General features: G+C 36.2%; 1 protein-coding gene and 1 pseudogene across 1 annotated transcript; one reads left to right on the top strand and one right to left on the bottom strand.

The window, feature by feature from the left end:
- Positions 1-10238: 10238 nt before the first annotated feature.
- Positions 10239-10445, top strand: LOC118021447 (annotated as a pseudogene).
- A 12161-nt stretch (positions 10446-22606) lies between these two features.
- VWDE (von Willebrand factor D and EGF domains) lies at positions 22607-41797 on the bottom strand. Its single transcript, XM_035021394.1, has 13 exons — positions 41612-41797; positions 41244-41343; positions 37887-37988; positions 36975-37225; positions 35672-35891; positions 30796-31365; positions 29296-29391; positions 29119-29214; positions 28004-28099; positions 27336-27431; positions 25992-26087; positions 23559-23640; positions 22607-22628 (listed from the first exon to the last, which is right to left on the bottom strand). The coding sequence occupies exons 1-13, from the start codon at positions 41795-41797 to the stop codon at positions 22607-22609; spliced, it is 2013 nt and encodes a 670-aa protein (XP_034877285.1).
- Positions 41798-72089: the final 30292 nt, after the last annotated feature.

Raw genomic sequence — 72089 nt, forward strand, 5'->3', positions numbered from 1 at the left:
AAAAAAAAAGTTAATTTTGTATTGTTTCCCTTAGATTGTTCTTAATAATGAATTTTGGTTGTGACCACAATTTAGTGCATATTTAGGTATTTGAACACTGATTAGTTCTAGTGTTAGATTTAACAACATTTGTTATGTACCTTCAGGCATTAATGAACTTTTTTTCTTACATAATTTCATGTAACTTTGAAGATATTTCTGTTGTTTGTAGAGAAAAATCGTACTGTACTAAAAATAATATTATAGTAAGAGAGTAGGAAATATTTCATTATCATCGATGTGCTGGTATTTATTTCACCCCATAAACTTGATATGTAAAATATCCCATTCTTTATCTTTGACTAGAAATGCTCCTGGGTTCTACTATTAAATACTTAAATCAAGGCATGTTTTAAAATATTTTGAATCTGGGTACATTCATAGAAATTGAGGTCCTGTCATTTAGATATCTATCACATGTAAAAGAAATTATTCTGAATTTATTATCTTTACTGCCCTTTCTGTTTATTACTTTACATTTATTACATATCTAGTATATGTGATAACATTACATTCACTATGCACTGCATTATAAAGTACATATGATATTGATTATATTTACCTTTATTAATCTGTGTTCAGTTCATTCAGGAAATTTCTCTCTTATATGTGTTCCTCAATATAACTGTGATTCCAATTATCAAAGCAGTCTATTTCTTTATTTTATTTAATATTTTATTAAGATATAATTGACATATTAGTTTCTGATGTACAACATAATGATTCCATATTGTATATACTGCACAATGATCACCACAAGGAAGCAGTTTATTGATACATCAATCTAAGACTTGCGTTTATTTAAATTTTAAAGGCCCATTTTCAGATAACATAAAAGGGCCTTGGAAATATTCTTTTTAAATTTAGTTCATTAATGTTTCTTATTCTGAGGATTTAACTTTATACCCAAGATTTTTGACATCTTTGGTACAAACCTGAGAGTATTTTCTGATGAATTGCTTTGCCTGTTTGAGAAGTTCTTATATGTTTCAAGGAACATTCAGAAACTAGGGGACTAAATGATATTGACAAAATTGCTTTATTCTTATGACCAACATAAAAATAGGTCCAATAGATGTCGTGTGCGTTAGGCAAAAATGTTCCTTTCGGTTTTATTCTCTTTTGAGGTCCTTATTAAATATAAACATTAACTACATTAATTTTGATTTAACTTAGAATTATTATTTAATGAAATTTTGATTAAAATTGCTTTTAATAATGATGTTGAAAGATGAGGTTTTATTTTTTTCTCTTTTAATGCATAATTATAAGTGTGTATTCATCATTTACTCAGCTCACTGAGATATTTAATTCATATTTACATATGTTTTTCTATATTTATCAATTGAATATAATTAAAAAGAAACTATTAAAACTTCCATCCATAATGATAATCAATGGAAACAAAAAGTAAAAATAAAGCTATTAAACACATTTTAAAGCTGAATATTCAGGTTACAGTTTTTAACATGAAGATCCTGCTTTGAAATGTAAAACTAAACTGGTAAAATGCAATATAATTTTCACAGCTCAGTAAAACAAACAAAAAAAATCAACAAAAGTCTCTTCAAATTAGAAAACAAAATGTAGAGTCAAGGAAAAAAAAAGTTTCTGAAAACTTTACTAGGACTTTGAAACCTAACTCATCAGGGCTTAAAAATACAGAATTTTGTATGTGAAGTAGAAATTTTTCCTGTAAATGGAAGGAACATCTGGGCAGACTCAGATGAAAACAGAATGCCACAATCAGCTTATAATACAAGCCAATTCAAATGGAAAGAGATGATTCTCAAAAAAGAAAAACCATTTTGAGAATAAAGGAACATACTCAAAACCTATAATTTATTCTTAATGATGCTTCATTTTTCATTTGCTTTATAGCAGCCTTCTACCCAAAGGGCAAAGATTGACAGACTATTCCTTAGTCCCTTAATTTTAGCTGTCCCCTTAACTATGACTCAGGCTGGAATGCACAAACAGGACAATAAATCAGAAGGAACAAAGAACCTTTAAAGCTATATGGCAGAGGGGAGAAGGAAAGTATACAGAGAAATTCCCTTTATATGTATCCTTAATAATTGATAAAAAGTAACGAGTTTGCTGAGTTCAGTTCTATATTTTTCAAGACAGATGTATTTGTTCATGGTTTCCCTGTCTAACTTAAAGCAACATAGAGTGCTGCTTCACTTTTCTTCCTTGATGTCAATGTATTTAAAATTAGAATAAATTGGGTTTGGTTTTAGAAATATTCATACTTGCCCTGTCCTTAACACTTTCAAAACACACAATGTATGCCTTTGTTGGTTTGAAGCGAACCTCCATTTAAATGTCATCTTATCAAAAGTAGTCAGTAATACTCTGAATTTAAGGTCTCTCTTTAGATAAATCTAGCACTTCTGAAACAAACCTAATTTGCCAACTCCAACACACAAATACTACTACTTTTTAGCTTCTTTGTTATAGAGCAGATCTCATTAGATTTTTTCTTTCTTGTTTTAAATGTTTTATAATTTAATAGTTGAACTGTTTTATATGCACTGAAGTATTATAGATAATTTTCTTTATGTAAGTAGTAAGACATCTTTGACCTAACAACTAAAAGCATGCATATCAAGGTCAACATTTATCATACGAGATGTCATTACTGTTTTACTTCTGTCACTGTAGGATGGTTAAAAGCACAGTTAGGTCAAAAGGAAAGTTAAAGAATGGGGAGGTTGGTTAGAGGTGCTTTGGACAAAGTGACTTTGTTATTTCTGGGCTCAAGGACTTTGGCGATACTATTACAGGTTGGGATTTGTGAGATGATCATTGGGCAGGATGGGGGAGTTGGCTAAGCTTTCCAGCTACTGACTCCAAGGAACAGTACTGAGAGAGAAAAGCAGCTCTGGGAATGATGTACACATGCTTCAGTTCCACTGAGCTTCGTAGGGAAACTAAATATGAGCCTGGATGATGGCAGTGCCTGTTCTCACACTTACTACATTTAGAGGGTCGAGGAAAGTCTGTGAAATATAGATGGGGGGAAGAAGTTTTGTGCTAAAGCAGCAGTTTCCTTTGCAGTATATCATTTTTAAATTTCTGTTCTTCCTTCTTAAATCTAGAAGTTAACTTGCAATCTTTCTACCTTACATGTGGCATTAATATTGCAGTAACTGTCTATAAATAAGTAATAATAATAAGTAATATAGAAAAGTAGCAAAGCATTTTTATGATTAACAACTTTTATGTCACCAAGGGGAAAAAACATTTTAGCCTATAAATTCACTTTCCAGCAGACTTTATTTTTTTCCTTTTCTAAACACTTCAGATCCATTATGCCAAATCTCTAAGCATTTAAAAAAATTTATTTTGTAATCAGATTCCTCATCTTCATTCAACAATGCCCATTCTGTTACCAGATGTGCTACATCTAAAGAGAATTGCTCTGCCTCTCTTATTTAGAGGGGGAAAAGATTTGCTTATTTATCTTTAACACTGTTGAAGCAATCTCACATAAAACACCCAGTGATGATGGGCATGGCAGTATTCAGGTGAAGCAAAAATGTTTTGTTTTTCCAGGTTTATTTGGGAATTGGTCATGATTCTGAGGAATTCAACTCACTCTTGTCTGAGGAAAAACACTCTTTGTGTTTTTGTGTCTTTCATATGTCAAAGAGTAAATCCAGGCTTCGGAAAGAAGTAAAATATTAACTCCATTAAAATGCAAGTATGATGACACCCCAGGGAGAGAGAGGAGACTGAATACCCTGACATCTCTTTCCTCCTAATCTTGGATCTACTGCTGCTGACCCCCACTGTCTTGGCCCCATCAGAAGGTGCAGTGCAAGGAGCCTAGGTAAGGCGCTCTGTAAAGATCAATAACAGGGCACAGAGGCAGAGAACAACTGACCCTCAGTACAGATGAGTTAAACAGCAGATTAGACAAAATTTCAAAGATAATTAGTGATTTAGAGACAGGTGTGAAGAAATTATCCAGCATCACAGAGAGACAGACAGACAAAAATGATAAGAGATTTCAATGCCTTTCTAAATTATTAGAAGATTAAGCAGCTAAAAAATTTGCAAGGTGAAGATTTGAACAACATAATTTAAGAGTTTGATTTAGCGGTTATTAATATACTCTGTGCTCTTCAGCAAACCTTATACAAGGCAAGGATATATTGGTTGTCTACTGCTGACTAACAATCACTCCAAAACATAGTGTCTCAAAATAACACACATTTCTATCTCATTTCCTGTGGGTCAGGAATTCAGGTTTGCTTTAACTGAGTGCCTGTGGCTCAGGGTCTCTTTGAGGTTTCAATCAGGGTGATGCCTGGGGCTACGGTTTCATCTCAAGGCGTGATTTGAGGATGATTCACTTCAAAATCACTCAGAGTGGTTGTCAAGGTTCAGTTCCTCCTGGGTTCTTGGACTGAAGGCCTCGGTTCTTCCTGGCTGTTGGCTGGAGACCCTCTTCATTCTTTGCTACCTTTTCATAGGTAAACTGACTGCATGGCAATTGGCTTTCCCCAGAGCGAGCAAGAGAAGGGGAGTGAGAAGAGAGAGAGAGGGAGGGAGGGAGAGAAAGAGACAGAGAAGCTACGGTTATTCTATAACCTAAGAATTGACAGCCATTACCTCTCTCATATTCTATTTGTTGTTAAATGCAGCTCATCCTCAAAAGAAGGGGATCACGTGAGGGTATGTACGACTATGAGAAAGTAGCAGTCATTGGCGGGCATCTTAGAGGTTGCCTGGAACAGGTCATAAAATACAAGGCAGCAGTTTGGGTTGGGAGGAAGTCAGAAGAGGAGTAGAGAAGTAGGTGCAGTCATATTGACCCTGCATATTTCTGGGACTGGATGACTGAATGGTGGGTGTCCATTCTGGTATGTTTTAGAACTTTAGAGATACAGTACTATTTTCTTTTGCATTCATAAAATACCACTTTTTTTTTTTCTTTCCCAAAAAGAAAGGTGCTGGTCCTCTTCTGAAACAAAACAAATCTCTACCTATTCAAAACTGACCTCTTTAGTTTCTACTGAAAATTAGCCATTGCATTTCATTTGATTTATGTCTTTGGGACGGTTGCTTCATCTCTGTCTGTCCCATACTATATATATAAATATAAAATGAATAGAGCATTTTAATTCTATTTGTAAGTAAAATGTTCATTAATTCATTTTAAAGTATCATTAAGTCATTCCTTTAAAGGTTCCAAAATTTTTACATAATAGGCACTCTACAACTTGTAAGTATAAAACATTTTGTGGTGTATTTTCTCCCATAAATTTAGGCAAATGTGAGCTCTTTACTTGAATTAGCTGTGAATGTGACCTCTAAATATTAGAAGTAATGCAAACAAAAGAACTTGGTTTCATCATTTTCATATGTAGCGTATTTCTCTCCTGCCCACCCCCTTGCCTGATAGTATTAGAAATACAGTTTGATAACATGAATCAAGCTAATAACATTAGCCTGTGACTGATTACCTGCCCAGTTTGGCCTCATATGAAAATTCTGAGCAATTAATTTTAATCTTATGATAATACTCAGGGGACGGTAAACCATTCTCCCTAATTTAAACACAATGGTTTCCAAGTTAAATGCGTATGCAATAATGAATTAGCAAAATCTTTTCTCTGAAAAGAGTATAAGTACCATGGCTAAAATTTTATACAAAGAACATGTTAAATCTTTAAGTAATTTTTATTTACCTTTTCCAGTTAAAGAAAACTACACATTGGTTCTTTGATTTTCAATTCCTACTATTCTGAAGGTCTCTTAATTGGCATTTCAAGAAAGCTGCATTGTTTGGGGCTAATTGGAGATTCTGCAAAAATATAAATTGCAAAAATAAGATCACCATAAAAATTTTAAGCAGGACAAAGATATATGAAATAATAAGTAAAATCTACCTACATTACTCGTCAGCTCCTAATCCCACTTCCCTGACACATCCAGTTTTAAACATTTGATATTTGTCTTTTTAGAAATTTTCTATGCTATTAAAAATATACACACTTTTACACATATGCAAACATATACATTTTGCCTGGAAATCTGCCTCCTCACCTTTTTCATTTGCTATAACATAGCCATCTTTACAAGATATAAGATATAGTGCTGCATGAATCATTGTTTTATTGGGTGTATAGAAATTCTATAGATGAGTATATAGTAATTTAGCTTTTTTCCTATTGATAGTCACTTAAAATATTATTTATTTTTATGTTTTCATGTTGGAAACTGTGCCACAATAAACATTTTTGGCAGTGGAATTATTGCCCTAATAATTATCAGAAGAGTAACATATCAGAGGTTATTATTTTAAATCTTCATGAGCTCCCTTAAATGGACATATCTCATAAAATTTTCACTGACAGTTCCCAGTTCATAGCACTACTCTTAATAGTAGATGTGACAATTCTTTAAGTTTGGGCCTCAAGAAAGGTTACAGATTTTGATTTTAATTTTCATTTGATCATTCAATTATTATTACATATTAGCTAAAGTATTCATAATTGTATGCCAATTTCAACTCAAATGAACAGCTTAAAAATAATAAAGCTAGTCTTAAATATTTTATCTAGCTTAAAAACTATCATATGGTAGTGCCTCTGACAGTTTTACGCCTATAATAAGGAACTTACTTTGCTTTTTAAAAAATAATGAGTAGTGATCATCTTAATTAATTGCAATGTGGCTTTTACAAAGAACTTGGAGCCTCATTAGTTAAAATCTCACATGTATATTTTCCTCATGAATATTCTATCAGAAGTTATAAACTGATTATTCATTTTGGTTTCAACCACACTTGTCTTTTTAGGATTCCCTAAGGGGTGCGGAGCCTACCAATTCACTCTTTCTAGCAAGTTCTCTCACTGGTGCTTAGTAATAGGGCCTGTACTTGGCCTGCCTGTCTGGGTTGGTAAAAGAGTTTTTTGTTTTAGCTGAACTCAATATTTACTCACTTAGAAGACTGTTACGGCGTTCAAAACAATTACAAATAGGAATTTTCTCTTAATTGCTTGGCTTAACAGTGATAGGTAAGGTTGGGTCATCTAAACAGAGCTCACAGGTAGTGTTCTTTTGGAATCTTTTTTCTCTCATTTCAGGTGAAAAAAAAACAATGTATTCCTTGGCAGCCTCCTCCTTTTTAATGTGAATCTAATGTTGGAAGCTTTTTAGAATATATTATGCATCAGGACTTTATCATTAACTGTAAACGGCCTTCTGTCCGCTCTAGCCCGTTGCCCTTCTTGATTCAACCATATGGCTCTAGAAAAATCCCACTCTTGCTCTGCAGAGCCAGGCACACAGCCATATGCCAAACCCTCAAAATGAGCAATTCAGGCTTTATGTTCTGGTAATGCAAATTTCCATTTCCTATAGCTATTTCTTCTTTTATGGGGAGACAAATAAAAGTAAAATATTTTTTCAAAGTATCTGTGACTCATGTAAGACATGATGCATTTTCTCTGTAAAGGTACCCACATTTTTCACCAAGCTCTGTTGGTGCCTTGTGATTTTTTTTCTTTCCTGGATTGAACCATTCTATTCTACCATGTAGTCCACTGTGTAGGAAATGAAGTGGTCAGACTATACATATCATCGCTAATGCTTTATTTATTTCATTTATAATGCTGCAGCAGGCTGTCCTTATTACATTACACTGGATATGGCTTGACTCTTTGATATGGGGAGACAGAATTCAGGTCAATTCCAAAGAAAAAATTGACAATTACCACCAGAAGGGATTTGAAATAATTAAAAGAAAAATCCTGTTCACTTTTACAGTCCTCAGAAATTGTCAGGCATCAGCGAGAACGCATCCGCAGAGAATGCTGAGGTGGCAAAAAGCAGAATAGGGGGATGAGGCATCCTACGACTGCCATCTGCATTAACCAACATCAAGGCAGCATCAAGGTCTTCCCTAGAAATGAGTGACAGGTCTTGATAGCTAAAAACACAACTTGATGGGGTGCCTGGGTGGCTCAGTCGGTTAGGTGTCCCACTCTTGATTTTGGTTCAGGTCATGATTTCAGGGTCATGGGACTGAGCCCTCCATTAAGCTCTGCACTCAGCAGAGAGTCTGCTTGAGATTCTCTCTTTTCATCTCGCTCTCCTTCTGCCCCCACCCCTCAACTCACATACAACCCCATGCACACTCTCTCTAAAATAAATAAATAAATCTTTTAAAAAGTAAATAAAAACAAATAAATAAAAATAATAAAAGCACAACTTGCGGCCACGGAATAAGCAAATCCTAAGAATTTCCTTTGATTTGTAATCAGAGCCCTTAACCAAGAAAGGAACACCATAACTTAGGCAGTACTGAGCCAAAGCAGTGAAGGAAATGCAGATGAAGATCCCTAGATCCCTAGAATGAGAATCTAAATTAGAATTAACAGTATTTCTTGGCCACATTAACAAGGATTACCACCAAGTCCATGGTGAGGAAGACTGAAGTCTGGTATCAGAAGCCACTCTTTATATTTTGATCTATTTATCTGTCTGTCATGTCTATCTGAGGGAATTGAAAAATAAAATAAATTGAGATTATTCTCACTATAGTATTTGTATCCAGTAAGTCTTATTACTTTTCTCAAGTTCCTAGTGTCTCCAGTCAAAGATTCCTCAGGTATTGTCACATACAAGACATGTAGCTGGGGGGACCCTACTTACTTCAGACAAAATGATGGTGCCAAGAAGGAGCACATTCAGGAAAGCGTCCTTTACAAAGATTTTTATTTTTTTCTCTCTCTCTCTCTCAGGGTGTGCTACATACTGACTTAGGATTATTTGTTAACGACAGGGAAAATAAGGTATAATTTTGAAATACTTGAAAACTGCTGGCTATTTTAAATTGCTAGAATTTTCCAAGTTCAGTGTATATATGAATATCAAAAGGTTTTTCTGCTTACACTAATACTACTCACAACAATTTTAATCTAGTATAAATTGGGTAAATCACCTCATCCTTGAATGAATTGTTCACCGCGCTCAGGCAAGTGGCCGTTGTTATTGATTACTCACCAGGTGAGATGAAGCCATCTAGGCCTCGCAGGAAAGGCGGATACTGTATTAATGAAGAATTTTAATTTTGAAGAATGTCCTGCTTGCATTAAATATTTCATATGCTCTCTGACTAAAGTGGTCCTTTTGCATTTCTGGCGTGTTACCTGGGAACTGAGGATCTAGCACCACCTGCAGGCAAAAGTCGGCAGTCGGAAGTTTTACAAAAGCTTTCCAGCGGCGGTTAAAACTGTTCCTCCAATGAAGAAGGCGGTCCTTAAGATAAAAATGCAAAGCGAAATACCATCTAGTTTGTCTTCCCTTTCTTTTCTTCTCTCAGAGCGTGCACAGTGGCTCCTTCAGAAGAACCGCGATGTGCCGTGGTGCGCCGCACGCTGCGCCGGGAGGCGGCCACGTTCCTGATCAGGCACAGGAGGCGCAGTGACCTGGGTCCACAGCACTTTTAAAGGCTCAAGAAAATGTTTTCATTTCTTTTAAAATCGGCGGCGGGGGGGAGGGGAGGGACGTTTTAGCTCAAAAAAAAAAAATGTTTTAAAATGTAATATTAATAAAGTGGCCTTTTTACCAACCCACCTGTAGAGTATCATTTTAAATATTTGTAGGTGGAGGAAGGGGCCGGGGGACAAAAGGGCGTAGGGCCCGCAGAGGGCTCGATGCTGCGGAACTACGATGAGGCAGGAGGCGCAATCAGGCGAACCCCTGTAACACTCACAACCCAGCCTGGCACGCATGCGGCTCACGAACTGTAGTCATTCTGTGCCAGGTGCTTTTAAGACTTTTTAGTCTTGTTCTTACTAATCGTATGCCAGACTTGATTTAAAATTTACATTCACTTATTTTATCTTGTTTTCGACTCACATACTGTTTAATCAATGCTTTTTTAAACGTACATTCTTTAATCAGGGAACAAGAAACATCAATATACAGTAATGATTGGAAAACCTAAAACCCAAGCTGGGGAGTCTGCCTGTCATCCTTTCTTCAGCTGGTCGCACGGATGTATTTTCAGCAACAGAAATAATAAATTTAAATAATAAATATTAATAACAAATAATATTGTCAATAATATTGATAAATATTCATAATAAAACCCATGTATTTGGCATTTATTAGATGGCAGTCACTGTGAAAAGTCATTTCTAATAATCTCATTTTCGATTTAAAATTACCCAATAATCGCTTCTCGGCCTTTTGGCTAAGATCAAGTGTAGTATCTGTTCTTATCAGTTTAAAATTACCCAATAATCCCGTGAAATAAATATTATTTACCCCATCTTACAAAGGAAGGAATTAAATATAGAAGGAGGTGAAGTTCTCTGTGCAAGTCCACATCACTGGGAAGGATTTGGGGCTGAATTAAACTCAGGCACCCCCAACTCTAAAGTCACTGCCCCATGTCCTGTTGCCCTCCTGTCTTCAATCCTATTTCTGCAGGGCGCTCTTCCTTATCAGACACCTTTCTAGACACGAATGCATATTCCACAGCTAAAATAAAACTGGCTACTAATTCAGAAAGTCTTCTTGAAATGTGTTCCTTTCAAAAATATTTTTGCTGGGTAAGTGAATAAATTAAAACCTCTTATTTTAACATGCATAGTTTTCTTTATCAGTGCATACTGTGGATCAAAAAGATATGGGGGAAGAGATACCCAAGAGGAATTCTTACTGAAATTATCAAGTGGTCTTGAGCCATTAAAAGCCATTGAAAATTCCTGGCCTTTTTCCTTTTTTTAATAAGTGATACAATGCAGTTAAATAATAGGCTTTGGTTTCAGATAGATATGCATTCTAACACAATCACTGCAATACATAAGCAGCAGGATATTAAACAACTGGACTTTTCTGGCCTTTAGGACCTTCACCTGTAAAATGGGGATGACTCTCCTCTCAATAATTTTGTGAGGTCTAAATAATTATTATTAGTTAAAATCCCTAGTGTGGTGTTCAATATACTTTAGTTTTTTTTCTCTCAATGTAGCCTGACAATTTGATAATCACATAATTGATCTACTTTAAATTAAGAAAACACTTCTGATTCTCATAGTACACTACTGAATAACTTATGACAATAAAATGGATGTTGACTGGAGATACTATCCTATGTAGTACTGTCCTTTAACAGACATTTATTCTCACAGGCTTTAGTTTACTTGCCTCAAATACACAAATTTTAAAAAACCCAGGGGCACCTAGGTGGCTCAGTCACTTAAGCATCCAACTCTTGGGGGCGCCTGGGTGGCTCAGTCATTAAGTGTCTGCCTTCGGCTCAGGTCATGATCCCAGGGTCCTGGGATTGAGCCCCGCATCGGGCTCCCTGCTCCGCGGGAAGCCTGCTTCTCCCTCTCCCACTCCCCCTGCTTGTGTTCCCTCTCTCGCTGTGTCTCTCTCTGTCAAATAAATAAAATCTTAAAAAAAAAAAAAAAAGCATCCGACTCTTGGTTTTGGCAGATCATGATCTCAGGGTCATGAGATTGAGTCCCGTTTAGGGAATCCCTCCTCAGTGGGGAGTCTGCTGGAGATTCTCTCCTTCTGCTCCTTCCCCCACTTGTGAGCACACAAGCGTGCTCGCTCTCTCTCTCTAAAATAAATAAATCTTTAAATAAATAAATTAATTAAAAAACCCAAATATAAAAAACTTGCCTTGACAACAATTTTCTGCCTTCAATTACCGTAATTTCTCAAGAATAGGGGCCTATTCTGGCCTAATTATCTACCTCAATTAATTTCAGCATCACAAAAGTCAAACTGAAAACGACGGCATACTGGGATCTTCCTCTATTCAGAAGTGTTATATGCCCACCTCAGAATGTGAACTTCCTCATAGCCTACACACAAGCAGCTCCATCCATATGACTCTTCTGGCTGTGATCATGGCTGACTGCCCAGGGATGGACACTGGCTCAAGCCCACCTCTGACTCTTCATTACCTTCTAAGGTTTTTCTCACTCCAGACTTTTGAACTAAATGACTGTTTTCTAGCCAATGCGTGGCTGCTTTGGGAACTGAAAGATTGCCATGTAGATTTGGTGGCCTTGTTGGATCCTGAGGTGGATCAATGAGTAGAGAGAATAGAGATTTACAGAAAAGCCAAGAGGAGATATCTATGCAGTAGATCTACGCAGAAAGAGAATAGAGTGGGTCTATTTTCTTGATTGTTTTTGGTTCTCATTAAGCCCAACTTCACATCTTGCCTTTGAGCTCTGTGAGATTTCTCTATATCCTTTTTTACCAAGTCACCATTTTCACTGAGTTCAAACTTAAAACTTCAACTTGATGGTTCGTACCTTAGAGAAGGGAGGCAGTATTCACCAAAGTGAGACAAGGTAGAAAATGAAGGAAACTGAGGACAGTTACCCACTCTTCAACAACAGGGATACTTGTCCCCAGCAAACTCCGGAGCAGTCCAGGCCATTGTGAACAGATAATTAGAGGATGCGGGTCAACTATGCTGTCCATCGTTTTCAACATCAATGAAGAGTTATATGAGGAGGTCCTTGGGAGGCAAATTGAAAACTGGGGGGAAAAACTGACAAAGTCATCAACAGGCTCAGTTTTTGCGCCCATTTTCAGGGTTAAGGGCCGAGTTCTATGAAAGATGGAAGGTATCTAGGAAAAGGCTTTGTAAGATGTTTCTTACTGAATGTTAAATATTAGTAATTTCAGCACAACTGCATTTTACTGCTGTTTACAAATACACCATTTCATCCACTTCATCAGATGAGGAAAATGTGTTGAAGACAAAAAATCTTAAGACTATCAGGCTTTTATTTTTCTATAAACAAGAAGTGAGTTGTTTTCGGTATCATTTGCAAACAGCAAGTGAGAAAATATCAGCTACAGGGCTATTCAAAGTCTCTTATATAAGAATTAATTAATACATTCCACTTAGATCATCTACTAAGCTTTATATGAACACATGGTTAGTCCTCTTTTTTAAAAAATACAATCTTATTTTTTTTTCTTTAAAGATTTTTTATTTATTTGACAGAGAGAGACACAGTGAGAGAGGGAACACAAGCAGGGGGAGTGGGAGAGGGCGAAGCAGGCCTCCCGCCGAGCAGGGAGCCCGATGCGGGGCTCGATCCCAGGACCCTGGGATCATGACCTGAGCTGAAGGCAGACGCTTAACGACTGAGCCACCTAGGCGCCCCTAAAAAATACAATCTTATAACTGCCTATTATTTGCTTACTTATATATTATAACATTGTAGATACAATACAGTATTTCCTTTCTCAGGTTTTCTGTATTTATTGTTTTTTTCCCCACTTAACATGTTTAATATTTAGGTCACTTCATCTCATTTTAGAAATAAGTGGCATGCATATCATAAGGAATGAATAATTAAGTGGCATAAAGGAAAGAAAATATTATATTCATTTAACTAAATAAATGTGGTTTAAGCTCTAGGACATAAATACTTTAAAAACAATTACATAGTTATAAAGATACTTATAAAATATATATAATATATATACATGTTCCAGTATAGGCTCCAAATATTTCCAAATAGTTCTAACCTGAAATGTAAAGTTTTATTATGTATGTTGCAATTTGGATAAATTCTATAATTTCTGAATGAATATGAAAAATAAGATATATTTCTAATTCTATCAAAAAGATTATGACACTTTAATATTTTAGAATAAGGGCTAGTAGGGATATTTTAAAGTTTAGAGAAGTTTGTATTTTAAATAAGAGGGTCAAAGAAAGGATCAGAATATTGGACAATGCAAACATTTCATTTAAATGTTAACATGAATAAACACAAAATAGCCAAGAATATTAAACAAGGTGTATAATCTGAATTCTTTTTGGAAAATGATTTATAAGGTAAACATTGAAAGGTACACATTTTAAAGTACTTTTGCTTAAGTTCTCAAACACTCATTATCTTCAAAGTATTAACCAAATGGATTCTGGACAACACATTTTAAAGTCAATAAATGTGAAAATATCAAGAAGTAAGAAAAAATTAAATTTCTTCTCCATAAATTTATCATATTACTTGCTTTTCTAAACTCACATTATATTTCCTAAACATTACTTTCATTTGCATGAATCATTAGCTTTCGTAAGGAGTGCTTTTATATAAAATCTGTAAACCATAGCATTTCTTCATTATTAGCATGTACAGGCCCATTAAATCTATTATAAATGGAGAGTCTACTGATTAATATTTTAATTGTAGCTTGGGGTTCTTGGTGTGGATCTAGAAAATATTTATGAAAGATTTAAAGTGTTGGTTTAGACATTTCAGAATAAATCCTTGAGGAATTATAACTTTTTAACCATAAAAAACATACATTGAAAATTAATTTAATAAGGCTATTGGTTGCTATGTTGTATACTGAGCAAAGGTGGCAAAGAAATGAATATTAAAATTATATCTATTTTTATTTCACCTATTTTTGTAGGAATTTCAATTCTAATTATTAACTTTAAAAAAATATTCATTTTTATCTAGAGTGCTTTTTTCTTTCTAGGACTTATATTTTTATAAGAGCGTAAAAATTGCACACACTAATTGTCAAAGGTTTATTTTGATTTATGTATCTGTACTTTTGGTAACAAAATAAAACACAGTGAAACACTGTGTTTTCTTAAATAATTCTTTAAAACTACCTTTCAGTAAATATGAAATAAATGAAAATCTCTTTAATTCTGACACTGAATGCTGTTACTTACAAGATTCTTTTCAAAGTTAGCATAATTTTATTCTAATAATGTCTTACTTTATCTGATATTTTAAACATGGCTTAGGAATGTTGAGTATTTACACTTAAAAGAACAAAATGAGTTTTGTGAACTTGTATGATTTAAAATAGATATGTTCAAATTAAAATATTTTCTGGGGTTACCTGGGTGGCTCAGTTGGTTAAGCATCTGCCTTAGGCTCAGGTCATGATCTCCGGGTCCTGGGATTGAGCCCCGTATCTGGCTCTCTGCTCAGCAGGGAGTCTGCGTCTCTCTCTCTCTCTCTCGTAAATAAATAAAAATAAGTCTTTAAAAAATTAAGATATTTTCTGAAAAAGTTTGAGGTCAAATATGAGATAGGAGAGGAAAGATTTATAACTGTAGATAACCTATATTTATTTTTATCTCCGAGACCAATCTTTCAATTCTATGTATATACCTGTTGACGTTACCCACTTCCCCAACAATTAATGCCATTACATTTTGCTTTTATTTAGCATTAACTTCTCTTTGGGTATTTATAGAAGGATTTGATTTGTGGTAGTTTCTCTCTTGCTTCTACACCAAAATAGATCAAGGTACCAAAAGAATGGAAAAATAAAACCGACATCCTCATGCTCTTTTTACATATCAGCCCAGTGACCAAGTCTTCTAAGACCAAAATTTCATTATTTCTTCCACCTTGTCCAGAAATGTACAGGTCAGAGCAACAGAAAGACTGGAAGGGAAAAACAGGCAACATTAAATATGGTGTTTTTATCATGGAAAAATGACAGCTTTAGTCTCTGGAATATAGTCCAAAGCAATAAGATGCAGGGTATGTCTTCTGTTAGCTTACTATTATCTCCTTGGTACCACTGTCACTTCTGTGTAAGGCTAGAGCTACATTTTCTAGAATCCCCTTTTCTGTGTGGTTCTGGGTTAGACTTTGCTGATGACAAAAGCTTTCCAGAGAGACAGAAGATAGAAATGGGAAGTCATTATTTTTTCAAAGGTGTTTGCAGCTAGATATTTGGATAGATAAAAGATTCACAGTGGCCTTCCAACAAATTTTTTATAATGACCCTCTTTGCTTGAGAAGTTGGTGGAGTTTTTAAAGATTCTCAAGTATTGCAGCAGCTCCAAGAAAGCTGAAAAGCATCTGCTTGGTGCTTTAGGCTAACATCTTCAATACCTACCTCTCTGACCTTCAGCCGCTGCTTTCCTGACCTCTACCTCCCCCTCTCCTCACCCTCCCCCGCAGCTCTTCCAAGAGTCCTGAGAGTTCCTAATTCTGCATAGCACTTTATATCTGGATACATCAAATGGCTTCTGTTATGCTAACTGATCCCCGATGATAAAGACACCATCACAGTAAGAACTGGGAAATACTCAGTTTATTAGATAATGTGAATGTCTCCAATATCAGATACATCATCTCAATATGTAAATATCAAATCACATTTCAAAGGCAATTCAGATTACCTGAATTTCTTCTTTGGTTTTCTCTAACAATGACAGGTAAGACCATTCTATATGTTATTAGTTTCTTCAGTCTTTAAAATAATTTTTAAAATTATGTTCAAATAAACTTCAAGTAGTTATCTTCAACTTTTTCTGAATAAAAATTTCATTCTTAAGACAGGCTTGTGATTCACATACTTGATATTAATGGCGTTTTGTCTGTAGTAGGAAGAGGGAAATCAAGTTTCAATGAATATTAGAAAACTGTTTAACCCTTGCTCATTATTTCCACCTCCTTCTCTCTGGCATGATACAGAAAGCTCTTGGTTCTATGTTTGCCACTGGAGACTAAGTACTGCTTTCATAAAACTGATATCTAATCCAGATCATATTTAAATATCAAAACGGGGCGCCTGGGTGGCTCAGTTGTTGAGCGTCTGCCTTTGGCTCAGGTCGTGATCCCAGGGTCCTGGGATCGAGCCCCGCATCGGGCTCCCTGCTTGGCGGGAAGCCTGCTTCTCCCTCTCCCACTCCCCCTGCTTGTGTTCCCTCTCTCGCTGTGTCTCTCTCTGTGTCAAATAAAAAAAAATCTTAATAAATACATACATACATATCAAAACGGTTGTGACTAAATAGAGCTTCGAGACTACATGACTCCATCTTGACCAAAGGTTACATTCAAGAAACAACCATGCTCAATAAAACCCAGTACATTTTTTTTCCTGATACTTTTTAGGAAAAGACTGTTTTCAGTGCATGGCAACGTTTCTCTCCAGTCTCCTTCCTCATCCTTTTCCTTCTCCATGTCTATTCTTCTGTTCAATATAATAATCAATAACCAACTAACCAACTTACACAGTGTCTTTTACATATCAGCCACTTGTGATGACATATTTAGTCCTTTAACAACCCTGTGATTAGGTGTTATCAGCACCACAGTACAGATGAAGAAACTGAGGCTCAGAAGGGTTCAGTACCTTGCTGAAGGTCATAGAGTGAGCAAGTGGCAGGGCCCATGCTAAATGTACCTATTGGAGCTGGGCAACAATTTCGGAAGTCTCTGGAAGCCTTTCATAAACCCACCCCTCTTTAGCACCTCCTCTGCCCAATTTCCCCTTTGTGTCCTTTGTTTCTAGCTAGTAATTCTCGTTCTCTTGTTTTGATTGAAATTCTGGCAACTCAATCACTATCTTCCATTTCTTTTCCCTCCACTACCTCAGGATGCTGGAAGAAGGGCCAGGAAGGTAGGCAGGAAGGGTACAGGGAAGAGTCAGGAAGGGTTCTGTGAATGCTCATAAATGGTAGTTTGTTTCCTAATTAAAAAGAAATGTATTTTTGCCCTCTGTTTTGGAGCCAAAGAAATATAAAAAACAAATGAAGCAATGATACCAATGAGCAACAGAGTAAAGCTCAAGTGAGAATGAAAGTCAAGAATTTAGAAGAGCAGGCTATAGGAAAGCAGGACATGGGGTCCTTGAGCTAATCTCTTTTTTGTTTTCCTTTTCCTTCCCCATGACCCGCTGTTCTTTCCTTCCTCAATATGGCTCTAGATGCCGTCTCAGAAGCACCATTAGCGGGGATGAAGATGATGTGACGAAGGATTCAGGTAGTAAAGAAATAGATTTCAAAAAGGTTATAGAGAAGTCACCTAGTTTAGTATGTCAGAGTGAAGTTGAAAGCTTTTGAGGTCATAGGATTTCTGTGCCATAAAAATCTCCAAATAGGGTGCCTGGGTGGCTCAGTTGGTTGAGCGACTGCCTTCGGCTCAGGTCATGATCCTGGAGTCCCGGGATCGAGTCCCGCATCGGGCTCCCAGCTCGGCGGGGAGTCTGCTTCGTCCTCTGACCCTATCCCCTCTCATGTGCTCTCTCTCTCTCATTGTCTGTCAAATAATAAATAAAATCTTTATAAAAAAATAATAAATAAAGTTTCATTGGGCGCCTGGGTGGCTCAGTTGGTTGGGCGACTGCCTTCGGCTCAGGTCATGATCCTGGAGTCCCTGGATCGAGTCCCGCATCGGGATCCCTGCTCAGTGGAGAGTCTGCTTCTCCCTCTGACCCTCCCCCCCTCATGCTCTATGTCAGTCTCTCTCTCAAATAAATAAATAAATAAAATCTTAAAAAAAAAAAATCTCCAAATAAAATAATACACGTGCACATGGCCTTTGAACCAGGGAATTCACGTTTTTACATTTACTGTTCTCAACAACCGCCGATCCAATCGGTACCCCGCAACTTTTGTTTTCTGGTTTTCAAACCACAGTACAGTTGCGAGCTTGTTTTTGTTTCCAGAACGGAGGCCGGACGCACCCGACTGACCACCAGGCGGCGAGAAACACACGTGCGCATGCGCTGTGCCTCTGCGCCAGACCGACCAGGATCACGCTTCAGAAAGGAAACTCCTCACGGCGTCCAAATTATAGCACTCCAGCGTACTTTGATGTTCACAGCCCTAGGGCTTTCCGAAGCGCTAAGTAGCATCTAATTGCTTTTTAGGTTAGAACTAACACAGATGAGGAAACTTCTGAGAGCTCTGCTCGCCCCCGCATTAGCACCACCCTTGTACATGTAGGAATTAGGACTAAAAAATTCCTTGGCTGTAGATATTTAGAAATTTAAGACTGGAGACAAAATAAAATCTAGTTTAATCTTATGAGCACAGATTTGATCATAGAAACTTTTAAAATAGATGTTTCTAGAGGCGCCTGGGTGGCTCCGTCGTTTAGGCAGCTGCCTTCGGCTCAGGTCATGATCTCAGGGTCCTGGGATCGGGTCCCGCATCGGGATCCCCGCTCGGCGGGGAGTCTGCTTCTCCCTCCCTCCCTGCTTGTGCTCTGTCTCAAATAAATAAAATCTTAAAAAAAAATAAAAGAAAATAGATGTTTCTATAGCACTGGCCTTCTAAGGAAGTGTGGGGCAGTATCAGGAACTCTAAGAAAGCACCTATTTTTCCTTCGTTTTCTTGATTTTTTAAATAAAAATAAATCCTAATTCTAATGATATGAAGAGGGTTTTTTTTACTGCTTTCCCCGAAATGGATTTTATTTGTTTAAAGATTTCATTTATTTATTTGCCAGAGAGAGAGAAAGAGCACATAAGCAGGGGGAGCAGCAGAGGGAGAGGGAGAGGCAGATTCCCACTGAGCAGGGAGCCCGATGCGGGGCTCGACCCAGGACCCTGGGATCATGACCTGAGAGGAAGGCAGACGCTTAACCGACTGAGCCCCCCAGGTGTCCCTGAAATGGCCTTTAATGGGGAGCAAGTAAGAGAAAGAAATACTGTCTGGGAAAAGAATGAGGATAGACAAGGTTTTAGGGGCACACAACCCATCCTCAAATCGATGAAGCCCTGGATTTAAAAGTGGTGGATTTAAAAAAAAAAAAATGGGGAGGGGTGAAGGTAGCCTTTTTATCTAGTATTTGACCAAAATATAAATTAGCGGTATCTTAAGTTCATATTGGGGGAAATTTGTTCTCTTTCAGCTCCAGTGCCATGAAACAGAATATTACACTTGACAGTCATATCTAAACATTAAAATTCCTTAAGTACACATCAAAATTTTGAATATTAAGATAACCCTATCATGACACGAAAATGATACTATTTTTAGTTTCAGAGGCAGACAGTAAATCCTTGCATGTTTCTTTATTTGGAAAAAAAGTAAACATTAACAGATAGGTGTCAATTGCTAAGCAGAATATCTGAGTAGATAGCAGATGTCCATATTTATTTTCTGTTTAAAATTTAAAGTACCTGTACTTTCTTTTCACATTTGACTCCAGAATATCCACTGCGACAAGAGCACATATTGGGAAATACACATCTGCCTCCATAAAGACACTTTTGTTTGCAAATTGCTGCAATACACAAATTTTTACCATTACCATCCTTAGACACAAATGCTTGTGAAATATTCTATTCTGGTGGTCTGAAGCCATTCAGCAACTCAACTATAAAACAGTCGTAAGATTTTATGAATGACCAACTACACTCCCATCCTTGTGTGGCCAGAGCACACACACACATACTCATACACACAAATAAACAAAACAGCCAGAATTCAACACATCAGTTTCACAATTCTTTAAAGATATTATTAAAGCAAACAGAATTTCCATTGGCTACATTTTAAACATTCGGTATAGGTTTTTGTTTTCTTTAGAGAGAAGATTCAAATTAGTAACATAAAATAACATTCATAATTTGCTTTTTGATAATTTAGCAAACATTTAAAAAAAAACAATTCAGTACCAGCCAGTGTACGGAAAAATTGACAATTTAATATACTATCACTGGAAGTTTAATGTGAAACAACTGTATTAGAAACTTCCTAAGAATTTTTAAACAAGCAATTTCTTCCTTAAAAAATCTCTTCTCAGGAAACTTAAAAATACCTATATCTATCTCAATATACCTCAATATTGATCTATTTATCTATCATCTATCTATCTAATCTATCCACCTATATTATCATCTATCCAACTACCCACTTACAGAGAGAAAATGCTTGTTAGAGTAATAACATAAATGACTACAATGTTCAACATAAAGGCAAAAATCAAGTGAATTATATATCTATCTATCTATCTAAATTATGTTATATTTAAAATTATGTTATATATATATTATGGAACTTACTATTTCATTCAAAATTATGTTTTGAAGGACGTGGAAAATGCTTTAAGTAATACTGAGTGAAAATAAGCATAATATAAAATTACATACAATACAGTTATTTTTCATGGGAGAGGTATCTACTTCCATAGCTCATAAGGAAAGCTTGTGAACTCAAGAATAATATTCACTTTGGTATAAGTGCAACATTAAGGGTTGTTGGGTATGGTTGGGCAGGTGTTGTAATGCACAAAGCTCCACAGTAAGGAAGAACTTTTCACATCACAGACATCATAGATTTGAATATTTGTTACAATGACTTTCCAGCAGATGGCAATAAGACATCTTGTTCCAAAAACGTCAATATTTAGAATTTCTGGACAGTTGGAAATAAAGCATTTTGGGGAAGGGGACTTTGAAAACTTCATATAGAAGTGCTGCAAGGTGCACAATTAGAGAGCATATTGTGATGCTGCAGAGTACTTCAACCCACACTCACTGGGGCACCTTCCCACACTAAATGTGCTTTTAACATCTCTTCATTCTCTCTCGTGTCCACATAGACCTCTCTCTAGAATAAGAAGCCCAAACTGAGGGTGATAGCTCTGCAGTTTATCACATCTAACTTCCAATAAGAATTATTGATTTTTGAGCAGATATTTCTTAAGCAGTCAGTAGCACTCAGTGAATTCTTTGATAATATTTTCTTAGGATGAAAAATGTATAAATTATAATAACAGTTACTAATAAAGTCAAAGAGTCATGGGAGTTATATGCAGAATCTCTGATACATGGAAACAAATGTGGTTCACAAAACATCAAAAAACAGGGCAGGGATTTCTAATAAAAATGCATGATCATTTTGCAACTGTATGTTTTCAGTTTACAAAGCACTTGGATCACCAGTTTTGAAATGATGTAACTACTGATCATTTGTAAATATTTTGGGGAGATTTCCAGTTTTTCCCATTGAGTTAATCTTTGTTACCATTTTAACATGTTATTTCAAGTTTTCATAAATTTCAAAATTACATATAATTTGATTTTTCTGAATACCCTGAGACCTCATCTATGTAATATGTATGACTAACACATTAAAGTCATAATAGGAATTAGTTCTAGGTGGTGGAATCTGGGACAATTTAGTTTTTAAAACTTTTTAATATAGTTTATGATTTTCATGATTGATACATATTTTTCTCTTAATATGAAAAAAACATTGAAAGTGTGTATTAAAAACCTTCTTCAGCACACCTGAGAGAACTTCAAAACCAACGCACAGATCATAATTAGGAGTTCACTGTGTCACATAAAATTTTAATATATTTTGCCATATTTTCTTTTTTTTTAAAGATTTTATTTATTTATTTATTTGAGAGAGTGAGAGTGAGAGAGAGCATGAGAGGGGAGAGGGTCAGAGGGAGAAGCAGACTCCCCACTGAGCAGGGAGCCCGATGCGGGACTCGATTCCGGGACTCCAGGATCACGACCTGAGCTGAAGGCAGTTGCTTAACCAACTGAGCCACCCAGGTGCCCATATTTTCTTCTTTTAAATGGGTATAACAATAAGATGTCTTTTATTTCTAAAGCCTTTTTTTGAATGGGTCGGCATGCTGGGATTTGTTTTTTTTCTATGATTTCTTCTCACACTATACTTTGTTTGATGATTATAACAGATTCAGGTTCAGAACACAGAGTAACAAATTTTGTAGGCTTACGTATTTGACACTGAACTCCTTCCCATGTGGTAGGACAATGGCATATACTGGGAGCAATGCATTCACCACCATTTTTACATTTCTGAAAGCAGATAGCTGCAAACAGAAATATAAACAAGTTAAAAATTTAATTTGCTAGTCAAATACTCATGAACAAACCACAAAAAATTTCACCAAAGAAAAAAAAAGAGAACCAGTTAAAAGTTAATGATTTAAAGGAGCTTTTCCCTTAACATTTTATCAAGAACATTTTTCAGTGTCACTACTGGTCCTTGAATAAGGCAATTTTAATGGTTATATTAACATTCCACTGATCGAATGCGTTGAGATTTAACTTTCCCTCAATTGTTGGACATTCACGTTGCTTATTTTTTCACTTTGACCAATACATTATAATGGCTGGTACTTTTAAATGATAATTTATAAAAAGGAAAAAAAAATTAAACATTTGAATGAGGAGAGCTGCTATCACTTCAAAACCTAGCCAGACTTGAAAGCAGTGGTACCCCACCTTGGAAGGTTCTGAACTGGTTGGTCTGAGATGGGGTCAAGGAATCAGTAATTATTTACACCTTCTCCTGCCCTCTACTTAAGACAAGGAGACAGGACTTAAAGACTTGTCATTTATCCTGGCAATTCTAGTGGACAGACTGGAAATACAGAACATCCTCTTTCCCCGCTAACCTGAAAGAATGAATTTAGAGCCCTTGGCATTTTACTCTTTCAAAAAGGGATCCCCTAACGTAGGAACAAAGAAGCAAAAACAAAGGCAAAACACAACAAAAACAAGGCAAATGCTCTTTGTGGTAAATTCTGCTTTATGTTCTTATGAGGCTTTAACATTTTAAGAGTGTTCCTCTTACCTGTATTGGATTGTTTCCCTCTCCAACCAGAAGGACAAGAGCAAACGTTTGGTCGAATGCATTTTCCTCCATTCATGCACATGGGATCACAGATACCTTCAGGGAAAGGGATTAAACAGCCCTCAAATAGCAATACTTTTGCTATTTCATGTGTTTGCTTTACCTGTGCTTGGTGAATACATGACAGGTGCACACATTATTTCTCATGCAGCGGCCGCCATTCTTACAGGGAGGGTGACAGATAGCTAAAAGAACACATGGCAGCAATCTGTGAATATTACATCTCCGATTATTATATATTACATATTGCCTCATGTGCTTGTTATCTATGAGGCCATAAGGCAGAGAAATGTGCTATTAAAAGATCACAACTGCAAGTCATTAAAACCATCCTTTCTAAATCATAAAATCCAATGCTCATAGCTCTAAGCAACCAGTGGATTAGCACAATTTGAAACGTATTGATGAAGTGTTCATAACAAACAGCATCTTTGGTATTATAGTGCTTAAATTATGAACCTGATCTTGTATTTCACTGTTCTTGGAAGTAAAGAGTGAAATGATCGGGGCAGAACCAAGAAAATAAGTCAAACCCTGGCTCAAAATAAGAAATGCATCTATTCCTGTGGAAATTAGAAAAATCTCAACAATCTGTCACATGATCTTTGGAAAATAATTTTAAGTTGACTTTTGAATACCTACTGAGGTCATAAAGGCAGAGCTTTCTTTGTATGTGACTTATTTCTGTGAATGCTTAGTGAAAAGTCCTTTTAACAGTAATTCCTTGGCTTTGTTAGGACTATTTATTGGATAACCTTGACTATGTTGTACTAGTATCTTCTGTGTATATGATTCTGCTCCGTGGAATTCAAAAGTTAATATTTATTATATTTTATGAGAGGATTTTTATTGCTTCGTGTTTCTTCCAGAAATGACAATTAAATGCCTTTATTTAAAAAAAATGATAAGCAAACCTGCCTGGAAATTTTAAATATTATTTTTTCCCTAAATGATAATAAAGATCATGTTATTATTTCTTCTGCATCTTCTGCAGCATGTCTTAAAGACCACTGTACTGGGGCACCTGGGGGGCTCAGTCGGTCAAGTGCCTGACTCTTGATTTGAGTCATGATCTCTGGTCATGATCTCAAGGTCGTGAGATCAAGCCCTGCATTGCGCTCTGCACTGGGCATGGAGTCTGCTTAAGATTCTCTCTCTCCCTCTACTTCTGCCCTTCTCCCCCACAAAAAAAAAAAAAAAAAAAAAAAAACTAAAAAACCAATTGTACTATTATTTATGGTAGTTAGCCATGCAGTATTATGTCTCACTTGCTCCTTACATCAACTGTCTAGTTCAAACCTGAAAGTCAGGAAGTCTGATCCTGGAGACTTTAAGTAAATTCCAAAATCCATGCTAGCTAGAAGTTTTAGAGGCTACCTAACTCCAAAACCTGCCAACATGACATATGTTCAACAGATAAATTTTAGTTTAATACTTAGTAATTTAGAGATTTCCTCCTTTCCCGGTATATTTGGTTGGCATATAAATTTTGGAGAAGTTTTCTCACTGTATCTTGCATCTACTGCAAGGAGCATGAGAGTTATCAGCTTTTTAATTCACTCTTACATTCTTGGTCAAAACTACACCTACAGTTCATAAATACGGATTTAGACATAGTTGCTTGGCTTTCAAGGTTTGCCTTAACTTAGTCTTTTCTTCTTCCCATTTCACAAACTGGCTCCTTAAAGGAAATCTTAATTAGAAAAACTCATTTGCTATGCCTGTGTAGCTAGTACTTCAGCGATGGTTTCTTCTCTAGCTCAAGTGCAACCTAAGAATCCTAGCCAACCTCCAAATAAAAGAAATGAAATCACATCAAAGTATAAGATGGCAAGGAAAGTATACGTTTTAGGAATTAAATTATGACAGGTTCTGACATGTTTCTACTAAAAATCTACTCTGCATTTTGCATAAACTCAAAGATATGAAGATGTAGAAAATACATTTTAAATTTCATTTATTGACATTCATTCATGCCTACACTGTCAGCCTCAGGACATGCTCATTATTCTGAAAAAAATTGTAGCTTTACTATACCAGGGAAAATGTTAAAATAGCAGGCCACAAAGGGAGAAATGATGCGTCTTTCTGTGCCCATATCACCTTGCACAGTGCTGTGCATAGCTAGCTTTTCATAAATGTTTAATAAAACTAAAGTTGAAAGATCATAAGATAATAGTGGACCTTAGATTGGCCATTAATCAAACATTTTTGCTGCGAGGGCCATAAAAATGACACCACTACACACAACAGACTGCAAGAGAACTTTGCTTATTTGGTTCATCCCTTGATCCTACAAAACTACGCAGACAAGTGCCAAGGTCAGGAGCCGAATATATGTTGAATAAATACAAATATTTTACATAATAACTCACATACATTTCCAAGATCTGGTCATTTGGTGACAACAATGGCAACATCACAAGAAATAGAGAAGAAAAAATAGCATCTTCCCCTTTGAGACTTGTCTTATGCTTACTCTGAGTTCTGTTTATGCCTTTCCCTTTTTATTTAGAAAGAAAGAAAGAATAATTACCATTCTGACACTGTGCACCAAAGAATCCATTTGGACAGAGGCAAGTGTTTGGCTTCTTACAGGAACCACCATTGAGGCAAATGGGATCACACAAAGCTAATGAACGGCAGGGGAAAGAGAGACCATAAAAGTTTTATTATTTAAAAAATGAAAGCTGCACTGAAGTACAAAATGGTGCATAATGAAATATTTTATTTTTACTGCAAGTAAAACCCATAACCCATAATTAATTTGACTTTGCCAAACATAAGAGGAATGAAATAACTGGATAATAGCTTTGAAAGTCTGTTCATTAAGTTTACAAATAATACCAAGCTAAGAATATGGAGGTTATGATTAGAATTCAGAATGCCCTCTGTAAGCTGAAAAAATGATGGGAAACTAGAAGACATTTCAACAGCACTAACTGGATGGTCTGTAATCTGCTCAAATACATGGGGCCACATGTGTACCTCATTAAGTCTCCTTCCTCATTCAAATAGAAACACTGCACTCAAGTCCTAGCATGCTCAGAAGCATTCTCTGTTTTTGCTTCTTTACCTTTGTTCCACTTTGAGAGGTACCCCCAGTTCCATTTTGCAACCCAGACTTTACCCATCCTCCAAAGCCTACCTCAATACTATTTTCTTCCAAACTGTATTTGCCAGACTGAATTTCTGTCTTCTCTGCTTCCAAGAACTGTGTGTTAATTACATTACTTATTATAATCCAACTTGTATCATAGTCTTTTTGAATAACTGTATCCTGTGTCTCCTTCACTAATGTGCTATTTGAAGTCATGGGAAAAATCAAACTGATCTTTGTTTCCCCTTGCATCATGCTTCACACATAGTTGGCAAGCTATAAGCATTAAGTTAAATTTATGTTGAGAAAAGTCATTAGATCACAATGGATTAGATTATACATAGATAACTGCAAACATGCTGGCAAAGAAGTGAGCCTGATATTGTGGTAAAGAAACAGAATAATGGGATGGTGTCCCTTAATTGCTTGAATGTTTCATGAAACAGAATGTCTGTGTTGTGATAAAAAACTTGAAAGAGATCTAGGAGATGTAACACAAATTTGCTTCTCTCCACTATAAAGCAAGTGGATGATGGAAATATAAAGGCAAAAAGAAAAAAAAAAAAAGGACTGGTTGGGCCTGGATAGCAGTAAAGCTGAAATACTCTCTATTGTCTGATACAAGAAGAAAAAGAATCAAAAGACAGGGAGGGTTTTAATAAAACTTCATACCAATCTTGTCAGATTAGCTTTATGCTTTGGGGTGCTGGTCTTTAGGATATTGGTGCACCTTAAATTTGCTTTAACTGATTTATTCATTGAATGTATTTCTGATTTTACCTGTACCACAAGTAGGTCCATACCAGCCAGGCTTGCACTGGCAAATATCTGGTGTAAGACATTCACCTCCATTTTCACAGTGCCTGTTACAAACCACTAAGGTTGTAGAATAAAAATAAAAGCAAGGTAGATTAGGCTTGGAACCGGCCATATTATTGGCTATTACCTAGCTAGCTCGTAACTGCCAATCACATCCTCTAATGAATAAGATCAGAGAGAAAAATAAAAATAACTTATTCTTTGGCTTTAAATGGTCTCTGATTCTCACATTCAGCTATTTTTTGCTAATAGAGTTGGGGAAGGAAGAAAATCATTGAGCTGGATGGTAAACAAGAGTTGGCTATTCCAGAAAATTGTTAGTTACTAATGAAAATAATCATAGATATAAATTAAACAAGATAAACATATGCAAATCAACCAACTGGAATTCTTATTATCTCAAAGAAATGGTCACGGATAGGGTCAAGAAGAGAGTTGCTTCTAAGAACAAACTTCTTTACCTTAGTACTGGCACCCATGGCTCCCGGTGGCATGCAGAATGGGGACTGTCAGAACAAATCATGAATGCATGTCCTTTAACTAGGCTTTGGGTTTACCTTAGTATTAAAGCCATCAACTATTCAAAGGAACAGTTTCCTTACATTAGGCTGCAAGAGAGTTTTGCTTACTTGTTTCACACCTTGGTCCTATAAAACCATAAGGACAAGTGCAGAGATTTCCAGCCAGGCAGGTGCCACCATGTTGACAAGGTGGACGACAGTGTTCTGCAGACACAGACTATGTTATTAAGTCAACTCTGAATTAGGAAAAGGTCAGTTCATATTTATGAATCACAGCCACAAGAAACTTCCTTGTAAGAACAATTTATAATAAACTCAGTTCTCTTTTACTATGAAATTTAGTTCTGTGGGATTGACTATGTAAGTTTATATTCTAAAAACACCAACAAACCATCAGCATGTTTTGGTTTGTAAAGCTTTTGGTTAGCTGGATGGAAATACATCATCTTGGGGTTCTTCTGAGAAGTGAGACTTGGACTTACACATTCCTGCCCTAGAAATGGAATACTCCTGTATTTCCACAATTATTTTCATATGCTATCGATATTGAGTGTTTCTCTTAGTTCACTCTGGATTTACTTTAATTTGTTAATTTGTAACTTGCCTTGTCATGAAAGTATTTAGTGTGGCTCTTAGTTTATTGTAATTATTTGTACCACCTATCAAAGTATACTCTTTAAAATATTAAAAATAATGAATGTGTTCTTTTAAAATATTATCCATTTTTAAAATGCCATTTCATAAACTCTCCTCTTAAGATTTCAACCAAAATAATAAAATTATATGGCTATAGACATGTTTTGAAATTCACTTGCTAGGATTCTTTTTACTACCTAATATCTTCTAATTATTTGGTATTCAGCACTTTCTTGGAGTCATGTTTGACAAGTCATTCAATAATCAGGTGTTCTTTGCTTGAAACTAAAATACATGTAGGGATATGGCACCTTATAACTAAACCTCAAAAATACTACTTCCGAAGACAATTTTACCAAGGACAAATAAGCTTTACTTTTTGGATGTCTAATTTTAGAAATTTAAGTTTTTAGAAGCTTCAAATAAATTATTTTTAATAAACATTAAAAAGCTTAGACTTCCCCGCCAGCATTAATGAGTATATATTAGTACAGACACAGTAAAACTGAATTATCTTTAAAAGAAAAGCTTTAAAGAAAATAGTGTTATTTTGCTTCTTTTATTTGATTTTTAATTTGAATTATCACCTCCATCACAGGTTGCTCCACCATGCCCTAGGGGACATTCACAAATGTTAGGCTTAATACATTTTCCATGGTTTTTGCAATCAGGATGACATACAGCTGTATAAAATAAAGTGCATGTTTTAGAAATGTCAATTATCAATTAAATTCTTTATGCAAACTAGCGAGTGCTATACCTACCAGTTTGGCAGTTAGAACCAATGTAGCCAGGTTTACATTTGCATATATTTGGGGCAACACATTCCCTGCTTTTTCCACATGGGTGTCTACAAATGGCTGCAAAAATCAAGGAAAAAAGGCTGAATTGTTGATACAATATATACATGTTGCCCATAGACTTACTTATAAGAAAAGTCATATTCTCTGAAATTGGAAAATTTTGAGGCTGCTTATTGAACACTAACCACTGCATTTATCTATAAAATTATTTTTTCCCCCTTGTATTTGTTTTACTACTAGAATGACTGAGAAACATGACTAATACAGTCAGAAAGAAGTACCATATGTGGTAATTACTCCCAAAGCCTGATGTTGAAGGTGGCTGCTAGTCATAAATGGGATTACAGTCTTTTTTCAGAGGTCAATAAAGTTTCAGATGCTAATCAGATAAATGCTGGTAAATGGCAGGAATAATCAGAATTTCAAAGAGCAAGATGCTAGGAACACATCATAAATTTATAGGTTCGTATTCCTTAAGCTTCTTTAACTACCTGATATATTCTATTAGGCATTTAACATTTTTCTGAGGTAACCGAAATGTATGTGATTGTTTTGTTTTGTTTATTAATAATATGGAGTTTATATTACAAACATTTAAGTATTGAAAGTTGTTATTATTATCACTCTTCCTATAAAAAAAAACAAAAACAAACAGAAAAAAGTACCTCTCAGTAATACTGAGAACAAAGAAATACACACCCCAATAGCTCTATTACTTAAGTTAATCTCAAATCAAAACACAAATAACACAAAACAAAGTAACAAAATACCAACAACACAAAAGAGCTTCTGCAGTATCAAAGCCAAAAATTTGATTTGCATCAAAGAAAACAATACTGATAATCGTGAAAAGAAGTAAACACTCCTTTCAAAATTAAAGTGATGCCCAACTTGTTTTATTCTCAAGAGCTGGAGGAATTACAGAGAAACCTAGTTTATGAAAATAAGTGAATACACCAGAATTAGTAATTTAAAGTGCTAAATGCCCACTGTGAGCTGAAAAGAACCCAGACCACAATGTTATTCACATCCTTATTTTATCTCTTTAGTTGCTTAATACTAGGCAAGTCAGTTAGCCCTCTAAGGCTCTGCTTTCCTATCTGGATAATGAGAAAAGTAACACTCAATATGTGGAGTCTTTATGGATTATATGACATAATTGATAAAGAGTGTTTCTATAGACCTTGGAACACAGTAGGTACTCAAAAACCTGTTTATAATATATTATATAGTTATGGTACTATTTGACATTATTTTTAAAAATAACTCAGGAACACCCATGTTAATTATTTTTTGAAGTATGAAGAGGATATACACAAATAATAAATAAATACAATGAATAGAAACTGGTGAACTAAATGGAGTAAATAGAAATTAATAAGTAGAAAAGCATCTCTTTTTAATTACTTAAATGTGAACTAAATAGTTTTCTTTGCATCTTCTGAAGAGTTTTCATACTACCTCTGCAATTGATACCATCTCCATAATATCCAAACGGGCAGCGTCCACATCGGAAGTGACCATCTGTGGTTGGCACACAAGAAACACCAAGAAAACAAGGTGATTCAGCACAAGTTGATATTTTGGTCCATCCAGGCTTTTCTGGTAAAATAGTGATGGCTCTGGTAACTGATGAGACAAACCCATCCTTATACTGTGTGAAACCTTGGGCAGACCTGTTAATTTGAGAATTATGCCCTCCTGCCTCTGTTTGGATGGTGCTCTGTATAATATCTTTTACTTCACCATGGGAACTGTTTGGGTTAATGCTTAAAAAACTATGGTTGTTCATGGACACTCCCAATTCCTCCAGACTGAGATTTGTACTGATAGTATGATCCGCCTGTTCAAAACCTGATATCTGATGGGAAATAATGTTCTTTGAATTATTCATTTGAGTTGTAACTGATTTTAATGAGAAGTGCGAGATGTTGCTCGTTGTGTCCAAGAACTTTTTGATAGTAGCAGGACTGTGGGTAAAGTTTGCACCGGATGGTGAATGATTTGTTGATGGTGGCTGAAATTTTATATCTAAAGAACCAAAAAGGAAAAAGAAATGTCAGTCAATAACATTTATTAATATTCTGCTCTTTCCACAGTATTTAACATTAAGTAATTCATTCCTTCATCTAATGTCTATCACAGTTATACCATTATACTAGGAGCTGTGCAGTAGTAAGAAGTCATCATACCGTTCCTGCCTTCAAGGAATTTATAGTCTATTTGGATATACCAGGTGCACAGAATGTTTGTGTTTTTTTTTTAAGATTTTATTTATTTATTCATCAGAGACAGAGAAGGAGAGAGAGAGGCAGAGGGAGAAGCAGGCTCCCAAGGAGCAGAGAGCCCGATGCAGGACTCGATCCCAGGACCCTGGGATCATGACCTGAGCCGAAGGCAGACACTTAACCATCTGAGCCACCCAGGCGCCCGGTGCACAGAATGTTAAACAGTGTAAAAGTTAAAGAACAATAACTAATAATTTTATTAGGAGTTGGAAATAGCCAACAAACATTTATCGACCACTTTATACACTGAGGCTCAAAGCAAAGGAAATTGCTCGCATTTGTATTCCTGACATGTGAGCAATTCATTATAATAAACTGAAGCAAATTTTAAATTATACAAACATACTACATATAATTTTAAACTAAGAATTTGAAATCTCAATGAGATAAACATTTTTTTGGCAAAATATAAATGATTAAATTGAAGAAGAGATAGAGGAGTTGATACAACAACTGCAATGAAAGAAACAAAAATAATCTAAAGTCACCTCCAGATATGATGCCAAGACAGATGATCTAATGGAAAAAAATTACCAAATTATCAAAGAAAGAATATTTTATAAAACTCTTGCAATACACAGAGATGAGAAGTTTTATAAACATTTGATCAAGTGGCATAATCCTATAGTCAATATCATTTATGAAAACACATAAGCATTTTAAATGAACTACTAGCAAATCAACTACTCTGACAGAGTTAAGAAATCACTCATGTGTAATGGGACTTGGTTCAACTTGCTTTCCTCTTAAGTTCCACTTGATACAGGTTTTATTCAGGGACTGAGTCTCTGTTTGCAAAAGGCTGATCTTAGATCACTTTAGTGCACAGAGTGAAGGGTGTGATACTGTTGAGTATTTGGGATGGGGTATTGAGGGGGAAATGTGAGTGGCTGAGATAGTAGGGAATTCCCCTTACCAACCTGCCCTATGCTCCTCAAATCTATTACCTCTAGTGCTCTAGGCCCACTCCAATCTGAAGCACAAAGTGACATATTTTTCATCAAAATGGGGTCTTATTCACTTAATGATACCAAAATATGGTTCTTTGATACTGTTTTCTATAATTAACTTCTCTCTTTTAAGCTTTTAAAAGGTTGATATCCACCAATTTTTGTCTTCCTTTCCCTTAGTGTTCTCTTTGGGCAATTTCATCCATGACGGATGACCCTAAAAACTGTATCTTTCACTTAATCTTCCCTCCTGAGCTCCACTTGAAGTCACCTCAGTCTCCATGTATCCATACTGAATTCATTCTTTCCCTTCCCAAACCACTTCTTCCTTAGATGTCGTGTGTGTTAGTCAGCTCAGCCTACCATAATGAAATACCATAGACTGAGTGTCCTAAACAACAGGAGTTTATTTTCCTACCATTCTGGAGGGTAGCAAGTTCAAGATCAAGATGCAGGCCCATTTGGTTCCTGGTGAGCATCTCTTCCTGGCCACCTTCTCCTGTATCCTCACGATTTACTGCATAGCAATGCAAATACCAATTCTACACACCCATTTGCCTAAACCGAGCACATGGAACTTAGTAATACTCTTTCCCTCTCCATGCTAATCCCAATCAGTGACCACAGACCATCTACTTGCTTCTTTAGTGTTTTTTTTCAACCACTACCTCCTCATCCAAGGTCAGAATATCTTCACGTCTTTCCTATTTATTTGTAATATTGCCTTACCTTTTCTTCCCACCTTCAGATTTGCACAGTTCCTTACCCATAAGTGGTCCATCCTCCATACTGCTCGAGTAGACTTCTCAGATGTAAATCATATTATGTTTCTCATGGTTTCTCGGTGACTTGGCCACTGGCTAGGTCTCTAGCTTTAACCATTGTAGCAGTCCCTCTTACCCTCTATATTTTAAGCATGCTTAATTATTCATAGTGCCCAAGTGTGCTGTGATGTTACAAGCCTCTCCACCTTTGTTCATGATGTTTCTTCTGCCTAGAAAGCTTTTCTCTCTCTTGACTGGATACATCAGAGTTAGCTGTAATGACACTTGCTTTTTAAAACTTTTCATTATCCCTCCAGGTAGATGTGATTCCCTGTGTAGTATTCCTACTATTCTCTCTAGGCACTTCTATCAACAGGCACAGAACACCATATTGAACTATGGTGACTACATGTCAGACCCCCCGGTATTACACTCAAACCTATTAGGTCAGAAGGCATGTATTATCTACTTTTGCACCCGCCACATCCTGCTTAGTGCATGACACTTAATGAATATATACTGAATGAATACATGAGTAAAGAGATAATAGAACTGTGAGATTTGGATTAATTAAATGGAGCAAAAAACCATTTCAGAAAATAGGGACTTTTACCATGACATATTTTCCCATCACCATAAAATCCTTTTGGACATGCACCACAATGATAGGAGCCAAAGGTATTGAGACACTCTGCCCCTGAAAGCAAGGCCTGGATTCACACTCATCAACATCTTCCTGGCAATTTTTGCCTAAACAAAATATAGATCAAGAGTTCAAATTATTTATTTTGAAAAACATTAGCTGTCCCATTAAGTGCTCATTATTTGATTTCTTTTACCTGAAGATATTTTATTTTTACTTTCCTAAAGATATCTTTACTTCTTTTACATTAAGGTATGTCCTACAAACTCCAGAAAAGCTGTCATATATTAAGAGGAATGTACTAATTTTAAAATTTACAACAGAGTTAAACATAGTCATTAATTAGATTCTATTTAACATTAAACAAGATCCTGCAAGTACATAAAATTTTCCCTATAAAAAAGAAGACAAAAAGGCCATTAATATTTTAAGGCAAAAATTTTACCATATTACAGCTGCAATTTTTACTTTGTTAAAAAACTCAGGAAATTTTAAAAAAAGTTATTAGAATGGTTGCCTGCTCAGTTTAAGGACAACTTAGTGCAGTTATTGCATTAGTTGTGAAAATCCATGAAAATTTTATAGCATGCTAGGAAAAGTTAGTCTTTCCTCAGTAAAATTTTTTGAGATCGTGTTGCTCTCTGACATGTGTAAAAACTTATTTGAATGAATATATTCAGTCATTTACTCATTAGAGTAAAATCCATGAAACAATCAACATTTGAATTCTTTCAACTTTAGTCTGTAGCACAACAGCCCCAAATGATAAAATTTTTTATTTTATTTTATTTTAAGATTTTATTTATTTATTTGAGAGACTGAGCAGGAGGAGGGGCAGAAGGGGAGGGAGAAGGACAAGCCTACTCCTCACGGAGCCCAGAGCCTATGCGGGGTTCTATCTCAAGACCCTGAGATCATGACCTGAGCTGAAATCAATAGTCGCACACTTAACTGACTAAGCCACCCAGGTGCCCCTAAAATTTTTATTTTAAAATGCCGAGAGAATTAGAAGACACCTAAATATCCTGCCTAGTTCCATTATAATGTTAAAATAGATGCCTTCAAGGAAAACATATCAGCTCAGTAATTGCATATTTACTTATTTAACATTTATATCTATTTAAATTGGAGGAAATATTGGTACGACTTATAAAAAGCCTTGGGAAATTAAAAGTTGTCATTCATATACTTAGTTGAGGTTTCTAGAATCAGATATTTTAGGATAATTAATGAGTTAGCAAATTCCATTTGATTTCAACTCTAACTTTATTTCATGATCTTTTTAAGTGAATGAATTATCAACCTTTCTTAAATGATAATTTTTACATTTCCCATGGCAAATTTCTTCATTATTCCATATTATATTTCAATAGAACACATTTAAATATATTTCTACCTACCAAATTTAGACAGAAATGTTTAGGAACCTGCAAAATACAATATAGACATAGAATATTGCCATTAAAATTATAAAAATGGGCAAAATTTTAGAGTATATGTAAGTAATATACCATAATAAAAGGATATGGGTAGCAAATATATTTGTGATGACTTACTAGGCTTTTTAAATGTATATTAAAATCTTTAGGACCATACACTTGCTTGAATAATCTGTAGATTACTTGGAAAGCCAAAGAACTCTCCTTTCATCTGTTCACATACTAATTTCATTCGTGAAGAACCAAAACTTACCTTTGAGTTCAGGCGGACATACACAAGAATAACTGGGAAATCCACTAATACATCTGCCAAGGCCACAGGGGTTTGCATGGCACTCAGTGACATTCACTTCACAGAGACCCCCCTGAAAGCCAGGCAGGCAGACGCACAGGTACATTCCACTTCCTGGAGGAAATTTCCTATCTGACACACATGATCCACCATTCAAGCAATCACAAGACTTCACAGTCACCTCCAAAAGAAACAAAAAGTAAATGCCTTACTTTTCAATAAAATTAGCGTCAGTTTATGCCCCAGAAATTGTGATAAGCATGTATGTTTATGTGCAAGTAAGAGCAGATCACAAGTTTTGCAAAAAAAAAAAATATATATATATATATTTAATGTAAAAGAGTATTTTAAAAGATTTAATAAAGTAATTATGCCAACTTTCAAGAGCATAGCCAAAATATAAATGCTGGGGATAATTTTTAAAAATGTTACAAGATGATCGATCAATTTCTATAATGCATGCAGCACAAAAAATCCGTAAGGTGTAAAGCAGTTTGTCAGTCACCTGAGTTATCCCAAAATACAGAGAGTAAACAGTCATTTGAATTATGTGGTTAACATGACATAGTACACAATTGCACTTCATACCATTACTTCTGTATGAGTGCGTCCCAAATGTCGAGTGAATACAGTGCACAAAAAATAGTATTAATAGCTCATGACTGATAATATCAAAAGAATGGTCAATAAAAAATGACTTTACTTGAAGGAAAAGGGTATAATTATCAATCTTAGGTTGAGCATAGGTCTTTCAGAGAGGCAGACATGAATGCATTCTTTAGCCTTATCATAGTTAAATACAGGCGAAAATGACCTAGGAATTAGTCATTTAGCTCCGTCCTCTACACTTGAGACTCTCCCTAAGATTTTAAATTCTGACAAAAACAGCATTTTGGCAGTTTAGTTTTCCATGAAATGTTGAATAATTTAGTTCCTCCTTACAAATTAAGAATTATATTTCAAGTTTAAAATAGATACCAATATTGGGGAGCCTGGGTGGCTCAGTCGTTAAGCGTCTGCCTTCGGCTCAGGTCATGATCCCAGGGTCCTGGGATCCAGCCCCGCATAGGGCTCCCTGCTGCGGGGAACCTGCTTCTCCCTCTCCCCCTGCTGCTCCCTCTGCTTGTGTTCCCTCTCTCCCTGTGTCTCTCTCTGTCAAATAAATAAATTAAAAAAAAATCTAAAAAAATAAATAAATAAAAAATAAAATAGATACCAATATTGCTAATTAATTCAGTGGCATTTATGTAATGATAAATATTACCATAATTGTGACTCTCGTCTCAGCACTGCAGTCATCATTAAAACGTAAAGTGAATTGCTGTGGAGTTTGGGACTCTGTTTTCCATGTGAGAAGTCCTGTAGAGGAAACATTTGCTCCCTCAGGACCTGAGTCCAAGGCAAAATGGATGTCAGAACCTTCGGAATCCAAGGCCATGAACTGGTACACAAAGTTCTCCCCCAAAAATGTCTGTAATTTGTCTTGAGGTATTTGAATCACTGGGGGTTGGCTGTCTGCCACAGAGAAAACATTTACTTTGTACTTGTGTAGGGAAAAAAAAAAAAAAAAAAGGAAAAGTATGATACCGAGAACGCCCGAGAACGATACCGAGAACGACCGAGAATGCCCACGGGAACATTTCCCTAATTTCCCTAATAAGGAAACTGCTCCTTTGAATAGTTTCCTTATTAGTTCCCTTCCTTATTAGTTCAAAGGGAAATCTAGCATTTTGTGTTGGGTCTGTATTCAGAATCCAAATAAGTGTGATATTCGTTACCATCATCTCTACTTACTTCTTGAGGATCAGCCTTCTCACAAGGCCCAAGTTGTGGGAGTGCTGACAACACTGACTCCATCTTTGGCCTTCCACCTTGTTCATGCCCACACCATGGCCTCCCTTGGGCTATGTTTTCCAGGACCCTGGAGGTTAACCTATGCCCTGACCAGAATTCGGGAAGGCTTGTTCTGATCTTCCCTAAAGTGGTGCACAGAGGCTTCACATTTCAGATAACTAGTAGAGATGACTGGTGCACAGAAGGCTCCGCATTAGGTAACTGCCCTTAGACTTCACAGCAATGCCCCTAGTTCTATAAAACCTGTGGATTAAGGTCTCCAGGAGCCGAGAATAGCTGTGTAGCACCTGGATCGTCCCCACCACCACTGTCAGTAAGTTACCCTGAATAAAACTCTGTGTAAATAGTATGGAGTGGTTTTCTTCATTTTTCAGTCTCCAAGTGCCTTCACAGTTTGGAGGATACTTTAGTGTCCCTCTTTCACCTTTTAACACCAAGGTATATCTCCACAATCAGAACCAGGAAGCTATTCTTATCAAGGCATCAGCCCCTGAGTCGTTATACTAAAGTAAAGTCCCACCTCTTATTGATTTATTAACACCTCAGTTATATGTAGCATGAGCCTAATTGTTTTTGGTAAATCTACTTTATACTCATAGCAACGTTAGGAAGTAGATTCTTGTATTAACCAAGTCACAAATAACCATATTCTTACTTTTGATTTATTTTCATTACAATTATAGTCCATAAACTACACAGCATAAAGAAACTTGATGCTTATCCTTTTCGCTAAGCCCACAAACCAACAACGTTTAAAGAAATTCCCATTATAAGAAATCCACACAACCTAGAGAGTAAGGCAGCTAGGTAGAAACAAAGTTTACATAAGGTGAAGATCAAGGATAGTGGTGGAGTTTTGTTAAGATGGTGATAAGCATTCTTTTTATCTAAAGGTAGACTGGCTAACCTAGACTGCAAAAAATCCACATGTTCATCTGTTTCACTCAAATTGGATTGGATACTTAATAGATTTGATAAATTAACAGTTTTAATCATTTAATCAGTCAACAACCATTTACTGAGACTATTGGGTTCATATGATTCTAACCCTTCTCCAACATCAACACACTATATGAATTTGAGATGTTTTCTTATCTCTAAAATTGTTACAAGTTCTTTCCAGTTCCTTTTCCATTTAAATCTGTAAGTAGGCTCTGTCATGAATAACACTAACATTAAAATAGCAGCAACAACAGGAACACAAATTCAAAGCCCTAAACTATCCATATCAAATTTTTCAATAGTCACATGTATCATTTTTACTTTCCTCATTTAGATATACATTTTCCTGAAAACAGAGCACTTGGAGAATTTTCATTGCTTTTCTTTTTCCAATTCATATATATTTTCCTCTGGAACTAACACACAACAGGTGCTCAATATACAAGTTGAATTAATAAATGCATTTTGTTGATTCAGTTCACTGAGATGGCAGAAGACATAAATACAAACTCTAAATGCACAGAACACAGAATACAATGAAGAACCATAAAGAAGAAAAAGTGTATCAAACATACTGTTACCTACAAGAACGTGTAAGTTTAAAACGAAAACCATGGCCACTTTGTTCTGATAAGACCAGTCAGGATTCTTCAGATAAGTTTGAGAATCAAAAGCTTTGTGAAATATAATGTAAATTTAAAAGGTTCAAAAGCCTGCTTCAATGGCCAAGTTTTTGGAAACTCTAACACTATGTAAAATGATATAAATAAATGAATGCTAAAAGTAAACTTCCTTTGCAGCATTAAATACACTCCACTTTTCATCATATAATACAGTACAACTCTAGTTATAAAAAATATCTACATTTTTGGAAGACTACATTTTCACATGGATAGTTACACTGTTAGGACATTATCTAAAAAGGACCCATCTGTGCCCTCTGACACAGGAGAAACTTATACAAAAAAACCCCCAGTATGGAATAGAACAAAAATAGCTCCTTAAATTTACATTCTATTACAAATGGCATCCGAGTATAAACATGAAAGATTAGACAAGAAAGAAAATGTTTTTGTTGTTGATAGTACAAAATAACCTAGAATCCTTTTTTTTTTTAAACATGAGCAAAACAACCAGTTTGCCACTTAATATCTTTGTGCTAATTCCACTCACTTTCCAATGTAAAGCATCAGATCTGGGATATTTTAACTGCATCTTCATTGTGGTAGGTACGTACAAGAAAGGAGAAAAACAGATGAAGATTGCTTTCAAGTCTGTATTAATTCTGTCTATGTTTGAATAAATTCTAAAATAGTATTGGTGTGTAAACTAAGAGATTGTGATGATTGCAAATACTTAATGTCATATATTATTGTTGGGTTATCTGTTCAAAAAACCATGAGAAATATACAATAAAGGACACTATTATCCCCTAACAGGTGAACAAACAAAAACAAACAAAATCTTAAGTGAAAATATACAATTTTCCTCAGTGCCTGCTGTATGTCTTCAGAATATGTCTTACAATTAGAAATATGTCAACTATTTTAACTAACTCCTCCTCTTTTGACTTATAGTTAATTCCTCTATACAACTTCTCCTGCAGGAGAACAGATGTAATATAGCTTATTCCCCATACAAATGTTTCCATAATGGTCTGAGTTGAGATTTCAATGAAAATTGACTCTATTATCTTTATTTTATTTTGATACAAAAATGAAGTATCAGTTATAATTCTATGATAATATTCTAGTAAAGCAACTATCACAATATAAAAAGTCATTGACTCCATTATTGCTTGCATATACTATGAAACTAAGGTGTTTTCTAATAGCACATCTCAAAGATAAATCTCTATTTCTGGGGCTAGTGAGTTGTAAATGACTCTAGCTGAAGTTATCTTCTGGTTTAATAAGGATTATTTAATTGAATATTTTAATGCCCCTATGATGCTTGCTAAATAGAAAAGATAATAAACATTCATTTCCTCTCACTTCCCCTTGTATCTCTACTCAATTAAACAAAAGGATATTTCCTTTCATAGGAGTTTAGAGCCTGGTAAGTGATAATATTTGTCTTAGAGAGTTGCCATTGCTATTTATGTGATGGCTAAAAAGGAGATATGTGGTCTATAGTAAAAATATAATAAACTTTGATGTCTCTTTTCTTTTTAAATGTTGGTCAAATATTTTCTTGCAAAATATTTTGTCTATTTACAATAAATGCGTATTTTATATTACGTAAGTCCACTTTTAAACATTCTTTATGAAGGTATGGTATTTCTATTGGAGAAAAATGGAAAGCACTTATATACTCAGGTGTGTTTTTCAGGATACGATCTAATAAATTGGGTTTAACATTCATTTTTAAATTGTGTGGTGGGTGAGAGGATAGCCTTCTATTTTTACAAATCAAACTGACCTTAATAAAATAGACTAAAATCAATAAGCTAATAAAAAGACAAAATCATATCCTAAACAGTTATTAAGTCTTGCACTTAACCTTTTTAAAGCGGTAGATAATTGCACTTCCCAGACACGACAGATAGAGTTTTTGTGAAACAACATAAGGGTATTTGGAAAATAAGAACAAAGTGCCTTTCCTTTAACATTCCTGTCTGTATAACCACTGAACAATAAGTAGGAATGACTAACGAACACTGTTGCTGTTTTGAGCAGTTTTCTTTGGCTAGATTGAAGGGGCGGGAGGGTCTTCCCTCAATAGAGATTTAATTTACTGTAGCCAAAGAGATTGTAACAGAATCGGTGTCTGATTATCCTTTTTGCTAAGTAGAGTTTCCTTGCCACGAGGATGCCTTCAGGATCTAGTAGAAGTTTCTCGCAGATTATTAAAGAGATTTTAAGGAGTAGGCGATCAGCGGAAAAACCACAGGACCGTGAGGAGGAACGATCACAGCCAGGACGCACGGGAAAACTAAAACCACCGGGGGCGAAGTGACCACTGCAAAGGCAGGAGCGACGCCTGGGTCAGCACCAATCACAACACCCAGCGGACATAAAGATGCTCCGGGACGCTCCTGTCGCCCGACGGTAAGCCCCCTATTTCCGCACCAGCCGGCGCCCTGCGCCCCACTCAGCTCCCTACCTCTCCGACCTTGCCGCGACCTCGGCCAGGCTCCACCAGGCGCTGCTGCGGCGGGGACAGAGTCAAAGATGTCACAGAGCCCAGGCTGCGGGACAGGGAGGATGGAGCCACCTCCGGACTTCCCCCGCTGTTCCTGCTACACTTCGGGTTGGCCAGGGGTCCTGGCTCGCGGTTCAGCCGGCCCATGGCCCCGGCAGAGAAGTGAGGCTGCGCGGGGCTCCTGCGTGACCCTGCCCGCGACCCCCGCCCGCAGGCCCGCAGCCCGCCGGCCAGTCCCTCTGGCTGTTTGGTTCTCGCTCTCGCACCCCACTGCCGGTGCTCAACCCCAGGAAAGGCTCACCGGCTGGGGCTGGGCACGGAGCACCTCACTAAGTGCAATTGTTTGGGAATGGCTTCGTAGTTCTAGAAACTGCAGAGAGGAACCGGGGTCTAGCCCCCCATCGGGCTCCCTGCTCAGCGGAGAGTCAGCTTCTCCTTCTCCCTCTGCCCCTCCCCCACTCGTTCTCTCTCTCTCTTTCTCTCTCTCTAAAATAAAGAAGTGAATCTTTAAAAAAATAAATAAACTGAACCTGATAATAGTATGAATTGTGCTGATGAAGAAAGGTAGGTCAAGGTTCGGGGAAGACAGTTATTCAGTAGGTTCACTAGAGAGTTAGGAATAAGGCCAATTATTGGTCTCAGAAGACAGAGTTGCTTCTGCAACCCCAGCTGAGAGACTCAGCTTTGATATATGAAGGTGCCAGATAACCTGCTTAAAAACTCAGCTGCTTTGTCCTCTAATTTTTTTCACCCTCAAACATTTAAGAAAAAACAAAAGACAAACCTAAGTTGATATGTAATCACTGCTAATTGGTTCTACCTGCCTATGAAGTTGTTGGAGGGGATCATCAAGAGGACAGACCACTGGCTGACAGGAGAGCTGAACCCGCTGCTCCTCACCTCTTCCTCCGTGCTTGGAATGTATGATCTACCCTCTGTTCCCATAGCTTGGACTGTTCCAAGGCCGCAGTCTTGGGAGAGTAATGTGTTGTTGAGACCAGCAGGATGTTGCATGTGACCAAACCCAGTTAAGGCCTCTCTAACAACTTTTAAGATTCTAGCAGGTACATACCCAAGACAAGCCTTGTTCCCTTGCTGATTAAGCCTGCCAGTCTGGAGTGGTCTGCCTCTTTCTTGATTCTCTTGCCCTCTTTGCTTGGGGGCCAAATTATGAACAAACACAGGTCAACAAAATGCTCAGTAATTAATCATATTATAAAAAAATCTAGCATTGTTTTTCAAGTCACAGTACAATTCCAGTTATAAACTTGCTTAGCATGATATAACTCAGTGATATTATATCCAGACTACAGACTATCAGATGGTCAAGGGGTCTTGTATTTGGTTTAGGAAATTGAGATTGTTGCACACCATTTTCTTTAAGTATGCTGTATTGCATTGTGACATCAAAATATACTATGTGTTCTCACATTGCCATACCCTTGTTCACACTGTTTTCTTTGCCTAAACTGCCTTTCCCACTATTTCTTACTGACAAGATCCTCTTCATGATTCAGCTGAAATAAATCCAGCAACAAAGGAGTTCTAAATTCCATGCCAAGAAAAGTAAGTCCTCTCCAGAGTGTCACATTCATGGCTCTCTCTACCCCTTCCTTGTTGCACCCATTAATCTTCATCTGTACTTGCATAGTAATTGTCAAGCTGTATTTTAATAAGCTTTATATGTCTCCCCCCAACATTAAAAATGGTTTATTTCTTGCAAATAAGCGACCCTGGCAGGCTGTGTTTGGAAAGAAATGTTGCCAAACAGGTAGCACTGGAGCTGTAAAGCAAATACGGCATTTTTATAAGGATTAATCTCTGCTCCACTACGCTGTAGTGGAACAGGTTAGCAGATGCCAGGGGCTGAAGGTGGGAGACCTGTTGAATTTAAATTAACAAGAGGTACATTTTGGGGTGAGATACCTGCTTTCTATCTTGCTGAGGGAGGTGGGTACACACACGTCGTGTCATGAAAACTCTCAGAGCTCTGCACAAAGAGGATACATTTAATGGACGGAAATTGTTATTTTAAAAGGAAAAATACAAAAGCTTTGGGCAGCAGCCACATTGGTGATTCATAGCCAGAAACCAAAATCTTATTTGTGGTTCAGCTTCCCAGCCCTGCAAGGGGTGAGTGGTGCAAGGGTGCAAGGAGGATTTGATCCCAGTTGTCTTTCTCTTGGTTAAGGTGCTGTCATGGGGAAAGGACATTGTACTCACACTGTCACTGTGTACTTCTGATTTATTGACACATAGGTGTGTATGCCGTAGGGGACGTTGTAAACTTCATAACATTGTAAAAAGCGAAGCCACAAATAATTTTATTCTTAAATATCAACCTATGAAAAAATACATCCCAAATTATACAAAGAGTCTAAGTCAAGGAAAGAAAATGTCCCCCAGATGAAGGAAACAAAGATTAACATCTTAAAATATTATATTTTCATAATTATTGACAAGTTAAAATATCTAAAAGCAAGTCTAATAATAAACGTGCAGGACATGGATGAAAAAAATGCTAAAGAATATATAAAAGAAGTCTTAATTAAATATGTATGTATGCCGTCCTGTGGATATGACCCAACTCCCCTAAACTGGTCTATAAAATTATGACTAAACCGGGGCACCTGGGTGGCTCAGTCAGTTAAGTGACTGCCTTCGGCTCAGGTCATGATCCCAGGGTCCTGGGATTGAGCCCCACGTCAGGCTCCTTGCTCAGCCAGGAGCCTGCTTCTCCCCTGCCTGCCATTCCCCCTGCTTGTGTTTGCTTTCTATCTCTCTGTGTCAAATAAATAAAATCTTAAAAAAAAAATTTAAAAAATTATTACTAAACAAATAAACAACTTAAACAACTGGGGATCGGGGGAGAAACTCAATCAAATGGCAATGGTTGCATCTGCAAAAGATAAGCATGTCTTAAAAATGAGGAAAATTCTTTTATTATTTATTTGAGAAAGAGCACACATGAGCATGGGGGTGGGGTGGGGAGGGCTGAGGGAGAGAGAGAAGCTGACTTCACGCTGAGCAGGAAGCCTGACACCGGGCTTGATCCCAGGACCCTGGGATCATGACCTGAGCTGAAGGCAGATGTTTAACCAACTGCTGAGCCACCCAGGCACCCCCAAATTGAGGAAAATTCTTAAAGAGAATGAAGAAACAAAACATTAATAAAGTTTTGTTAGGATTTTGTTGTTTTGTGTTTTTTGGGGGAGGGGGTTCTGTTACTTTTAAACCATCACCAATTATTAAAGTAAATATTAATTACAGATTTTTTAGTATACTTGATATATATAGAAATAGACTTTAATGTTGCAAATACTTCCAGCTGGTCATATCAAACTTCAAGTATGGCTAAAGTAATTATGGACCAATTTACTCCTTTAAAAACACAATACTTACATAATCTAATTCTAGAAGGTCCAATGAAATGGGAATAACATATTAATAAGAATTATATTTCAACCATCTATATTTGGGAATCACTCTCTTAGGAGTTATGTAAAATTTTGAAAGACAACATGCATCATCAGCTACCGGGCGACAGTTACACTCAAAAGAGCTGGATCAAAATTACTTTATAAGGTTTTATTTATTTATTCATTTATTTATCAGAGAGCATGAGCAGGAGGGAGGGGTAGAGGGAGAAGGAGAAGCATTCTCCCCGCTGAGCAGGGAGCCCGATGATCTGAGGGATCATGATCTGAATGGAAGGCAGACGCTTAACGACTGAGCCACCCAGGCGCCTGGGAGAATTCCCTCCTTCCTGTTCCAGCTTCCACTGGCTGTCAGCACTCCTTGGCTTGTGGCCACATCGTTCCTATCTCTGCCTTCATCTTCACATTGCCTTCTTTTCTGTGCGTTCTGCTCCATCTTAAGCTATAAATTTCTTCATCAATTGATTTCCTGAGATGCTGCCTGACATTCACAGTGTAGTTGAAGCAGTATTTGGGGTCTCAGCTGAAGCTTTTGAATCACATTTTCAAAATGTGCATTTCACACTGTGAAGATGCTGTCTCAGTTTGAAACTTTGAATTTTCATTCATTTGACTGCCTTCACATAACTTTTAAAATATTTTTTAATATTTAAATTCTCATTTTTCTGGATCACTCTTTTTCTCTAATTTCAAGATGATACCATCATTGTGATCTTCTCTAATGAGATCAGGCATATTATCCTCAGGAGAGTTTCAGTCAGAGAGTGATTTATCATTTACAACCAGTTCCCCACTGTGTGTTGAAGTTTTTAAATGTTGTTTTTTGTTTTTTTTTTCTGTTCCTTTAGCTTCCATTCTTTCTTGCCATTCAGCAACTTCTCTGGCAAAGAGTTTTATGCTTTCCTGAAGCTGAGCATTTCCATCAAGACCATTAGTTATTCCACTCTGACGTAGTTCTCTATGCTTCAGAGATGCCTTTAAACTGTCCTTGGCTCCAATCACTTGGAATTGGAAAGATTTTGATGGCTCTTTGAGTGAGATAGTGACTGTCTTTAAAGATAAACTATCATCACTCTATTAAATGAAATTTTGGGTGACTCTCTTTTTTAGTCTCTGTGAAGGAGGAGTAGAGTGAGAGGGAGAAGTAGACTCCCCGCTGAGCAGGGAGCCAGATGTGGGATTCGATCCCAGGACCCTGCGATCATGACCTGAGCCAGGTGCCCCAGTAAGTTGGATTTTTATAATAAATGCAATCAAAGAAGTTCATACCAGAATTTCATAGGAAAATCCGAACAGACTTGAGCCTTATGTCCATAATTCAGACCACACCATCAGAGGATTGCACAGATGTCACATGACTAGCTGGAAAGACATTTTTGGGGGGGCCATCAGGAGGCCCTCCCCAGCTCCAAAGGGCACTATAGCTCTATCTGTGGACATGAGCTCATGGGTTAAAGTTGCCAGCCTGGAACCTGCAAGTATTTTACTTCAACCCAATCAAGTGCCTGGCAACTAGGACAGACCATTAGTGGGGGTAGGACAGGAGGGCCAGATTTTATAGCTTAGTGTACTTGGTGCTCTGGTACTGGAGCTGTCTTGGAGGTCAGAAGGGAAGGGCCATAATCTGTTTGGACTGTGACCTACCTTGTAAGAAGAAGAAGAGAAAGATCTCTTTCTCAACCATATGAGGACACAGAGAGAAGGAAGTCATCTGCAAATCTCCTTATGACCTCATTTAACCTAATTACCTCCTAAAGACACTTCCTCCAGATACAGTCACATTCATGATTAAGTCTTCAACATTTGAATTTGGGGGAGTGGGCTCCACTGCAGGAGGCTCCAAGGCAGATAGATGCTGATTCTGTCAACCCATTATGTCCTCACCTTTGGAGAGCTTGAATTCACGGCATGGGAAGTCAGCTGGGCAGGGGGTGAGTTGCTGAGCTTGAATTCACGGCATGGGAAGTCAGCTGGGCAGGGGGTGAGTTGCTGCCAGGCCACCGTTGTTCTGAGAGCTATTGCATTAAACTCAAGGAGGAACCATGTAATGCAAGGCAGTGCAGTGATTAAGACTGTGAGCCTGGAATCAGAATGACTTGTCTTGAAAACTGGCTCTGCCACTCTCCAACTAGGTAATTCTGAGCAAGTTATTTTAACTTGTCTGTACCTCTGTCTCCTACATCTGTACAATGGTGATAATAATAGTGTTTGCCTCATAAAGTTGTTGTATGCTTAATAAATGGCTGAGGCTTCTGTTATTGTTAGTATTATTATTTCTCATCTGGCCTACAATGCAATCTTATTAACTCAGCAAATTTACTCAGTGCAGCCAGAAAAAGCCTAAATTACATGTTACCCTGCGACATTGTCAGGGAGTTGAGATTGGTTTTGGACTTCATACTCCTGCTCTTTTTCTCTCGTTTTTGTAACTAACTCTTCCTCTTCCATTATGAGTTTGCTAAAACATCACTTCCAGCAAACATACTCGCCCTGAAAGCCCAGGTACCAGCAATCACCACTGTTTGCTCCCCTGGCCCCCTAATCTTATTAGTAAGAGCTGAGGCTCTTGACATTGATTGTGTTGGTTTAAATGTAACCTTAAGTATGTTACAAAAAAAATCTCAGCCTCATTTTATCCTCTTGAAAGTGGAAATAATATATAATCACTTATCATTAAGTTGATATAAAATTTAAATAAAATGATGCATAGACAATATCGAGCGTAATGACTAGTAAATACTAATTAGCAGTGATTCCTACCGTACTGTCATTGCTGGGTCATTATTACAAATACAGTACATGAAATATCCTTTTCTATCATTGGTGACAGAGTAAACATGCCAATTCGAATAAAAGATCCAGGAGGACAGAGAGACTGTCTTAGTCAACATTAGCCAAGGATTTCTAAATACTTAGTCCCCGACTGAGCTAGAATCTTTCTGCTCAGTAGGTGATGCCCAGCTTGTGCTCTAGGTTTGACCAACTTTTTCTGTAAAGGGAAAGATAGTAATTTTTGGTTTCACTGGCCAGTCTTTTGCAGAAACCGTCTCTGCAGTTGTGAAGCAAAGGTACTCATATGCAGTCTGTAAACAAGTGGGTATAGCTGTGTTACAGTAAAACTTTATTGACAGTTACAGAACACAGCTTTATTTGGCATACAGCCATAGTTTGTTAACATATTCCTTGCGGATTGCATTAATAATTGTCAACATGTCTTCCACAGACTAACTGGCTTTTTCCTTGATTTTTACCTATATGGTCTTATTTTTTATTACGTTGAAATTCATGTCAAATCTATTGGAGAAATCATCTAGATGAGCGTACGTGTCCACAGCTTTTGTAGAAGATGAAATGGGAGTCCTGAAGTACCTTCCCCAGTTTCTAGGAGAGCTGCCCCCTGGAGAGCACATATCATTAGTAGGACAGACTTTGAAGTGAATGCTGCTTACGGTCTTAGAAAACTCTGATGCAATCTTATACCTGCCTACCCTTTTCTGGCAAAGTAGGCTTCATAGTTTTTTTTTTCCCCCTATATGTAGCTATGTAATTTTGTGAAGCAAAGTTTTTAGTTCTTAAGAGTAAATATTAAAGTAAAAATATTAATTTACTATCAAATATAATACTTATTTTGCACATAGAAGTCTACTTTGCAAGCTGAGACTCAAATAATATCCTTTCCACTAAACTATGCTTTTTTTTTTTGCTTCCAACTTTAATTTCTTTTTTTTTCCAACTTTAATTTCTGTATTTGAAACTATGAAACTAGAGTGGCAAGGATGTAACTGTTAGTTGATACTACTTTTATATTCCATAACTGATTGTTTGAAATACATTAACTCCACAAAGTTGATACTGATTATATTTGTTATACTGTGTTATTAGTTAACCTTCTATATTCTATTTAAAATTACTTTATATTGATTTTACATTTTAAATTAATTTTAAAAGAAATAAAATAAGCACAATGCCTTAATTAGTCTTTAGGTAGTTTTTGTGTGTGTGTGTTTTTCTGGACAAGCACCCTTATATTTTTATCAAACATTTTTAAAGAATCCTGTGACACAGAAAAAAAAAGAAAAAGAAACATTCCTTTTCAGTGACCTAGGAGTCTTCTGGTTTTACCCTTATAAACTATCTCCTGTTTTTGTTTTTTGTTTTTTGGTTTTTTTGCTCTTCTGATTCTTAATAAATGTGTTCTTAACTCCTCTCTTTGGCTCATTGTTCTTTTCACTTTGTCTATATAGTATATTGCATGATCCATTCTCTCTCATGATTTAACTACTATTCATATCCACCAGCTCATAAATGTGAATATCCACATTTTGGATATTCTCAGACAAAAGTCTGAGCTTCAGATTCATATAATCATCATGTCCATCCAACACGTTGAGGATGTAACTATTGTATATTGTATATCACTCAACCACCATCCCCCGCACACACACACAAATGCACTTACGTTGTATTAGTTTACATGAAATATTTTTCTACCTTAAAACAGTTTTCCATGACCTGGGCTGTGCTTAACTTCTCACCCTCTTTCTGCTTCATACTTACACATTATCAAGACTGAACTCTGCTGTTTTCCCATAGCACGTGTTCTTTTATCTCAAGGTATTGAAATTATATCTGTTTCTACGTTTATCTCAACTACTATATTATAAGCGCCTTGAGAATCAAAGCCTTTTTTATGCATGAATTTCCAGTGCCTAATTCAGTGTTTAATACTGATATTAAATATTATTTGAACTGAACTGAACTAAAATGAATGAAAGGCAAGCCGACATCTGATAACTCATTGGTGGACATTGGAAATAATTGAAGCCGACTGTCATACTCTACTCTTATCTATAGGTGGCAGCAAGCTCCTAAAATTAGGGGAAAAGGGTTGTGCATAGATTCAGTTGATCACAAGTTAAAATGGCATATTCTAACATAACCTAGCCCTACATCTAAAGGAGCTGGAGAAAGAACAGCAAATAAAGCCTAAACCCAGCAGAAGAATAGAAATAATAAAGATCAGAGCAGAAATCAATGAAACAGAAACCAAAAGAACAGTAGAACAGATCAACAAAACTAGGATCTTATTCTTTGAAAGAATTAATAAGACTGATAAACCCCTGGCTGGACTTATCAAAAAGAAAAGAGAAAGGGCCCAAATAAATAAAATCATGAATGAAAGAGGAGAGATCACAACCAACACCAAAGAAATACAGACAATTTTAAGAATATATTATGAGCAACTCTATACCAGCAAATTAGATAATCTGGAAGAAATGGATGCATTCTTAGAGATGTATCAACTACCAAACCTGAACCAGGATGAAATAGAAAACCTGAACAGACCCATAGCCAGTAAGGAAATTGAGGCAGTCATCAAAAATCTCCCAACAAACAAGAGCCCAAGGCCAGATGGCTTCCCAGGGGAATTCTACCAAACATTTGAAGAATTAATACCTATTCTTCTGAAACTGTTCCAAAAAAATAGAAATGGAAAGAAAACTTCCAAACTCATTTTATGAGGCCAGCATTACATTGATCCCCAAACCAGATAAAGACCCAATCAAAAAGGAGAATTACAGAGCAATATCCCTGATGAACATGGATGCAAAAATTCTCACCAAAATACTAGCCAGTAGGATCCAACAGTACATTAAAAGGATTATTCACCATGACCAAGTGGGATTTATTCCTGGGCTGCAAGTTTGGTTCAACATCTGCAATCAACCAATGTGATACAATACATTAATAAAAGAAAGAACAAGAACCATATGATCCTCTCAATAGTTGCAGAAAAAGTATTTGACAAAGTACAGCATCCTTTCTTGATTAAAACTCTTCACAGTGTAGGGATAGAAGGTACATACCTCAATATCATAAAAGCCATCATGAAAAACCCACAGTGAATATCTTTCTCAATGGGGAAAAACTGAGAGCTTTCCCCCTAAGGTCAGGAACATGGCAGGGATGTCCACTATCACCACTTTTATTCAACATAGTATTAGAAGTCCTAGCCTCAGCAATCAGACAACAAAAATGAATAAAAGGCATCCAAATCAGCAAAGAAGTGAAACTCTCACTTTTTGCAGATGATACGATACTTTATGTGGAACACCCAAAAGACTCCACCCCAAAACTGCTAGAACTCATACAGGAATTCAGTAAAGTGGCAGGATATAAAATCAATGCACAGGAATCAGTTGCATTTCTACACACCAACAATAAGACAGAAGGAAGAGAAATTAAGGAGTTGAGCCCATTTACAATTGTACCCAAAACCATAAGATACCTAGGAATAAATCTAACCAAAGAGGCAAAGAATCTGTACTCAGAAAATTATAGCATACTCATAAAAGAAATTGAGGAAGACACAAGGAAATGGAAAAACATTCCATGCTCATGGATTTGAAGAACAAATATTGTGAAGATGTCAATGCTACCTAGAGCAATCTACACATTTAATGCAATTGCTATCAAAATACCATCAACTTTTTTCAAAGAAATGGAACAAATAACCCTAAAATTTGTATGAAACCAGAAGAGACCCTGAATAGCCAGAGGAATGTTGAAAAAGAAAAGCAAAGCTGTTGGCATCACAATTCCAGACTTTGAGCTCTATTACAAAGCTGTCATCATCAAGACAGTATGATACTGGCACAAAAACAGACACATAGATCAATGGAACAGAATAGAGAGCCCAGAAATGGACCCTCAACTCTATGGTCAACTCATCTTCGACAAAGCAGGAAACAATGTCCAATGGAAAAAAAACAGTCTCTTCAACAAATGGTGTTGGGAAAATTGGACAGCCACATGCAGAAGAATGAAACTGGACCGTTTCCTTACACCACACACAAAAATAGACTCAAAATGGTTCAAAGACCTCAATGTGAGACAGGAATCCATCAAAATCCTAGAGGAGAACCCAGGCAGCAACCTCTTTGATCTCAGCTGCAGCAACTTCTTCCTAGAAACATCGCCAAGGCAAGGGAAGCAAAGGCAAAAATGAACTATTGGGACTTCATCAAGATAAAAAGGTTTTGCACAGCAAAGGAAACAGTCAACAAAACCAAAAGACAACCGACAGAATGGGAGAAGATATTTGCAAATGACATATCAGATAAAGGGCTAGTATCCAAAATCAATAAAGAATTTGTCATACTCAACACCCAAAGTACAAAAAATCCAATCAAGAAATGGGCAGAAAACATGAATAGACATTTCTGCAAAGAAGACATCCAAAAGGCCAGCAGACACATGAAAAAGTGTTCAACATCACTTGGCATCAGGGAAACCCAAATCAAAACCTCAGTGAGATACCACCTCACATCAGTCAGAATGGCTAAAATTAACAAGTCAGGAAATGACAGATGTTGGAGAGGATGCAGAGAAAGGGGAACCCTCCTACACTGTTGGTGGGAATGCAAGTTGGTGCAGCCACGCTGGAAAACAGTATGGAGGTTCCTCAAAAAGTTGAAAATAGAGCTACCCTATGACCCAGCAATTGCACTACTGGGTATTTACCCCAAAGATACAAATGTAGTGATTCGAAGTGGTATGTGCACCCCAATGTTTATGGCAGCAATGTCTGCAAAAGCCAAACTATGGAAAGAGCCTAGATGTCCATCGACAGGTGAATGGATAAAGAAGACATGGTATATATATACAATGGAATATTATGCAACCATCAAAAAAATGAAATCTTGCCATTAGCAACGACGTAGATGGAACTAGAGGGTAATATGATAAGCGAAATAAGTCAATCAGAGAAAGACAAGTATCATATGATCTCACTGATATGAGGAATTTGAGAAACAAGACAGAGGTTCATAGGGGAAGGGAGGGAAAAATGAAACAAGACAAAACCAGAGAGGGAGACAAACCATAAGAGACTCTTAATCTCGGGAAACAAACTGAAGGTTGCTGGAGTGGAGGGGGGTGGGAGGGATGGGGTGGCTGGGTGATGGACACTGGGGAGGGTATGTGCTATGGTGAGCACTGTGAATTGTGCAAGACTGTTGAATCACAGATCTTTACCCCTAAAACAAATAATACATTATATGTTAATTAAAAAAAATAAAGTATTTTTTGTCAAAATAAAAAAAATAAAGTAAAATAGAATGGCATATTCTACTTTGTATTTGGGCCTTTACATGAATAACAACTATGTAAACTAATTTTTCAGAAACACTAAGAAGAGAATACCATCTATTAAGCTCCTTGAAGTGAGTGTTTTCCTGTCTTAATTGACTTACTATCTCCAGAGTACTTAGAAAACCTCATTGTTTCACTCCTTCCAGCTTCTATGTAGAGGCTGCCATTTTGGCCTCTACATTTTCGTTTGGTGGGCATTGAGCAAAACTGTGAAGTTGATTAATTTCTTTTCATAACAATTTTTTTCCTTGACAAAAGAACCTCTTTTTCTGACTATTCCTGAAGTATTTATCACTCATTTCATAATGAGTCTTCCTGAAGTACTGATAAGTTAATTTTTAATAAAATATTCGTTACATCTTCTGAAACATTTATACCATAATACAGGATAACCTTTAAAAATTAATAACAAAAATTAGCAAAGTTTTTCTATCTTTCTATTTTCTAAGTAACCAGTTATAACTACATGATATGTATCCTTCTCCCTACTTAACACTTACAGAAACACATACACGCACACATGCTTACATAATATTTAGGGTAGTTTTGGTTTTGTTTTTTAAAAATGAGCTTAAGGGGATGCCTGGGTGGTTCAGCCGGTTAAGTGTCTGCCTTCGGCTCAGGTCATGATCCCAGGGTCCTGGGATCAAGCCCCGTGTCAGGCTCCCTGCTCAGCGGAAAGCCTGCTTCTCCCTCTCCCTCTGCTGCTCCCCCTTGCTTGTGTGCTCACTCTCTCTCTCTCTCTCTCTCTGTCAAGTAAATAAACAAAATCTTTAAAAGAAAAAAAGAACTAAACCTTTTCCACTCAAAAAAAACCTCATAAAAAAATAAAAATGAGCTTATGTTGTATTAATCATAAAATATTTTTCTACCTGGAAACAGATCATGTACATTTCTTCAGGTCCATATGTATATATCCAGCTAATTATTTTTAATAAATTCAAAATATTCCACAGTGTTTATGTATCAAAATCTAGTCAGTATTTATGGATAATTAAGATGATGTCAGCTTTTAATAATCCTTCCCCTCAAAATACTGCTGCACAGATATTTTACAATCTAATGTTAGGAATGATCCTTTTGTCTCTATGGAAATCATATACGAACAGGAACTTCAAATTACTTTTATATTTAATTTTAATTGTTATTACAAAAAATGCCTGAAAAGCAATAATAATTAATATTTCCACCAACATTATGAAAAAAACATAGCTAACATTATACTCAATGGTGAAAGACTGAAAGCTTTCTCCCTAAGATCAGGAACAAGACAAGATGCCTACTTTCATCACTGTGATGAACTGGTAGCTCTAGCCAGAACAATTAGACAAGAAAAGGAAATAAAAGACATCCAAATTGGAAAGGAAAAAGTAAAACCATTTCAATTTGCAGATGACATGATTCTGTATATAGAAAATCCCAAAGAATTCATGAGAAAGCTATTGAAGCTAATGAATGGATTCAGCAACATTGCAGGGCACAAGATTAACACACAAAAAAACCAGTTGTGTTTCTAAGTACCTGCAGTGAACAATCCAAAAGAGAAACTAATGAAGCAACTCTATTTACAATAGCATCTAAAAGAATTAAATACTAGGAATAAATTTATCAAGAGAGAGACTTGTACACTGAAAACTACAGAATATTACTAAAAGAAATTAAAGAAGATCTAAGTAAATGGAAATACATCCCATGAATAGAGAGACTTAATATTATTAAGGTGTCAATACTACCCAAAGTGATCTACAGATTCATTGCAATCCCCATCCAAATTTCAACAGACTTTTTGCAGAATGGAAAAGTCAATTCTCAGTTTCATATGAGTAGCCAAAAAAAAAATCTGAAAATAAAGAACAAACTGGGTGGACTCACAAATCAATGTCAAAACTTACTGCAAAGGTACAGTAATCAAAACAGCATGTAGTGGTATTAGGATAGACATAGAGAACAATGGAATTGAACTGAGAGTCCAAAAATAAACCCATATATTTATGGTCCATTAATTTTTGACAAAGTTGCAAACTTCATTCAATAGGAAAAGAACAATCTTGTCCCAATGATACTGAGACAACTGGATTTCCACATGCAAAGGAACAAAGTTGGATCCCTACTTCACACCATCTACAAAAACTAATTCAAAATGGATCAACAACCTAAATATACAACAGCTAAAACTATAAAGCTCTTAGAGAAATACACAGGGGTAGATCCTCATGAACTTGGAGTAAGCAATAAGTATAAAAGCATGAGCAACAAAAGTAAAGAATATATGAATTGGACTTCATGAAATTAAAAAAATTAAAAACTTTCATGCCTCAAAAAACATTATCAAGAAACTGAAAACACCAACCTACAGAATGGGAGAAAATATTTGCATATCATTTATCTGATAAAGGTTTAATACCCAGATTATAAAAATGACCCTTACAATTAACAACAAAAAGATGGCCCAAATTAAAATGTCAGGAACGTAAATAAACATTGCTCCAAAGAAGATATGCAAATGGACAATGAGCCAATAATTGAAAAGATGTTCAACAATATCAGTTGTGAGAGAAATAGAAATCAAGAGCACAGTGAGATACCATTTCATACCTACTAAAGTGCCTTTAATAATCATTTCTAAAGGGGCGCCTGGGTGGCTCAGTTGGTTAAGCGACTGCCTTCGGCTCAGGTCATGATCCTGGAGTCCCTGGATCGAGTCCCGCATCGGGCTCCCTGCTCGGCAGGGAGTCTGCTTCTCCCTCTGACCCTCCTCCCTCTCATGCTCTCTGTCTCTCATTCTCTCTGTCTCAAATAAATAAATAAAACCTTTAAAAAAAATAATAATCATTTCTAAAAACCTCAAAAGCAACAGAAAATAACAACTGTTGCTGAGAATATGGAGAGATTTGAAATCCTAATGCACTGCTGGTGGGAATATAAATGGTGTAGCCACTGTGAAAAATAGCCTGGTGGTTCCTCAGAAAGCTAAACAGAGAATTACCACATGACCTAGCAATTCTCCTAAGCTTATACCCCAAAGAATTGAAAACAGGGACTCAACACCTATGTGTATGCCAATGTTCATTGCAGCATATTCATGAGAGCCAAAGGTGGAAACAATCCAAGTGCCCATTGACAAATGAATGTGGTATATGCATACAATGGCCATAAAAAATAAAACCTTAATCCATGCTACAACATGAATGAACACTGACAACATTATGCTAAGTGTAATAAGCCAGACCCAAAAAGACAATTACATGATTCCACTTATATGAAATATCTAATACAGGCATATTTATAGAGCTAGAGAATAGGTTAGAGATTACCAGGGGCTGGATGGAGGGGGTTCTGGGGGTTATTGCTTAACAGTTGCAGAGTTTCTGTTTGGGGTGATAAAAGTTTTAGAAATCAAGAGTGGTGATGGTAGCACAACACTGTGAACGTAATTAATGTCACGAGTGGTACACTTAAAAATGGTAAAAAAATACATGAGCATTTCCCTTTCTTCACATTAATGACAACACTGGATAGAACAACTCTTATTAGCTCTCATCAATCCAATGGGTGAATAATGATATTGCTTCAATTTGCATTTCTCCAACCACTGGTGAGATAAAATATTTTTTCATATTCACTGACCATGTGCTTTTCCTCATCTGTGATTTTTTTCTTTGTATGTTTTGCCCATTTTTATATTTGTTTTCTTATCAGTTTGTATGAACTCTTGTAATATCATGAGTATTAAGATAATCTCCCCTATGTATTACAATTTTTTTCCTATTCACTCATTTTTCCTTTGAAACACAAACCTTTAAATGTCAAAGAACATACCCCATATATCTATGGATAGAAGTTAAGAGCATTCTTAATACTAGTCTCACAAAAAGAAAAAGTTAGAAGATAGATAGATAGATAGATAGATAGATAGATAGATAGATAGATGATACAGATAGAGTTGATATGTATATGAGTATAGGTAGGTATGGGTATGGATATGGGTATGGGTATGGGTATGGGTATAAGGATAGATACAGGTATATGTTGGGTACAATGAGGAAAGGAGCTTGTGGTGTCAGCAGCCCATTTCCCCAATCTTACACTCCTCTCATTGAAGTTAATGCAATTTTGTGGTCCAGGCTGTCTTTTGGATTTGACTAATGACAAAAGCAGTATCATTGATCTCTCCTTGGCCATGTCTTTGAGTACTTTGGGGCACTCTGCTTCAGTTTATAGTTCAAGTGAAAAGCCAAAATTTTGAATTGGGTCCTTATGTATAACCCAAATAATTGTCATGTTCAATGCAACTGTCCCAGTCAATGCCTGAGAATCAGTCTTCTCTCCCTGCTCTCAAGGTCTGCTCCCACCACCCAAAGCAGGAAGCTACTCTGTATGGAGGGATATTCCACAGAATTTTTATACCAAAAGTTAGGTGCTGTTTCTAATTAATTGAATAGTATTGTTCTTGGCAAAGCTACTTGTTAGTAATCTGTAGAATTAAATTTTTGTATAACAGGTCATAAGTAACCTGATAGACACCATCTAAAGGAAACTTGATGTTTTTATCCTTTTTTGTAAGCTCCCAAAGAAATCACAAACAAAAAAACTTCCCATAATAAATAATCTACACAAATTAGAGAGTGAAAAAGCCACATAGAAGAACAGAGAGTTTGGGGACGCCTGGGTTGCTCAGTCGGTTAAGCATCTGCCTTCAGCTCGGGTCATGTTCCCAGGGTCCTGGGTTCAAGCCCCATGTCGGGCTCCCTGCTCAGTGGGGAGCCTGCTTCTCCCTCTCCCTCTGCCCCTCTCCCCTACTTGTGCTTGCTCTCTCTCAAATAGATAAATAAAATTTTTTAAAAGATTTTATTTATTTATTTGACAGAGAGAGACACAGCGAGAGAGGGAACACAAGCAGGGGGAGGGGGAGAGGGAGAAGCAGGCTTCCCGCTGAACAGGGAGCCTGATGTGTGTATTTCTATTATTATGAAAACAAAATAAGCCAATAAAAGAAAGGGAAAATAAACTGTATTTTTCTATGTACATGTAGACCTTAATATTATGTTGTTATTTAAAATGCTTCCCTTTGCTTCTCTCAAAACATATAGATAAATTTTGCTTTATTTTTAGTTAAATGCCAGATTTAAAGATATGATAAAATAAGCTATATGGCATAAAATAAGATATATAAGTTGCTATATTACTTGTGGATCAGCAATCCCTCATTCATTTAAAAACATTTTCATTTAGTCAATAGGTCCCACAAAGAGGTCTCAATAAATAAATTTAACCTCCATCTATTCTTTAGATAGAAACAATAAATGTAATTAGTTAACCTATCCTCTTTTTTTTAAATTTTGCTTTATTTTTAGTTAATATCTATATGTTTTGAGAGAAGCAAAGGGAAGCATTTTAAATAACAACATAATATTAAGGTCTACATGTACATAGAAAAATACAATTTATTTTCCCTTTCTTTTATTGGCTTATTTTGTTTTCATAATAATAGAAATACACACTCTTAAATAAATATTTTAGAAAGTCCAATATAATCTTTTTTTTAATATATTTTATTTATTTATTTGACAGAGAGAGACATAGCGAGAGCAGGAACACAAGCACGGGGAGTGGGAGAGGGAGAAGCAGGCTCCCCGCCAAGCAGGGAGCCCGATGCGGGGCTCGATCCCAGGACCCTGGGATCATGACCTGAGCCGAAGGCAGACGCTTAACGACTGAGCCACCCAGGCGCCCTGAAAGTCCAATATAATCTTAAGGGCTGGAAATTATGATTTATAATCCCAACAGCCAGAGCCAAGCACTATTAGCATATTCTGCCTTTATTCACTTTACCCCCCTTTTTTTACATCATACTTTGTCCCTCAGCATATAACAGCTTTCTGTAATGTTCTTTTTTTCCCAAAATGGTAAAGACAGAGAAGGCAGCTTTCTTCTGTGGTGACTGGCTTATCTCAGAGCAAGCATCCCAAAAGAATCAGGCAAAAGCTGAATGGCCTTTTCTGACCTCGCCCGGAAGTCACATAGCGTTACTTTTACTGTTAATGGTAGAATCCACCATAACCTCCCTAGACTCAAGGGAAGAGCACAGACACTCACCTATCAACGGGAAGACAGTCAAAAAATCTTGGTTTATGTTTACTACCACAATACAGTAAGATGCAACTGTAAACCAAAATCATAACTTGCATTATTTTAATGAAACAAAGTATAAACATTTCTACAATGGAAAAGCCTAAGCTGTTTGTCATCTCATTTCACTAAAAGAGCTCTTTCTTATATGTAGTATGTGAGGATTTTTATAAACTTCCACAATAAAATTGATGGTCATTAGGAAATGCTGAAAAGGAAACAGATTTTAGAGCTACTTGAGGCATAAAGATTTGAAATGTTGCTCCTTATACTGTTCAAATGAGAGCTGAAATTACTGAGAATTTTCTTTGTGCCAGGTGATTGCAAATATAACTATGTGTGTTGTCTCATATGTGTGTAAGTTTCCTAAGATATTGGAAAATATTATGAGAAAGTCATACTGTGGAACATTCCACAATAGAATGAATTGGATCTGATATGTTGATTTGTAGAGATGTCCATTATGTATCCAGTGAAAAGGGAGATTCCACATTTATATATATATGTGATGCATATATAATAGATATAACAGAAAAATGTCTAAGTATAGAATACCAAATTGTCATACTTGGTATCTTAAGGAGTTGAGATTGGAATAAAGAAAAGCACTTTATTTTTTTTATAGAATTGTCATATCAAATTGTTAGAATTCATATATATTGCTTCTGTAATAAACAATCTCTCTCTCTCTCTCTCTCTTTAGAGAAAGAATTGGGACAAAGGAGAACTGAGTAAGAAATGTAAAATGAAGTCAGGAGTCTTAACCAGGGAGATGCAAGATTTTCAAGGAAAATTTTCATTTTCTAGGAACAAAATGTCCCTGAGCAAGAGAATGGCAAGTGAAGATACTGGATAAGTTGGCATGAACCCAGCTGGAAAAGCTTTGCATTTTTGGCAGAATAATGTTTTGGAATATTATGCTAATTTTTTCTCCTTCTTCCGATATTTTTACCTTTTATCTATTTAGATTTTAAGTACATAGTCTTCTCTATGTTCATTTGAAGGAGAATTCTGAGACACAAAGCTAGGATATACTGAGAATCTCAGCTTTTGCTTTAATTTTACAAATTCATAGGGGAATTTAGTAGATAATGGTTCATAAGGAAAAATCTGTACTTCATGGGTAGGATGATGCCCTTGCACCTCTGTAGTCCATGCAAAAAATATTCCAGATGGCCAGAGAGGGGGAAAAAGTGGCCAATGGCACATGCACAGAGAAGATGGGTTAGAGAGCAGGTCATGTTCTCGGTAATCATCCCAATGGTGAAGCAGGACCAGAGAAGCAAGTATCTTATGACTGACTATTATTTTTGTATTAACATTTTCCTTGATCTTGTCTAATCACAAAGTTATTAAAATTAGAGTGACATCTTATTTTGCGTAATTATCATGCACTCTCCATTTCGCTCTCAAAAATTCCATGGTCTGAGCAATAAGTTACATAGTCACCTCAATTATAATCAATGTATATCAAAGCCGTTCTTGACTTTTTTGTGTTCTGCCACTCTTGCTTCTCCACTTTTCTCATTTTCAAAAGAATCTGAAGCATCTTTGCAAATAAATGACACAATAACATAAAAAGGTAAATATATTGAGTTCAAAGACCTGAAGATATTAAATAAAATGAAGCCAGGAATCAAGTCAACACACAAGTGAATAACACAAGGTTCTGTGTGGTTTGCACATCTAAATCATGAACATGTTTTTAGTGTCAAAATCAGCAACAGGATTCATAGTACTGGTGAGAAAAGAAGAAATAGCTCAGTGCAAAACATCAACAGGAAACATTTGAGGGACTGAAGCAAGCTAATGTAAGTGAAAAAGTTTTGACAGATTTTATCAATTTTCTCGCTGGATGCCTGCTATAAACCATGTGTGACACTAAGGTGCTAGGGATGAACAAAGCCAAGTTCTAGACCTCATGAAACTTATATTCCATTAGCAGAAACAAATAACTAACAAGCAAACAGTCAATAATTCTATTTCCTTCAACTAGAAAGTTAATAAAAATGGTGCTAGTTATAGATCGAGATGTCAGGAGGCAAAATTTGTTGGATTCAAGAATAAAATATAAAATATGGGGAGGATAAGATGATTAAATTTCCTTTAAACAAAGTAACACACTCTCTCTGAGAACCAAAGACTCAATTAATAATTGATTAATCTGCAATTTAAAACTGTATTTTAGGCATACATGGTTATAATGAACACCTAAAAAGTAATTCCGATTCTCCACTTGGATTTTATATATTTATTCACTTTTACATTTAACTCTAACTAAAAAAAGCTATATTTATTTAAAGGTCTAAGTATAGATGTTTAAACTAGAAAATTGAAAATATGAGGAAAGAAATTACCAAGTAATAACCAACAAAGATATCTAGTGCACATCCTTTCAAATTTTTTTGTGTGACTACTTACATTTAGTGCAACTAGGTTACTATTCATGAGCTTTGTAGCCTACTTTTTCTGATATATTATTATTGTTTTAATAGAGAAGACTACTATCATCCCCTTAATGATTGCCTAAAAGCAAAAAAAAAAAAAAAAAAACTTCCAGAGAAATGCGGAGGTATCAAGTCAAAGACTTAACAATCTCACACAGGAGCAAAAAGAAGGGTCCTATATTGCACATTTTATAATAAAATAACTGGGAATTTTGGATTCTCCATCCATCCTACAATGCCTTCCAGAGTTTTCCTTGGGAAAGCAAGTTCCTCAACCTATAATAAAAGCCTTCCTGCTAAATGCTTGAAATCCAGCCTGAAAAAATAACCATACTGTGTGATGAAGGGAGAAAACAAGGGAAAGAAGTGACAGTAAGAGATGATTCTTCTGTATCTGGAAGGCGGTCTGTCTTTTGCGGAGACATGGAGGAATGTGAGTTCTGCAGCCCTTCCCCAGAAGCCCAGAGATGGGCCTTTGTCTTAGCCTGCTCGAGCTGCTAGAACAAAATACCACAGGCTGGGTGGCTTAAACAACAAACATTTGTTTCTAACAATTCTGGAACCTGAGAAGTCCAAGACGAAGGCGCCGCAGATCCTGTGTCTGGTAAAAGCCCTCTTCCTGGTTTGCAGACGGCTGTCTTCTTGCCGTACCCTCACCTGGCAGAGAGCAAACACTTTGGTGTTTTGCTTCAAGTGCATTAATCTCATCATAAGGGCCCCGCCTTCATGACCTCATCGAGACCTAATTACCTCCAAAGGCCCCACCTTTGAAAACCACCACCCTGCGGGATAGGATTTCAACATATAAAATGGGAGCACATTTAGTCCGTAATTGTCTTTAAGCCCAATCATCCCTCGCTGCCCTCTACGGAAAGTCCCTGTGAACCAGGAATGACCAAAGTGGGGAGAGGAAGATTCCTCGGGCAGTCAGTAAATGTTTCTCCACAGACTGCTCAGATAGGATAAGAAACTCAAGATAATTTACAAGAAATAAGCTGTGTTTCCTTCAGAAAACCAAGCTTTGTAAGATTGAATATTTAGCACACATTGTAGGATTTTTTCAGCTTTTTTGTTCTTTGTTTTTTCATACATTTTTAAAATTAACATTGTAATGAATTAATTATTTGGCTAATTCCATGGCCTGGCATGTAATGAATATTCAATAATGTAAAGTCAAAATCAATTCAAACTGAATTTATGAGAACAAAATCATTTTCACTTTGTGCTTAAGCCAAGTTCTTTAAAATAAAACCTTAATTTTAGGGGTGCCTGGATGGCTCACTCGGTGGAGCATCTGCCTTCAGCTCAGGTTCTGGTCCCAGGACCCTGGGGTGGAGCTCCGCACCGGGCTCCCTGCTCAGCGGTGAGTCTGTTTCTTTCTCTCCCTCTGCCCCTCACCACTCGTGCTTGCTCGCTCTCTTTCTCAAATAAATAAATAAACTTAAAAAAAAGAACCAGTATTAAAAAATAAAACCTTAACTTTAAAAAATGAAAGCACATTTGCAATTTAGAAAATAAATATAAGCAATGTCAAAGAATATGTATTTAAAAAAAGAGGGGCGCCTGGGTGGCTCAGTTGTTAAGCGTCTGCCTTCAGCTCAGGTCGTGATTCCAGGGTTCTGGGATCGAGTCCCACATCGGGCTCCCTGCTGGGCAGGAAGCCTGCTTCTCCCTCTCCCACTCCCCCTGCTTGTGTTCCCTCTCTTGCTGTGTCTCTCTCTGTCAAAATAAATAAATAAAATTTTTAAAAAAGAGAGAGAGAGACAAACCACGTAACAGACTCTTTACTATAGAGAACAGACTGATGGTTACCAGAAGGTGGGGGATGGGTGAAGGGGTTTGAGAGTACACATATCATGATGAGCACTGAGTAATGCATAGAATTGTTGAGTCACTATATTGAACACTTGCAACTAATTTAACACTGTATGTTAACTATACTGGAATTAAAACAAAAAACTTTAAAAAAGAAGGAAAAAAAGAATATGTATTTTTAAAAACCATGCAGAATCTTATCATACAAAGATGACTCACTGTAACAATTTTGATGCAAACTTTACTCTTTGGAAGGAGTGGAGACAGGGCACAGAATTTCAAAACAAAAAAGAATTCTATTTTCCTGAAGGCTAATTGTAGTGGCAGCATCAGGAATCAAGTTAGAATTCCCTAAGAAAAAGATCACTGAAAAAAAAGAGAAAGAATAAGAAAAAGGTCACTGGACTGCTTCTTCCTTACCTAAGATTCTGTCTAGAGTTCTTTATGACTTTCTCATGTAGGCGGCAGACCAGGTTTTATGAGGCCTAAAGTTGTACAATCTGGGCCCTCTTTATAAAAAAGAATACAAATTTATGCATACAAAATCAGATACAAAATGAATATTTTTTAGGAATGCAAGCTGGTGCAGCCACTCTGGAAAACAGTATGGAGATTCCTCAAAAAGTTGAAAATAGAGCTACCCTATGACCCAGCAATTGCACTACTGGGTGTTTACCCCAAAGATAACAAATGTAGTGATCCAAAGGGGTACGTGCACCCCGATGTTTATAGCAGCAATGTCCACTATACCCAACCTGTGGAAAGAGCCTAAATGTCCATCAACAGATGAATGGGTAAAGAAGATGTGGTATATATACACAATGGAATATAATGCAGCCATCAAAAGGAATGAGATCTTGCCATTTGCGATGACGTGGATGGAACTGGAGGGTATTATGCTGAGCGAAATAAGTCAATCAGAGAAAGACATGTATCATATGATCTCACTGATAGGAGGAATTCTTTATTTCTTTCTTTATTTAATTTTTTATTGTTATGTTAATCCCCATACATTCCATCATTAGTTTTAATGATATGAGGAATTCTTAATCTCAGGAAACAAACTGAGGGTTGCTGGAGTGGTGGGGGGTGGCAGGCATGGGGTGGCTGGGTTATCACCCCCTCTCATTGGGGAGGGTATGTGCTATGGTGAGTGCTGTGAAGTGTGTAAGATTATTGAATCACAGACCTGTACCTCTGAAACAAATAATACATTATATGTTAAAAAAAAAGAAGAAGAAGATAGCAGGAAGGGAAAAATGAAGGGGGGGAAATCAGAGGGGGAGACGAACCATGAGAGACTATGGACTCTGAGAAACGAACTGAGAGTTCTAGAGGGGAGGGGCGTGGGAGGATGGGTTAGCCTGGTGATGGGTATTAAAGAGGGCACGTTCTGCATGGAGCACTGGGTGTTATGCACAAACAATGAATCATGGAACACTCCATCAAAAACTAATGATGTAATGTATGGTGATTAACATAACATAATAAAATTTTAAAAAATGAATATTTTTTAGAAAGAGAAAAATCACAACATATTACATATTTTAAAAAGCTGGCAAATACTTTAAACATCACAAAATGCAAATAAAATGCATATTTTTATTAATAACTGCCTCACACACTTCTATAATACTTTTCTACATTTTTTAGCTATATACTCTGAGTGCCTCCTCACATGAAACAATGTTATGACATTTTCTATAGAGAATAGGAAGATAATCCAATCTTCTAGAATAGTTGATAGAAATTTTTATTACTAACAATAATTTAGAAAAATTTCTTTTAGATTCACAGCTCATCACTAGTCCTTTCAAGTAAAGTTTTGCAGGAGTTGTTTCCTTCATTTATAAATTGTACAGTTTGGACAAATTTCCACAGACTAGCATTTGAGTATGTATATTTCAAGGCCAATTTTTCTCCATTTCTCTTCTAGTGTCAGATGCTGTTGGACATGTTTATAGAGTACTATGCCTCTGACTCAGGTGCTAACATCCTTGTGACATGACACCAGCCTAATTGGCAAGATGGATGACAGGAAGCCATTCCTACCCAGAGACAACCAGGAATGATGTAACATCCGTGTAAGAGATTGTGAGCCACATTAACTATGCGCTACTTTCAACTCAATTGCGATGTATCCCCAACTAACTTCCTTTTAGACTAATCTCAAAACTTTCTTCCTTTTTTTTCTTTAAAGATTTATTCATTTTTATTTTAGAGAGAGAGAATGCGCGCATGCAGGGGAGGGGCAGAGGGAGAGGGGAGGCAGACTCCCCGCTGAGCAGGGAGCCAGATCAGGACCTGAGCTGAAACCAAGAGGCAGACGCTTAACCAACTGAGCCACCCAGACGCCCCTCAAAACTTTCTTCTATCATTCCAATCCCATTTACCCTGATGAAACTATAAAGAAGACAAAGTGAAGAGAGAACAGTCTTCACTGCTTTCAGATAAAATACCTGACTTTCCCAAATGTTATAAAAGCATATGCTTATTCCCATTGCGAGGGTCCCTTGTGAGGCCCTGAAAGCAAATGGCCAGTCATAGTAAGAAGCCCTGAAGCTTGTGGGTGCTTCAGTGGTTTCCTGGTAAATCCAACTCTGACTGGAGTTGTGCTTTGTTTTACCAAAAGCGAGTCTCCTAAAATTTCTCTCACCCGAAGTTGACAACTCCTCATCGACATAGACAGAGCCACGTGGCACAAAGCATCCTCATGGTTTCATGTTCATGTTCAAGCTTAGCTAGGTAGATCTCTTTTCATACCAAAGGTTAGTTTAGTATTTCAGTGTAGTGGACTAATAAGTTTAATAATGAATTTAAATTACGATTATATGTTTACATTATGGTGGCAAACAATATAAAAACAGTTAACTCACCTATCAAAATATTTCCCTATGTTTATATGGTATTTTTAACTTTTCAATATACATTTCCATAAAGCACTATGGCTATTAGCTAGATTCACTATCACCAGTAAAAATCTAGATAATACATGTAAATATGGATTAGTAAAAGGATCTGTCATCTCACTTATTTACATAGAACAAAACCTGCATTGACCCAGAGTACAATAATTTATCGTGTAAGCAGACACAGCAGGAACTACAATCCCTCCCCCATGTAAATATGTGCCATTCTGTATATACAAACTACCTCTACAAAAAACTGGAGATTAGATAAGTGGGATTAAAAACCATAGTACATGATTTTATGTTTAAAATATGTCATTTAAACAATTTATTTTTTTAAAAAATATTTTATTTATTTATTTGAGAGAGAGTGAGAGAGAGAGCATGAGCACAGGGCGCAGGGGGAAGGGAGAAGCAGGCTTCCCGCTGAGCAAGGAGCTTGGTGTGGCACTCGATTCCAGGATCCTGGGATCATGACCTGAACTGAAGGCAGATGCTTAACGACTGAGCCACCCATGCGCCCCAGCAATTTCAAGCATTATTTTGAGACTTAAAAATTAGCAACCTCTTTTATTACATCACAGATTTAGTTATCTTATAACCTAGTTACTAATGATAAAGTTTAAAATAACATTCATATATTAGCTATGAAAGAAGAACAATGCACAATAATTAATTGTAAAAATATCTGTATTTTGATGATGGATTATGACCAAAAAGAAGATTTTTAAGTGGTAAGAAAATGTGTATTTTTATCTTCCTGTCTGTATTCCAGAAGTTATTGTAATTAGAATTTTTGGCAAATAAAACATACAAAACGAGAATTCTTATAAGCAAAGACGAAAAATAAGCATTCTGATTTTTGCTTAAGTGACAATTTATCTCAATAGATCAATAATGTGCCAGTTAACTAGAAAAAAAAAACAACACAGAATATCACATGAACTGGGGGAGCAATAAGTCAGCTGTGCCATACTGCTTGTTGAATAAGAGAAACGTTCTGAACCGACATTATATGACACAAACACACTGTTTTTTATAATCAAATAGTGGACATCCTTGTGTCTGGATGATTTCCTGCAGAAAAACTGATTTGAGAAAATATTCCATAAAAACCAGTCTTGGTATTCACAGCTGATGCCTTTTTAAAGTAAAAACTTTTTTTTAATACACCAAAGAAAATGCTGTAACCACATGTCATTCAACTAACACTAAATTAACTGGAGTCTTATGAACTTATTTCAAAATAAAATTAAACTTGAAAATAGGCAATACACTTCTGACCAAAGGAGTTTTGGATTGGCCTACTATGGATTTTGACTCTCATTTTCATTGAACTTTATTTGTTGTAATTTTTATAAAGATAAATCCCACAAATAAATGACCAAAGATTTCTCTGTCACTATGCCCATAATATTAAACCCTGTTATTTTGAAAGTTAACTATTATGACCTTCTAATATATGTATATTGTTTTCCTTGAGACGAGGATCTTAATCTGTGTTTGTAATTAGTCAATCAAGGTCAGATTCTGTGAAACCTCTGAAATTATACCCATAATTTTTTGGGGGGTGTGATATTTTTAAAGGAAGGTAGTTCACAGTGTTCATCAGATTCTTAAAATAGTCTGTAGACCACAAAGTCTCAATACCTAATTGACATCATTGTCAGCTAGAATGTAAGAAAGTGAAGAACTAGAATCAAGAAAGTCATTGGAGTGTTTGAGTGTCTGTATCCAACTGAATTTTCATATTTATAAGTTGATTTCATGTATAGCTATTGTTTATTTCATTCAAGATAGATTCCCTCTTCCTTCCCAGCAAACCAGTCACGTATCCCAGAAAACACTTAAATGAAGTATACAGAATCACTCTCTCAGTATTTTTGAAAATTAATAAAATCTAGGACTATTTATTATTTTTCAGTTCTAGATAATTGTGTAACAAGAACCGTAATGTCTATTCAAAGTAAATAAAAAGGAGTCCCAAAGTGAATAAGAAATAAACACTACTTTTTCTTTCTGTGCTGTGTGTGTGTCATTTGCTAAAGAAGACCCTACATAAACACATAGTCCACCTTGTTCTTTCAAGTTAATGTTCCATCGCTCTGTTACAGTTACTAAAAAACCATTATAATTTGCTTTTCATCTTCTTTTAAGCACATTAATCATTGGCGTCCATTTATATTTAACTTGTTAAAACGGACAATTGAGAAACCACCAATATATGCAGGCAAGATTTCATCTTTTAAGATATTATCTTTAGAAATTCATTTTAGAAATAAAAACATGCTGTTGCCTTTTAATTTCCCTAATTGTCTTCAATTAGGGAACTGCCATTCATTATTATTTTGTTTTTCATTTGGTGTTTTGCTTTGTTTGTTATTCTTAAATGTGTAAAACACTGTCATTTTTCCTCCTTAAGGCTATATTTGCCTTCCAATCAGTTTGGTGTAGGGGTTGTAATATATGTAATGTATAGAGACAGTTGTAATAAATATGTAACATATTACATATTTGTAATATATATTTATGTGGATATAAGTATGTATATATAATTTTTATATATAATATATTTGTTCTTAAGAAAGTAAAAATATGTATTTTATTTATATCTCCATTTTTAAAAATTAATTTAGAATAGCCAGAATTTGAGACAAAGTAGATAAAATCCTTTTGTTTATGAACAACAGAATGGTCTGTTGGGCCTACCAGCTTCTGTGCTAGTAATAGTATCCTTAGATGGTTTTATTCATCAGTCACTCATTTTATGAATTAATTCGAGATTAAAAAATCCAGCTTTTAAAAACTTACAATCTCAAATGTCTCTCTCATACTCACCAGATTTCCAGTGTACTCTGACCTCCATCTGTGATGGTGTATGTAAACGTATGGTAACAGATTAAAAAACAAAGCTTAATAGCTAAATTAAAGAGTTCCTATTAGAATGGCTTTTACAAATAATACAACATGGTCATCTTCTGTCAAATAAATATATAATGACTTATAGATACAAATACAGAATTAAGTTTGACTTTCTAATTAAGAAACTGTTTAAAGCATAAAGATGAAAGCAAGTCACTTGAAGTAACAACAACAGTGCTCACTTCAGCAGCACATATACTAAAATTGAAGTAACAACAACAGGCAATAGATATAACTAGATGAATTACAGAAGAGAAAACTTAAGTGGGTAATACATATGTCAAAAAAAGCTCAACCACACTTAACGCTAAAAATGCAAATAAAAATTAAAAGCCATTTCACTATCAAATTAGAAAACATCCTTAGAAGAAACACAAAATGCTGATGCAGTAAACAGTAAACAGAAACAATCATATTCTCATAATGCGACGTAAACCTGTGCAGTTTCTCTGAAAAAAATGTTAATATAGTTCATGAACTTAAAAATTGTCACATACTTTGATATACTCCTCTATCCCAATCTAAGCAGATAATCAGAAATAAAATCAAACACTTGCACGCAAAGATGTTCTATTTAATATTAGTCAAAATTGCAAACAATATAAATGTCTAACAAATTAAGAATAATTAATTACTCTATGACTGTATTATGAAATTTATTTACCTATTAGAGATTATGTTTTGGAAAATTATTTTACAACAAGATAAAATGCTCACAATATAATAGGAACAGAAATAAGCTGCTGCATCAATGAGTTGTCAGTTGATGTGCTACCTGTGCACCTGAAACCGCTTTTAAATTTTTTGGTTTTTTATTTTATTTTTTATTTTTATTATTTTTTAGGTTTTAAGTGTAATTAACATACAGTGTTATATAAGTTTCAGGTGTATAATATAATGACTCAACAATTCTATACATTACTCAGTGCTGGTCACCTCGAGTGTACTTTTCACCCTAACCCCTACCCACCTCTCAGCCACACAAACTCCTCTTACAGTAAGTAATGATTGTAGCAACTCCATTCTTTTTTTTTTTTTTTAAGATTTTATTTATTTATTTGACACAGAGAGAAACACAGCGAGAGAGGGAACACAGGCAGGGGAAGTGGGAGAGGGAGATGCAGGCTTTCCGCGGAGCAGGGAGCCCGATGCAGGGCTCGATCCCAGGACCTGGGATCATGACCTGAGCTAAAGGCAGATGCTTAACGGCTGAGCCACCCAGGTGCCCCTCCACTCTTTTCAAAAGAAAAACAATGTAAGATTATTGGAAGTTTATGCAGCTGTGATTCTAGACCTATATTAATCGCTAATCCATATTTGACACGCAAAAAAATATTTAACAAAAAAAACACTTACATTTTTAGAACTATGACTAGCCTTGACTGAAAATTTTGGTTTTCATTTAGAATACTGTCAGCTAGAAAAAGAAAAAACAAAAACAAAAAAGTTTTCTTAACCCAATAACAAAATAGGGAGATTTATTCATAAGTGATTTGTCAGTGTCGGTGATCACTCAGGAGACAGAGTAGAAGGAAAGTGACTTAGACTCTAAAAAGCACGCGGACATGCTGACAGCGGTTCACACGCAGTTAGCGGCTGACCTGCATAAAGGATATCACTAGGTTTAGATGCTTATTTCCCAAGCTAATATGGTGCTAACCATAATCCAAAATGTGATCACTGGATTTAGACCTTTGTAAAGCTATGTTGTGACCACAGGGGTGAAATTTTAAAAAACAATAACCATATTTTTAATAAAATGATAATGAAAGAGATTCTGTTTTCCCTTTTGTAGAGGAATCCTTGTAATAAAATCCATAGCTATACTGAGTTATCTTTTTAACATATATTTTAAACCTCCTAGAAAGAATAGGGTTACTTCATAATTTTAATCATATTTATTTGATCACTGATAACTATTGAGTGATTTGAACAATAGTCGTGGGTATGTTAATTTTCAAGGTTTACAATCAATGAATATGTCCTCATCTTCTCTTGGAGGCAGAACTGCTCTAGCGAAAATAAATAAAGAAAAGTCTCTCAAGAACTTTCCCCATTTCTTTTACTTATTACCAGTGATTGCAAAATGTTAAGAGAATTAGAATACATACATTTATTTATTTTTTTTAAAGATTTTAGAATACATACATTTAAAATAAGCACCCACATCTAACCCAAGTGGAAAATTCAATTCCAAAAATCCAGTGATCAAAATTTAAAAGCAACCAGAGTTAACCTATTTCCTAGAATCTATATTCTATTTCCAAGGGGCAGAACCAGCAGGATGGTAGTAAGTACATACATTGCTGCACACACATGCAAAAATGTACTATGCATGTAATCTTGGCAGAGAAAAAAATTCTACTTCCTTTTCATCAGTCTTTAGATGTCACGGTCATAAATATACTAGCTTGGTATTTCAGATTCGGAAGTATGTCTCCTTGAAGTGTTGACATTTTTATATATGGATACCTTTCGAGAAAAAACTAAATTTGCACATACTGTTATGAACATAATCTGGTTTTCTTCCTCTGCGTTAGCACAGAAGGCCTACCTGACCACATCATAGGAGTTGTACTACTTTTTCTCCATTTGTACACGAATTGCTTCCTATGACCTCTGAAAG

This window comes from Mirounga leonina, unplaced genomic scaffold (assembly GCF_011800145.1).
Source record: "Mirounga leonina isolate KUSES-001 unplaced genomic scaffold, KU_Mleo_1.0 Mir_174, whole genome shotgun sequence".
In the NCBI taxonomy this organism is placed as follows: Eukaryota; Metazoa; Chordata; class Mammalia; order Carnivora; family Phocidae; genus Mirounga; species Mirounga leonina.

Excerpts from the sequence above, each read along its gene's own strand:
- VWDE (XM_035021394.1), bottom strand. The coding sequence starts at position 41,797 with ATGGGCCGGCTGAACCGCGAGCCAGGACCCCTGGCCAACCCGAAGTGT. Across the intron at positions 41,344-41,611 it reads GTCGCGGCAAGGTCGGAGAG|AAACTTCTACTAGATCCTGA; the intron begins GTAGGGAGCTGA and ends ATAATCTGCGAG. Across the intron at positions 23,641-25,991 it reads TGGTGCACAGTGTCAGAATG|CTATCTGTCACCCTCCCTGT; the intron begins GTAATTATTCTT and ends GTGTTCTTTTAG.